This window comes from Protomyctophum bolini, assembly GCF_963924005.1.
Source record: "Protomyctophum bolini genome assembly, chromosome: 21".
In the NCBI taxonomy this organism is placed as follows: Eukaryota; Metazoa; Chordata; class Actinopteri; order Myctophiformes; family Myctophidae; genus Protomyctophum; species Protomyctophum bolini.
The window spans coordinates 30,370,218-30,442,306 of NC_137882.1; the positions used below are offsets into that span (position 1 = coordinate 30,370,218).

At 40.5% G+C, this 72,089-nt stretch overlaps 3 protein-coding genes across 4 annotated transcripts; 1 reads left to right on the forward strand and 2 right to left on the reverse strand.

The window, feature by feature from the left end:
* Positions 1-5,504: 5,504 nt before the first annotated feature.
* LOC308336369 (uncharacterized protein) lies at positions 5,505-13,627 on the reverse strand. Of its 2 annotated transcripts, none has more exons than XM_080793730.1 (4): positions 13,504-13,627; positions 11,010-11,353; positions 10,094-10,219; positions 5,505-7,251 (listed from the first exon to the last, which is right to left on the reverse strand). In XM_080793730.1, exons 2-4 carry the CDS (start codon positions 11,311-11,313, stop codon positions 6,014-6,016), a joined length of 1,668 nt encoding a protein of 555 aa, XP_080649856.1. In that variant the 5' UTR covers positions 11,314-11,353; positions 13,504-13,627; the 3' UTR covers positions 5,505-6,013. The 2 variants fall into 2 exon arrangements, with proteins under 2 accessions (XP_080649856.1, XP_080649857.1); XM_080793731.1 differs by lacking the exon at positions 13,504-13,627 and adding an exon at positions 13,101-13,221.
* Positions 13,628-16,259: 2,632 nt separating this feature from the next.
* LOC308336609 (uncharacterized protein) lies at positions 16,260-21,834 on the reverse strand (the record flags this gene model as incomplete). Its single annotated transcript, XM_080794031.1, has 3 exons — positions 16,260-19,344; positions 20,240-20,362; positions 21,705-21,834. The coding sequence occupies 3 exons, from the start codon at positions 21,832-21,834 to the stop codon at positions 16,772-16,774; spliced, it is 2,826 nt and encodes a 941-aa protein (XP_080650157.1). The 3' UTR covers positions 16,260-16,771.
* A 5,908-nt stretch (positions 21,835-27,742) lies between these two features.
* On the forward strand, positions 27,743-50,723 carry LOC308335959 (TLC domain-containing protein 4-B-like). Its single transcript, XM_080793187.1, has 7 exons — positions 27,743-28,007; positions 33,457-33,632; positions 34,861-34,950; positions 37,954-38,012; positions 38,635-38,729; positions 46,399-46,472; positions 47,537-50,723. The coding sequence occupies exons 2-7, from the start codon at positions 33,478-33,480 to the stop codon at positions 47,901-47,903; spliced, it is 840 nt and encodes a 279-aa protein (XP_080649313.1). The 5' UTR covers positions 27,743-28,007; positions 33,457-33,477; the 3' UTR covers positions 47,904-50,723.
* The last annotated feature ends 21,366 nt before the right edge of the window (positions 50,724-72,089 follow it).

The window sequence follows — 72,089 nt, forward strand, 5'->3', positions numbered from 1 at the left end:
ACTGGCTGGCTAAAAAGTTGCCTATATGTTAATTCTGGGAGCGTGCAGATTTTCTTTTGCATAGAGAGATGTGTGGTAAAAGTGTGGTTTGGTCGGAGATAGAGCACGGATAAAGGCAGATAAACGTACCCCTGTCTATTAGGGTAGCAGGATGTAGACATATACCGGATGTTTTAAGGCTATATTATATATAGGCTTACTCAAGGAAATACTCAAGTAAGCCTATTAAATAATACAAATTACACAGTAGAGACATTTTGAAAAAATATTTTTTTAAGAATGTGGTATCCTATACTATAAATGCGTGTGTGTGTGTGTGTGTGTGTGTGTGTGTGTGTGTGTGTGTGTGTGTGTGTACGTGTGTGTGTGTGTGTGTGTGTGTGTGTGTGCGTTCCACCCCCCCACAGGGAGTGCAGTGCCAGGTATCGAGTCGGTCGGACCCATGGTTCTCCAGAACCACCACAAAAGCCTCTGGTCAGGCTCTGCCAGTGGGCCTAATCAGCTCACCTCAGCTCACCTGTGCAATTTCTAGTCTCCGCCTCAGCCAATTTACTGCAATGGCAACCCCACACCTGCCAATTGATTACTTAACCAGTCCACTTTTCACAGTCACTTTGCACTCTTCACGCACCGGCAGACAGGCAGATACGGAGATCTCCATGTGGGACACAGACAGACAGTTAAAATGGGAGCCGACGGGCACATGTAGTGGAGTCACACACTGCAAGAGTGTGTGTGTGTGTGTGTGTGTGTGTGTGTGTGTGTGTGTGTGTGTGTGTGTGACGTGCACATGTGGTTTTGTTTACCTTGTAAAAGACCTTTAAGTGTTTTAATTGGGTCCGCACGTGTGTCTGTCTGTCTGTCCATCAGGGCACATGGGGTTAATGAGGAGAGAGAGAGAGAGAGAGAGAGAGAGAGAGAGAGAGCAGCGTGCGTGATCTTTGACCTCTCCGCCAGGCAGCTAAACACCTGTTTGACTTCTTAAAGCCACAACTGAACTGGGGGGCTTATAGGCATTATAGCACCAGAAGGCTCTGTGTACACATGTAGAAATGCTGAATGTTGTTTTAAGTGCGAGAGAGTATATTACCTAGTTATATATAATAGAGACGTCTCCTCCCATCCACGTGCATTGAGTTGCTCACCCATGCAGTGCATGAGGCGATTTCACCCCTTATAGCCGTATAGCCAGACCTAATGTTTGCTTTTAGAAATGCCATTGACAATGAAGGGATTTACATCATCTTGTCCCTAACACAAACATTAAATCCCATTAACAATACAGAGAATCTAATGTGTGAATGTCTGTTTTAAAACCGTTTGTTTTACATATCACCATTACATCACCTAATCATATATAAGAGCGCCCCTCACTTCACACGGGTGAAGTGAGGTCGAACTTCTGGTTTCATGAATGCGAGAAGAGCTTATTCACTGACATGTCAAAAACAAATACAGAGCATATGGTGTTGCTGTAGTGTACCACAATCAAACCAAGACTCTTTCCAACTGTTTTCTATCCCCACAAATAACCAATTTTGAACAATCAGGCTTTCATATCATATAGGTGCTTTAATGGAAATTGCTCTGCAGGAACAGCTCAGCTGATTTTGTCCTCATCGTGATGTCATCAATGTCACCCTACTTTGTATAATTGACCATTTGCAGACAGCGGCCATGTTTCCATCAGAGTTTGGAAGCACTCGTTTTCAGTAAAGCAATGTCCTGCTGCCTCTTGCATTATGTGCTAATTCAAAACAGGTGGTACTCAGGGCAGTTGAGTGATATCTAACGAGGACTTCCAAACTCCAGCACTTAGAAATATAATCACCTGCAAGAACACAAAGTAGCTCATAACAACATGTCTACAGTGGATTTTTATGAAACAAACACTTAGATAGAAAGAGAACAATTCAAGCTTTCCGTACAGCTGCAATGTTGGTGAGTTTGATGTTGATTAATACAATCAGATAGGACTTTTCTGTTTGGATGAATGGGCTGCCATTGGAAGTTGCACCTAGGTAGCACCTTGCCATTAACTTATGGTAAGATGGCCGCGGTCTGCATACGGAGAATTCCTCCTCTTCTTCAGTCTTCAGTTCCAAATTTGCATTTCCACTTTGTTTAGCCTACAATGTCCGCCATTGTTGATTGTCCAAGCTGGCATGGAATAGAAACAAGCCTAGTTTTATCTAGCATCAGTATTATAATGACTCAAATATAAAATAATCTGCATATCAGCACCCCCACCACCTCAGGACATTGTGTTATTGCAGCTAAAACTGCTTTCAAAGTCCAGAAAGAAATGACAAGGACTGGTTGTATCAGAGTGGTGATTGAGGCTGAGTCAAACCATTATAAACTAGAACTGCACTCTGCCGAGTGCATACTTGCTTGTTGCACACTAGTAGGCCATAAATGGCCTACTAGTGCGCAAGCAGAGCGCGCAAGTACTTTCGACCGCTGGAAAGTATCACATCTCAGTATCTCTGTGAAGGAACGTTTGAAATGTATAATCATTACGTGTAACTATTTGCTACCTAACTACTTTTTTACAGAAAAATGAATCATTGATATGTGATGAAAAAAAAGGTATATAAACTGAATTAAAATATATTATACAGTATAATTATTTTATTACTTATTGTAAATTGTCAATTGTTTTAAATGTATTTCATTTTGTACTATAGTGATATTAATACTAAATCATGATCAGAGTAATATGTAATTTGATTAGCAGTATACTGTGGTTACTTGGTTCCAAAAAGTGAAGACAAGTTTTCTTCAACGGTAAATCTGTGCCTGGTTTGCTGGGACTAGTTACAACATTACGTCATCCTTGAGAGAATACATGGTGTGTATATGACGTAATGTTGTAACTTGTAACTTGTAACTAGTCCCAGCAAACCAGGCACAGACTGTATGTAGTTGTTCTAGTTACAACTACATACAGAGTATGTAGTTGTAATTTGATTAGCAGTATACTGTGGTTACTTGGTTCCAAAAAGTGAAGACAAGTTTTCTTCAACGGTAAATCTGTGCCTGGTTTGCTGGGACTAGTTACAACATTACGTCATCCTTGAGAGAGTACATGGTGTGTATATGACGTAATGTTGTAACTTGTAACTTGTAACATTACGTCATATACACACACCATGTACTCTCTCAAGGATGACGTAATGTTGTAACTAGTCCCAGCAAACCAGGCACAGATTTACCGTTGAAGAAAACTTGGCTTCACTTCGAAGAGACCAAGCGAAACGATTACTTGCGCGCTCTGCTTGCGCAAGTAATAATGGTACATAACAATGGTAACAATGGTAATGCTACAGAGCTGACAATGAGGTTATATCTTCCCTTCTTCTCTGGAGTCCTGCCTCAGGGTGGACCAGAGCGAGGTAGAAAGCTGTCGTTCCCTGATGACATCGCTAGAGACACATGCTTCAGTAGGCAGGAACTGCATGGGGGTGGCAATGAAGGACCAATAGCGTAGCATTGTGGAATCCATGATCTCGACCGCGGTCAAACAATTATGATGATGTTTAGAAATAAGTTTGAGGGACATAGACAATATGATATTAAAAACTGTTTTAAAATGCATGTTATTTCTGCTTTAAAATTAGTATAAAAGTGTAATATTAATAAAACATTATGGAAAACGTATGAGAAACCAGCCGTTCAGTTTTGCACTGCAGCGCAATGGCTGTAAATGAAGACTTTGCAAAAGCATATGTGTGCATGCATATAACATATAATGATTAACGATTGTATATGGAAAACGTATGTGTAACCGTCCCATGAAACCAGCCGTTCAGTTTTGCACTGCAGTGCAATGGCTGGAAATGAAGACTTTGCAAAAGCATATGTGTGGTTATTTTTTTTATTATTTATTGTCTTTATTATTAAGGGCGGGGGGGCTCTATTGAATTGAGGACTCATACAGGCTATAGTAGGAGAGAGGACTAATTTATGTTTATTACAGAGACAGGGAGACCCCTGTTACTGTGGTGACAATTGACTTGATACAACAAAAATTAAAATAAAATATATGTATTAGGCTACAGCAAACTTTTAATTTAAATAGGTTCAACTGTGAAAATATCAGAAAAGGTTATTGGAGTAGATAGTCTTTGTGCAAATGAGGATACAGTAAAAGCATGTGATGACATATGGATCATACAGTGAAACACTAATGAAGGAGTTCCCCACAAACAAATGACGTTTCACAACTAACTACTTTGGTCTGGGGGTAAAATTGTACGACACCCCCATCTGCTGGTGACACAGTAGAACAACACCATTAACTGTTTTACATTCACTGATGTGCATGGGCTGTCTGTCTGTCTGACAACACATTACACTTTAATTAAACTGGCTGTTTTAGTCGACTAAATTATTATACATACATAATATGTCGTCTTGTTACCCTATAGAATAGAATCCATGGGTGGGCAACTTTGACGATGGAGAGGGCCACTTATATTTCCACACTCACTCTAGACTAGAGGACCACATTGCATATTACTCTTGTAGCAAAAAATTGCCGATCTACAAGCTCAAAAAAGCATTGCATAGCAACATGTTTTGAGCTTGTAGATCAGCTATGTTTTGCTATATTTGTGACATTTAAAAAATTATAATATGAAGTGAATCGCCTATAGAGCGTTGCAGTCCCTCCCCCTTTCAGAACAACGAGTGGCCCATGAAATTAATCTCAATGCATTTTGCCCATAGGCTTTTCTTAAAGTATTTATTTAAAGACGGTCAAAGCCAACTCGGATCACAATTACAATTAGGCTTTTCTAAACTAGCCGATCTACAAGCTCTGCAGATCTGATACTTTTGAAAGATTAAAAAAGAAAAAACACATTAAAAAATGTAACAACACAAATCGTCTCTCATGGGGGACCCTCACACAGAATACAGTTCAATTTGCGGGTCCTTGACATGAAACTGTCTGAGAAACACTGAGTAGATCAGAGTTTGCAGGTCGACTGCATGGAGCTAGGTGGTGTCTAACGCTAGGACATGATGAGCTCTGTGCAGCCGAATGGATGTAGGGGGGCAACAATGAATACATGGTTTAAATCGCACAATCATTAAAATTGGACCCTATTTTGGGTCAAACCAATCAAATCAAAATGGTGAAAATGTAAAATGTATAGAGGCTATGCGCTTGACATCAACACCCGGAGGTTATGCGTGAACGCCTACTGAGTGGCAAAAACAAACAAACACTTAACCCATTCTGACCGGGCACCCATTTTGGTGTTGGCATCATGTTATGCTTTAGCTATTGAAAAATAGCAGATCTACAAGCTCATATCGCGCCACCGAGTGGCGCGATACGAGCTTGTAGGTCTGCTATTTTTGAAAAATTCGAAGAACGACTGACATTTTTAGAATCTGATCTCAGGTCAGAATGGGTTAATCAGACCAGTGTGTGTCCCGTGGAAACCTCGTATGAATCTGATCTCAGGTCAGAATGGGTTAATGGCCTTGAGAGCACATACAGTATACATCCAGACAGAAAAGTCTTATCGGATTGCATTAAAGGTTTCATGACATTCATTTAATTTAAAACAACGTGAACTTTGAACATTCAGTGGATTTTCTGTGGCCTTGGATTTTCTCTGTCTGCGAAGCCTTTTGAGCTGCAATGAAAACAGGCAAAACAGGGATATCTGCTGGCAAATCATAGGATTTGCCAGGCTCTTGCGTCACACTCCACACAGGGAAATCAGAGCACTTGTTTGAGCCAGAAAACCCCAGACCACAGAACATCTACTGAATGTTAATAGTTTCTTCGTGTGCAAATGAGCTAAGAAAACCTTAAAAAAGGGAAGAAAAATCAAAATTACAAAAACAATAAAAATTATTGACATTAAACTCACATTGCCACTCAATTTGCCACTCACTTTATGCAAGCGCATACCCTCTATAAGCTCACATGTGCACTGCTAGATCGGCCATTTAAAATAATCTGAGTTTGGGTAGTAGTGGTGGTGTGTCTTCAGGTCATCTGACCGACTGTATCTCGTGTCACATTCTTTGCTTTTTTGGGGGGTTTTTCTCCAGTGTGGACATACTGGTGTGTCTTCAGTGGACCCAATTGACTGAAACTCATGTCACAATGTTCACAGTGGAAAGGTTTTTCTCCAGTGTGGACACGAAGGTGGTTCTTCAGAGTACCTGACTCACTGAAACTCTTGTTACAATGTTTACATTTGAAAGGTTTTTCTCCAGTGTGGACACGTTGGTGTGTCTTCAAATTACTTGAAGAATTGAAATTCTTGATACACAGTTTGCACTGGAATGTTTTTCTTTCAGTGTGGACACTCTTGTGCATCTTGAGAAGATTTGCACTACTGAAACTCTCCTTACACAGTTTACACTGGAATGTGTTTTCCCCAGTGTGGACACTCTTGTGCATCTTGAGAAGATTTGCACTACTGAAACTCTCGTTACACAGTTTACAATGGAATGGGTTTTCCCCAGTGTGGACACTCTGGTGCACCTTTAGAAGATATGAACTACTGAAACTCTCGTTACACAGTTTACACTGGAATGTTTTTCCCCCAGTGTGGACACTCTTGTGCATCTTGAGACGATTTGAACTACTGAAACTCATGATACACAGTGTGCACTGGAATGTTTTTCCCCCAGTGTGGTCAATCTTGTGCATCTCGAGAAGATGTGAACTACTGAAACTCTTGATACACAGTGTGCACTGGAATTCTTTTACCCCAGTGTGAACACACTTGTGCACCTTGCGAAGATATGAACTACTGAAACTCTCCTTACACAGTTTACACTGGAAAGGATTTTTTCCAGTGTGGAGACGCCTGTGTTTCGTGAGTTGATATGCACTAATGAAACTCTCCTCACACAGTTTACACTGGAAAGGTTTTTCTCCAGTGTGGACACGTTGGTGCATCTTGAAAGAATTTGACTTACTGAAACTCTTGTCACACTGTTTACACTGGAAAGGTTTTTCTTCAGTCTCTTCGAAGTCACTGTCAGTGGTCTCCTCATCATCATAACTGTCTTCAGTGGTCTCCCCATCATCATCACTGTCTTCACTGGCCTCCGCACCATCTTCAGTGACTTCAGTGGCCTCCCCACCATCTTCAGTGACTTCAGTGGCCTCCGCACCATCTTCAGTGACTCCATTGGCCTCCCCAGTGACTTCAGTGTCAGATTCAAGTTCATCTTCAAAGCAGTGTGGGGAGTTGTACTCAACTTCACTGGCTAGGAACAAAACATAAGATGTTAGTAAACACTGGATTCCTAAAATGTAAATCTATTTTTTTCTATCTTCCGTTGCTTTGTACAAGATTTTACCTACTGTAATAATTGACAAAACACTTACTAAATAAGCACATGTTATTACAGGTGGTTTTGAAAACTCAAAACCAGGCTTCAAAGTTTTTGTAAGATTCTAGAAAGATACACATTTAAAAAAGTAACCTGAAATGATATATTTCTGTCAACAATTAAGTTGACAGAAAAAATATTTATTTTTAATCATGTTGTGCGTTATCCTTTTAGACTAAATTGTTTAGTGTACCTCTGTGTGGTTTAAAGTGCTTTTAAGTATTCAATCCATCAATCAATTCATATGTGAGCTAAGGAGTAGTCCAAGCCACATACAACTGTATTTGTCTGTATACAGTACACACATGTATGTCAGCTCCAAAGTAAGAGAATCATAGCATAATGACGTGGTCGTAGTTTAAAATGTGAAATGTTTTTTAACATCTAATAGAATGTGGTACGGGGCACATGGTCATGTTTCAGGTTTGTACAGATTATTAAATTGCAGACTGTAAGCTTTCAAGTTACTTGCCATGCACTGAAATCTGAAAATACTAGGGCTTTCACGATTCGCCTAATCCACGATTCGATATAACTTTCGATGTTAAGGCCAGGATTCGATACGATTTTCGATATGATTCAATGGATATATTTTTTTAATCTCCTATTTTCAGAACAGGGTTAGTGCTGTATGATCATTAATTTAGGCTAATTTTTTGATTTGTAAAGAAAAAGACTTGTTTCTCTGCAACAAGTCACTTTTATTTGACTAATAACAAATGAGAAAGAGAATGAGAAAGAACTTGGGGTTTTATGTCCCAACATAATTTTGAGATGTTTCTTTAAGATGATGAGAGATTACAACATTATTGTTAAGCACTATTCTAAGTAACTAAATTAATAAATAATAGGGCTGGGACTAGATTAAAAATGTTAATCAAATGAATTAGAGGCCTTATAATGAATTAATCTCAATATTCAATATAACCGTGAAAAACATGTTTTTCAAAGGTATGCCAGTGAATCAATGAATAGCGACTACAAAATATTAAGCAATACAACATTGTTTTTGAGGGGCGGCCTGTGAGAAACGTTCCGGGGTGAATAAACGAACGGCTGCGCATGCAATGAAATATCGCGAGTCGGCTGGTGATTTCGATACACTGTATCAAACGTCAATTTCGATTCGATGTCGATACGAATCGAGAATCATGACAGCCTTAGAAAATACTATAATAAGTTATATTTCTTTGAATGGTTTTTAACAACTTAACAAAATAAAAACAGAACGGCTGATCTAGTCTACAGGGTCAGGAGGAGAAACTTTGAACACAATACATTTTTCATTTGGCATGAGTCACTGAAGCAGCCTCAATTCCACACCGTCTACCTCTGCAATGGATTATTGCTACTGCACCAATTTGAGACCACGTGTGGGCGGATCGTGGCAATGCATAACATTCGATGATTTTTCAAAGTTTAGTGGAAAACCTCTCTGGCAGCAGCAGTTTAAATTCTGGGTGTTAACCCATTCTAACCGGGAACCCGTTTTGGTGTTAGCATCATGTTATGCTTTAGCTATTGAAAAATAGCAGATCTACAAGCTCGTAGCGCGCCACCGAGTGGCTCGCTACGAGCTTGTAGGTCTGCTATTTTTGAAAAATCGAAGAACGACTGACATTTTTTTAATCTGATCTCAGGTCAGAATGGGTTAATCAGACCAGTGTGTGTCCAGTGGAAACCTCGTATGAATCTGATCTCAGGTCAGAATGGGTTATTTCAGGGTGATCATGCCACCTCTGCTCCGCTATCAGTGATTTATGCATCAACAATGACCACGGCATTCGTTATCCCTTGCTCAGCTGTTTGAATGACTTGACAAGTGCTTAGTAATATGTAAATATTGGCCGTGGCGGCTGGTAATCCGACGACCATTGCTGCATTTCACCCCCCTCCTCATCTCTAACCCCATCTCCTGTCAGTCCACTGTATACCTAATCAATGAAGCCCCAAAGATATCATAATATTTTCCTTCCATGTGAGGACATCCATGATGTCAACTTAACTTTAGCTTGAGCTAAACCCCTTTATAGACGCTTTTGGCCTATGGCCACTAAAATACGAGTTTCTTTTTTTTTTGGTGTATTGGATATTTAACTAGAAAAAGTGCCCTTCTGGGCACAGGTCTCCACCAGGAGGATAGGAGTGTGTGTGTGATGTTTGGCAAAATGTTTAGGAGTAATTTAAACATGTTTTTTTTGTTTGTTTTTGTTTTGCAACAATTTTCTTCATTTTGTTGAGGAAATGCAGAGCCAGATCACTCATAGCATCTCTGAGGATAGAATTCTGGATGAGCAGGACATGTGCAGCATTTTGTACTGAAAACTTTGGAAGGCAATCTTGGCCAATCAGTGTAGAATCTGAGAAATCCAACGGACTCGTCTTGATCACATGACTACAGAGATCATGTGTACCGATTTGCGTGAGATTTGGATGAAATCTGTGCGACTAACATAAACAATGTGTTTTAGATAAATCGGCCTCATGGTGGCGCTATAACCGGCAGATGTGGAGAGATGCAGGGAAAATGTTTTTCCATGGCCTCTAGGGAGTGCGCATACATAAGTTGTATACAGATCCATGCAGTTATTGGTAAAACAGGAATTGCCCTGTTATAGCGCCACCGTGAGTCTGATTTGGAAATGTGTCCTTTGGGAAACCGGGCCAAGGCCAATTAATTTTTTTGCCAAAAGTATCGTATAGTGAGAACACATACTCATTTGTGGGTAGTCAAATTCCTCCTGTTGAATAAAAATGTCTTCAGGTTCCTGTTCACTATAAATGTCCCTGGCCGAGTCTGGAGAGTTCATCTTCACCTGCAGTCTGGACTCCACACACTGGCCTGAAATGAAGCAAATTAATAAGGACTTTAATACATGTAGACTTAGTGGAGATTAACAAGGTTCACTTCCAGCTGAAACAGAGTGACTTGTAGTAGTTTATGATGGCTCTGTATATCACTTTCACAAGAACAGCTAAGAAATCAATAAAACTTAACTTAATTGAATTAATCAAAAACGTCTCTGCTTTTGCATGCGATGTGACATACAAGACAGTGCACTTTTCATTTAATTGTATTTCTTAAACAGAGATGCCATTGCCTGGCCCTGTATCGCAAATGGTCAAATAAATATTTGATTAAGGAAAATAATATGTCTTTTGTATATCAGCAAAGTGTCGATTTTGATGTTAGACATTGAGGGAAATTAAGATTCTCCGTGGAGATGTGGCAGAAACGGTAATATGTCAGCCGCAATGGGATAAAAAAAATCACTATACGGATTTGACAAAAAGACTGATTTTTGAGTCTTTTTCTGAGAAGACGGGCAGGAAATAAATCATGAGTGGATTCCAATGGGGTGCGCACGCATTTTGCCTTGTGCCTGGATGGACATAGCAACCTCAGGGTTTACATGAAAAGTAATGCTTGCTTTTGCAATGTAGCCTAATTAACTGTGACAGTAACAGGATATGTGGCTCCAGAACCGAGCCTCATAGTCAGTTACAGTGGCATCGATATTTTACAATGATGGATTTACATATCGTTGTTTTACCATTGTTATTGTATAGTGCAGTGAAAATAAGACATTATAAAGACATATTAAAGAAAGGAAGAGCTACATGAAACTTACTGAGGTGTGGGTGGTCTTCAGGTTCCGGTTTAATAGAAACGTCTTCAGGTTCCTCCTGGGACATATACATGTATTCAGGTTCCTCGTGGTTAATATAAATGCCTCCAGGTTCCCCCTGGTTAATATAAAAGCCTTCAGGTTCCTGCTCGTTAATATAAATGTCTCCAGGTTCCTCCTGGTTAATATAAAAGCCTCCAGGTTCCTCCTGGTTAATATAAATGTCTCCAGGTTCCTCCTGGTTAATATGAAAGTCTTCAGGTTCCTGGTTAATAGAAACGTCCCCGGCTGAGTCTGGAGAGTTCATCTTCACCTGCAGTCTGGACTCCAGTACTCCACACGACGGTCTGAAATCAAGTGAAACAGGATGTTAATAAGTGGAGACCTAGTGGTGTTAGGCAGCCCGACTCTGCAACAATCTTGAGATTATGGGATTCACACCGTAGCGTAGAGTTACTATATAATATATTAATACAGACGGCACCGGGAGGAAACGCTGAGGCGAAATGGATATAGTGGCCGACTGTCATTGCAGCTCGAGCCAGCACTGGTCCGTTGACTATCATTGCACACGTTCATGTTATTGGGGCATGACACGTGAACGCCATGTTGCATACGTGAACGCGTGCAAATGCCACAATGACAGTCAACGGCACAGCGCGATCACAATTTGGCCCAATCCATCCCTGAATGCACTACTACCCGAAAGGGAGAGTGATATCGCCTCATGCGCTTTTGAGCAACTTAATGCAGGTGGATGGGAGGAGAAATCCGGTGCCGTCTCTACTCTAAGGCCCCTTTTCCACCAGTTGGTTCCAAATGGGAACCAGTTCAGTTCTTAGTCCATGAGCCAGAGCTCCAAAGTTGGAACATTAATTATGAATTGAGTGGGCAAAACCATACCTATATTAGATTATTAAACACCTTTATTTATCACCATGAAACTTCCCCAATTGACTACTTACACGAAGACAATGATTTATTGTATTACACATTTTACATATTTTTAAATATCAAATGAGGCAAATGAGCCAATGAGGAAAATATGCAAAATAAAAAATTTGAATGAAAAAGCTACTACTGTGGAAGGGTTATCATGTATTAATTTACTTGTATTGATCCTATAAACAATTTAATATAGGTCTAGTTTTTCCCACCAATTTTGGAGCTCTGGCTCATGGACTAAGGGCCGATTCATACTCCTATTTTAGAGCCGAATAAAAGTCGGTTCGGCGCTGTAGAGCCTACAATTTGACGTCATTTGAGGTTCGGGGGGGCGGGTACCGTCCTAAAGTCGGCTCTTCGGTGCTACTGAACATTTCTGACAATTCATTTCGGCACTACAGCGCCGAAACAGCGGTAAAATAGGAGTATGAATCGGCCCTATGAACCAAAAAGAAATGAACCGGTTCCCATTGGGAACCAACAGGTGGAAGATAGATAGATAGATAGATCTTTATCGTCATTGCTTGCATGAAACAACGACATTCAGTTTAGAGCTTCACCACTTGCATACAAATAAATAACCATAGGCTACTGTAGGCCTACAATAACCCAAAGTGCAATAGTGCTAGTGCAATGTAGCCTGGATCCAGCCCAAAGAGCCCGCCCACTCTGAGTGGACTGAAAGCAACAGACTGCCTGATAATCAGGCTAATGTAATAGTGCTAAGTCCAAAGTCAGTGCAAGACAAAATCCATTTTCTGTACCCTTTTATATTCATACAAGTGAACAAATCATGCTTAACTTAAGCACATACATATTCTCTCTCTCTCTCTCTGTAAGAAAAGAGACATCCTTACAGCTCTACATTACATGATATAACTCTTTCTCTAATAATACATGGTAATAATAATATAGCCTACTACTGTATGTACAGTAGCCTATCATATGCCTATACCCTATACTATAACCACTGCAATATTACAACACACTGATGTAACGTTAAGAACCTTAAATTAATAATAGTGGCATCAAGATGCCACCAAACAATGTATTATGTAGCGGTAGCCTACATATTAGCACTGCTAGCCTGTGCTGCTGCTATAGCTCTGGTCCACGAGGGTGGTGTCATAGACTAGTTCTGGTCCTTACTACTGCAGGGCAGAATCATAGAAGCAGTAAGGTCCATATAGCGGCATAGCCTCAACACCGGGGCTCCACCGGGCGCGTCAGCGTCAGGGAATGTTCCCTTTTTAATCAATGAAGGGTGGCTCCACTGCCCGCGTTGCGTTGCGTGACTGCATTAAAATTGCCCCGGTTCGTTTTTTGACGCACGCGACGGAGACGCAACGTGCCCGGTGGAGCCCCGCCGTTACTGGTAGTAAAGGCTATGGACCAGCAGAGCTAGTCATGGACCAGAGCTGCTGCTACAACTTCTGGTTGTTTATGATCACATGTATAACAAGCAAGGAGAATAAGAGAAATACGATTCATGTTCCATCTTAAAAGATGAGTCAATAAAGACAAATGGATGAAACACATCCGTTCATCTTACCTGCTGTGTTTCAGTGGTTGAGCTGCTAACAAACAAACGTCCTCCTACTGTTTTGGAACGACACGTTTCAGTTGTCTTTGTATGTTAAAGTGTCAACAGTCAGACGCCGTGACGTTGTTTTAACAAACTTCGTGTTCTTCTGTGGATGTTAGCTAACAGTTAGCAGCAGCTTCCCACCAACATACCAGGGTGTGCACATGCGCAATAGGCACTAGTGCTGGAGCGTACATACCATAAACTGTCAGTAGGGGGAGCCATGGTATAGCGTAATAGGCCTACTTAATATTTCCCTTTATTCTTACTCCAGCTCTTTCCATTCCCTCCTTTCTTCTGTAATTCCTGCAGTACAGAAGTATGCATGGTTTCATTCACATTTTGAACAAATTATCAACGTGGAAATCCAGATTAATTTAAATACTTGGGCATTAGCCTCAAGTCTTGAAGTTTTTGAGGTAAATTGACCATTTCACCTCCATTCAGACCATTGGCAGTGTGGTCTGACGTTTTGATATTGTATTTATGAAATAAAGTGAAGTCCGTTCCAACTTGTGTGTTAGTGTGTGTGGTGGCAATCCACTACAAGCCTTTTAGTCCAAACCTTTTAGAGCCTATAACTATAACTAGACCAATACAGTCCAAACCTTTTTTATTATAACTACAGTAGTAGGCTATAAATGTAATACTTAAACACACATTTGATATATATCTAATAGTCCAAACCGGCATATAGCCTATCTTTTAAACATCACAATTGTTTGCAATTTTCATCACTCACTAGAACTGTCAAGCGATTACTGTGAGTAGGCTACTACATTTCATTACTCAAGTTGAATTGCTTTAAATGGTGTTGACCACAGTTAACAGCTTTTGTATTGAGTTGTGCTTGACCTATAGTAACAAACACTACATTGGTCAAACATCCCGTAATAGTGATACTAGGAATGCACCAATATGGAAATTCTCGGCCGATACCGATATTTAAAGGTTTAGTGAAATTAATAATAATACGTTTTCACACTTTTAGACCATATCCGTGGTCATTTATGGCCATACCTAACAATGGATGGGGTCTGTAACTCTTGTTACATTAAATTGACATTGATTTTACAATATAAATTGGGGTCTCACTCAGAGATAGAAATGCCATTCAATGGGGGTCTGTATAGACTAATGCATGTCCTTGAAATTAAACGGGTTGAGAATCACTGTTAGAGCTGTACAAATCTTCTCTTATGGGGAGGTCTCTGGCATATCTCTTCAAATGGGGGTCCGCGGGCTAATTAGTGTCAATTCGGGGGTCCTTGACATGAAAAGGTTTGGGAACCACTGACATACAGCACACAATCTACAGGATCAGATCACAGCTGGACAAAGAATCTGAGCAGGTTATACGTTTTGGGGGGTTTGACCACCTCTATCCTGTGACATGGCCCATATACAATTAGCTGAGAAGACACATGTTATTAAGCCATTCTGAACGGGAACCCCTTTTGATGTTTTAAGCACCGTGTTAAACTTTAGCTATTGAAAAATAGCAGATCTACAAGCTTCGTAGCGCGGCACTCTGTATTTTTGAAATGGAGCACAAATCTTTGATTATATATTATTTTAGAGCGAACATCTTTGATCAAAACTTTGTTTCTGGGTGGGTCCCTGGAACAACATATTTTCAGATGGGGGTCGGTGGCCAATTACATATTGTATATATAATTTTGGGGGTCCTCGACATGAAAATGTTTGAGAAAGACTGACATAGGGCCGATTCATACTCCTGTTTCGGCGCTGTAGTGCCGAAATGATTTCGGCTCGTCAGAAAATTTCAGTAGCACCGAAGAGCCGACTTTAGGACGGTACCCGCCCCCTGAACCTCAAATGACGTCAAATTGTAGGCTCTACAGCGCCGAACCGACTTTTATTCGGCTCTAAAATAGGAGTATGAATCGACCCATAGAAACATGAGGTTTTTAGAAAACGGTCAGGATTTAGAAGACATTTGTAGAATCGTCTAAATGGAGACAACAATCCTCCAAAATGCATTTTGCTGCAGAGCTATTTATGAAGGCCACTTCACCCCTTTTGCAACCAGATCTTATTTTAATTATGTTTGGGAGTCAAGAAACACTTGCCTGGCGTTTTTATGTGGGTAATTTCAATTTGTGTTTTTAAGATATTTCAGTATTTCAAAGTGTCCATGGGCTCCATGATGTCATGGACACAGGGCTCACTTCCTTCCTGACTCCTCCACTGCTCCTCCTTGTGGATAAGGGGATCTACAGCTCACAATGTGTTGCAACATTTTTGAATGTTTCGAAAATGTGTCCATGACACCACTGGTGATGAAGATTAACTTGTACAGTGAGCTCTACACCATGTTATGATTATGAAACATGTTGTAACACCCTGTTGCTGTTGGTTGTGCATGCAGTGCATCCCAAAGTGGGCAAAATGTAAATAGCATTAATAACAGTTCAACCACTATCTTATAATTCAGCTTTTCTAAAGTAGCTAGCTCTGCAGATCTGATACTTTTGAAAGATTTTGAAAAAAAGACGTGGACACATTATCAACATTTTCGTCTCTCATGGTCCAACCATAGACTGTAAAAAATAGGGTCCAATGCTAGGACATGATGAGCTCTGTGCAGCCGAATGGATGTAGGAGTGCAACAATTAATTAAACTACCGTATATGGTTTAATTCTCACAATAATGAATGGCCTTGAGAGCCAATACATCCAAACAGAAAAGTCTTATCTTGCATTAAAGGTTTCATGACATTAATTTCCATTTATTTTAAACAACGTGAACTTTGAACATTCAGTGGAATTTCTGTGGTCTGGGATTTTCACTGTGCCTGCGAAGCCTTTTGAGCTGCAATGAAAACAGGCAAAAGAGTGATAACAAATATGGGATTTGCAGGCTCTTACATCACACTCCACAGGAAAATCAGAGCACTTGTTTGAGCCAAAAAAAAACCAGACCACAGAAACTCTACTGAATGTTAAAAGTTCTGTTTCTTCGTGTGCAATTGAGCTAAGAAAACCTAAAAAATAAAAATTACAAAAAATAATAATAATGAATGTCACAATCCCACATTGCCACTCGATTTGCTACTCACTTTATGCAAGTGCATTCCCTCCGTCTACAAGCTCACAAATGAGCTGCTAGATCGGCTATTTTCAAAATTCAGACAATGTTCTCCAGTGTGGTCACGTACAGGTGCATCTTGAGACTACTGAAAGTCTTGGTACAGCGTTTACACTGGAAAGGTTATTCAACAGTATGGACAGATCCACTTGTCTCCTCCAAATCATCACTGTCTGCAGTGACTTCAGTGGGTTTTTCTCCTGTATGGATCATCTGGTGTTGCTTCAAACCATAATATGTACTGAAACTCTTGTTACAAAGTACACACGGGAAAGGTTTTTCTCCAGTGTGGACACGCTGGTGTATCTTGAAATAATAATAACTCCTGAAACTCTTGTCACACAGTTTACAATGGAAAGACTTTTCTCCGGTGTGGATAGGATGGTGTCTCTTCAGGTCAGATGTATTACTAAAACTCGTTTTTGCTCCGGTGTGGTTACACTGGTGTGTCTTCAAGTCATCTGACCGACTGTAACTCGTGTCACATTGTTTGCTTTGTAAAGGTTTTTCTCCAGTGTGGACATACTGGTGTGTCTTCAGTTGACCTAATTGCGTGAAACTCTTGTCACAATGTTCACAGTGGAAAGGTTTTTCTCCAGTGTGGACATACAAGTGTGTCTTCAGTTGACCTAATTGCCTGAAACTCTTGTCACAATGTTCACAGTGGAAAGGTTTTTCTCCAGTGTGGACATACTGGTGTGTCTTCAGTTGACCTACTAGACTGAAACTCTTGTCACAATGTTCACAGTGGAAAGGTTTTTCTCCAGTGTGGATATGCTGGTGTATCTCCGCATTACTTGAATTATTGAAACCCTTGTCACAATATGCACAGTGGAATGGTTTTTCTCCAGTGTGGACATACTGGTGTGTCTTCAGTTGACCTAATTGCCTGAAACTCTTGTCACAATATTCACAGTGGAATGGTTTTTCTCCTGTATGGATCATCTGGTGTTGCTTAAAACCATAAGCTGAACCACATATCTTGGTACACAGTTGACACTGGAAAGGTTCTTCTCCAGTGTGGACACGCTGGTGTATCTTGAAATAATGTGAACTACTGAAACTCTTGTCACACAGTTTACAATGGAATGGGTTTTCCCCAGTGTGGACACTCTGGTGCATCATGCAAAGATATGAACTCTTGAACCTCTCGTTACACAGTTTACACTGGAATTGGTTTTCACCAGTGTGGACACTCTGGTGCATCTTGAGAAGATATGAACTACTGAAACTCTCGTTACACAGTTTACACTGGAATGTTTTTTCTCCAGTGTGGACACTCTGGTGCATCTTGAGAAGATGTGAACTACTGAAACTCTCCTTACACAGTTTACACTGGAATGTTTTTTCCCCAGTGTGGACACTCTGGTGCATCTTGAGAAGATGTGAACTACTGAAACTCTCCTTACACAGTTTACACTGGAAAGGTTTTTCCCCAGTGTGGACACTCTGGTGCATCTTTAGAAGATATGAACTACTGAAACTCTCCTTACACAGTTTACACTGGAAAGGTTTTTCGCCAGTGTGGACACGTTGGTGTATCTTGAAATAATTTGAATTACGGAAACTCTTGTCACACTGTTTACACTGGAAAGGTTTTTCTTCAGTGTGGACACCTCCACTTGTCTCCGCCCAGTCACTGTCTTCAGTGGTCTCCCCATCATCATCACTGTCTTCAGTGGTCTCCCCATCATCATCACTGTCCTCACCAGTGTGGACACTCTGGTGCATCTTGAGAAGATATGAACTACTGAAACTCTCGTTACACTGTTTACACTGGAAAGGTTTTTCGCCAGTGTGGACACGTTGGTGTATCTTGAAATAATTTGAATTACGGAAACTCTTGTCACACTGTTTACACTGGAAAGGTTTTTCTTCAGTGTGGACACCTCCACTTGTCTCCGCAAAGTCACTGTCTTCAGTGGTCTCCCCATCATCATCACTGTCTTCAGTGGTCTCCCCATCATCATCATCATCATCACTGTCTTCACCAGTGTGGACACTCTGGTGCATCTTGAGAAGATATGAACTACTGAAACTCTCGTTACACTGTTTACACTGGAAAGGTTTTTCCCCAGTGTGGACACTCTGGTGTATCTTTAGAAGATATGAACTACTGAAACTCTCGTTACACAGTTTACACTGGAAAGGTTTTTCGCCAGTGTGGACACTCTGGTGCATCTTGAGAAGATATAAACTACTGAAACTCTCGTTACACAGTTTACACTGGAATGTTTTTTCTCCAGTGTGGACACTCTGGTGCATCTTGAGAAGATGTGAACTACTGAAACTCTCGTTACACTGTTTACACTGGAAAGGTTTTTCGCCAGTGTGGACACGTTGGTGTATCTTGAGAAGATGTGAACTACTGAAACTGTCCTTACACAGTTTACACTGGAAAGGTTTTTCGCCAGTGTGGACACGTTGGTGTATCTTGAAATAATTTGAATTACGGAAACTCTTGTCACACTGTTTACACTGGAAAGGTTTTTCTTCAGTGTGGACACCTCCACTTGTCTCCACCCAGTCACTGTCTTCAGTGGTCTCCCCATCATCATCACTGTCTTCAGTGGTCTCCCCATCATCATCACTGTCTTCAGTGGCCTCCCCACCATCATCACTATCTTCAGTGACTTCAGTGTCAGATTCAAATTCAACTTCAAAGCAGTGTGGAGAGATGTACTCAACTTCACTGGCTAGGAACAAAACACAAGATGTTAGTCAACACTGCAGGATTCCTAACATGTAAATCTATTTTTATATCTTCCATGTTGCATGTAGGCTACAAAAGACTGACAAAACACTTACTAAATTAGCACAGGTTATTACAGGTGGTTCTGAAAATTCAAAACCAGGCTTCAAGTTCAAGTTTTAGTAAGGTTCTAGAAAGATACACATTTTAAAAAGTAACCCGAAATGATATATTTAGTTGTATTACCCCAAATATAATTATGGTGATATATATTGTTTTTAATCATTAAAACAAGTTTTGCGTGTTATCCTTTTAGACTAAATTCATATGTGAGCTAAGGAGTAGTCCAAGCCACATACAACTGTATTTGTCTGTATACAGTACACATGTATGTCAGCTCCAAAGTAAGTGAATCATAGCATAATGACATGGTCGTAGTTTAAAATGTGAAATGTTTATGGCGTGGCTTTTGTTGTCGAGAAATGTGTCAGAGAATCTGTGTCTTTGGCTAATTTCAAACTACTGTACTGTGTCAACATTTTTTAACATCTAATAGAATGTGGTACGAGGCATGGTCAATGGTCATGTTTCAGTTTTGTACAGATTATTAAATTAAATTATTATTTAATTAGATATTAAATTGCAGACTGTAAGCTTTGAAATCTGAAAATACTATAATAAGATATACTTATTTGAATGTTTTGACAAAACAGACGAGTCTACAGGGGCAGGGGGAGAAACTTGACGCCATACATTTTCCATTTAATGATGGCTATGCATATTGATATTGATGGTATAAAATGCAAGGCTAACTCAAAAGTCTTGTTTCCATTGTGGTCGTAGAATATCCGGATCATGTTATTTTTTTGCCAAAAGTATCGTATAGTGAGAACACATACTCAGTTGTGGGTGGTGTTCAGGTTCCTCCTGTTGAATATTAATGTCTTCAGGTTCCTGTTTAATGTCCCTGGCCGAGTCTGGAAAGTGCATCTTCACCTGCAGTCTGGACTCCACACACTGGCCTGAAATGAAGCAAAAATAAATAAAAAAGAAAGGACTTTAATAACTGTAGACCTAGTGGAGATTAACAGTATTTGCAGGAGGTTCACTTCCAGCTGAAACAGAGTGACTTGTAGTAGTTTATGATGGGTCTATATATCACTTTCACAAGAGCAGCTAAGAAATCAATTAAACTTAACTAAATAGTTAATTGAATTAATCCAAACGTCTCTGCTGTTGCATGTGATGTGACAGACAAGACAGGCAGTGGCAATTGAAAATGCTCACTTTAAACAGGCATAGCTCATGAATTGTTTTACCGTCAGCCATATGCCACCCATATGCCAATAGTTGTGGGCTTCGCGTCCTCACCGTTTGGCATAGCCCTCTACAATATTGCCATGTGTTGCCAGAACCGACTGCACGGTTTTGCACAAGCTTTTTTCTAACGGAATATGACACATATCCATATGTCACTGAGAAAAAAAAACCCCAAAAACATGCCAAGCGTTCCATAACAAATTAGCAGATTTACCGTCTGGGTGGATCAACTCCTATTCAATCACGCAATTTGTTTTAGTTTTTGTTTATAGCAACAGTAGAGTAGAGTAGAGTTTATTTATTTTGGTCATTATAACAAATCAATACAGTGCCTGCTTTTTTTTCTTTTGCAAAAGAAACAAACCAAAAAGGTGTAGGCTGAAGCCTAAGCTTATAGTGCCTACCCTTCTAACAGATAAATGGCTTTCATAGGTAAAACAAAGCAAACAGAAGGGGAAAAAAACAAGAAAACAAAACAAAAACAAACAAACATAACATAACATAACATAAAACAAAAACAAAGACAAACAATACAGTTAACAGGAACAAGACAAAAATAACAAAAACAACAAAACAAAACACAAAACGAGAAAACAAAACATCATATCAATGTTCTATATGTATCTACTATTTTTGATCTATACATTTTTTTTTAATTATTTATTGTACTACACCCCAATGCAGCATTGCTGTACTCTTCCTGTTCTACGTGAGTTAGACCTTTATGGTTAGACCCCTCCTATGCTTTTCTTAAAGGACCAGCACCATATACGTTTTATTTTGGTCAATATACCGTACATATCATCAACATGATTTTGTAAAAAAAAAAAAAAGTTACCTAGATATTCCCCTTTAAAGTGCTTTACAGAGCAGACATCAGGACGACTCAGGATGGGAGGGGAGGGGCTGTGTGTGTGTGTGTGTGTGTGTGTGTGTGTGTGTGTGTGTGTGTGTGTGTTATCGTATAGTGAAGTGAAAATAAGACATTGTGGCAGCCCTACAGAACAGAACATATTAAAGAAAGGAAGAGCACATGCAACTTACTGAGGTGTGGGTGGTCTTCAGGTTCCTGTTTAATAGAAACGTCTTCAGGTTCCTCCTGGGAAATATAAATGTCTTCATGTTCCTCTTCCTGTTTAATAGAAATATCACTGGCTGAGTCTGGAGAGTTCATCTTCACCTGCAGTCTGGACTCCACACATTTGGTCTGAAATCAAGTGAATCAGGACTTTAATAAGTGGAGACCTATAGTGGCGTTAGGCCAGGTCTCCACATGCAACATGTGCATCTTGAGATTATGGGATTCATACAAGTGAACAAATCATGCTTAACTTAAGTTTGCACACGCGCACACACACACACACACACACACACACACACACAGTAAGAAAACAGACATCCTTAACAGCTCTATGTACAGTACAGGCTATAACTCTTTCTCCCTCTAGTAGTAATAATAATAATAATAATATAGCCTAATACTGTATGCCTATAGTATACCCTATACTATAACCACTGCAATATTACAACACAATGGTGTAACGTTAGTTAGGAACCTTAAATTAATAATAGTGGCATCAAGCAAACAAACAATGTAGCTTAATTAGCACTGGTGCTGCTATAGTAGGCATATAGCTCTGGTCCACAAAGCCATGGACCAGAGCTATAGGCCTATAGTACAACTGTTTATGATCACATTTATAACAAGCAAGAAGAGAAATACGACTCATGTTCCATCTTAAAAGATGAGTCAATAAGAACTAACCTGCTGTGTTTCAGTGGTTGAGCTGCTAACAAAGCTGCTAACCTGCTGCTTAACGACTACACTGTTTTGGAACGACACGCACGTTTTAGTTGTCTGTTTGTATGTTAAAGTGTCAACAGTCAGACGCCACGTTGTTTTAACAAACGTCTTATTCTTCTGTGGATGTTATAGCAGCAGCTTCCCAACATAGGCTACCGTATACATGGGTGTGCACATGCGCACTAGTGCGTACGTGCGTACGTACCATAAACTGTCAGTAGGGGGAGCCATGGTATAGCGTAATACTAGGCAGCATATTCACTGGCACTTACTCCAGCTCTTTCCATTCCCTCCTTTCTTCTGTAGAGTAGGAAGTATGCTTGGTTTCATTCGCATTTTTCACAACAACGTGAAATCCATATTAACTTAAATACTACAAAAGTCTTGACTCTTGGAGTTTTTGATGTAAATTGACCATTTTACCACCATTCAGACCATTGAGACAGTGTCTGACGTTTTGAAATGTGTATTTATGAAATAAAGTGAAGTCCGTTCCAACTTGTGTGTGTGTGTGTGTGTGTGTGTGTGTGTGTGTGTGTGTGTGTGGTGGCCATGCACTCCTCCAATAGCCTGGCTCCAGCCCCTGAATCGCTAGCCACATAATTAAAGGTTATTGTGAGGCCAGATGATAGTATGCTGATCATTGGAGATGGACCAGTTTATTGACTTTTTTGTTTTGCCACAGCAGCAATGAATAGAGTAAAGGTATAATTGCACTATATATTTGCACTTAATCAAGAGGCAACACTCTCACGCACGCACACACACACACACACACACACACACACACACACACACACGTGAAACAAAGTAACTTACCACAGTATTACGTCGTCTAGAAGGAATGTCATTGGGTTTTGATGTTGGCGATGTGGGATTTTGCCGAAATATTTTTTTTCTTGGCGTTTTGACTGGCGTATCCCTTTGTCTCTTCTCTCGCACTGCTGTGGGTCCCTCTCTGTCTTCAAGTTCTGTTGCTTTTTCGGGTGTGTGATAGCCTGACACTCTACGGGTGTGATGGTGGTCTACTTGCCATTGCTTTAAAATATTTACTGCGTCCTCCACCCCTTTAAATTTCCTATAACATTTGTTACAAAGTCTTTCAGAATGCACACCGGGACTTTGTGCAAGATTGACTCCAATCTCTCGAAACCGTTCGCACAAAGTATTCTTTTCTGACGCTGTCGCAGGCGGCCCAAAAATAGAGGGTACATTAGAAAATCTCCCATTAAAAAATATATTTTCTTTACAGAAACGACAGGTTTTCTGTAAATCATCCGACATGTTTTAAAGTGTTTATTTCAATGGTTAGCCCATAGGGGTTAGCCAGCTACAATATCAACAAGAATAAGGGTCGCTTGACAACGACGTCATCCGCTTTGCTACTATTGTGATTGGTTAAGGGTGAACCAATCGCCGAAGACTGCCTCTTTGGCAACGCCCATCCCAGAAACGGCTGTAGAATGGGAGGGCGTTCAGACCTTAGCATCAACATGATTATTTACCGATATAAATACATGGTTTGATAACCTACAAGTAGGCGAAACTCATTTTCTGCCAGGCGTATGTCTCTCCATTTACCCCGTCTTCAAGCCTCCATCCCTGGGCAGAGGTTGAATGATTGACTGGTGGTCGTGGAGCTCTGTGCAGTGCCGTCTCTTTACAGTCTAAAATCAATGGTTAAATTATTCCATAACACTGAAAATGATCAATTTTCCAATTAAAATCAAATTATGGTTAAGTGTGTAAATTACATTTATTCTGTTTGGACAAAGTGCAGTTAAGAAAAGGTGGAGATCAAGGAAGAATTTCTCTATGTCACATGTGAAGTGTAAAACTGGGAATTTCACCCAAGGAATCCATGATGAAGTGCTAAGATAACCACAATAATAACCCAGATTCGTATTGATGTGCTTACCGAGATAATCAAAATGCTTTCATTTTAAACCAACCTCTGAATTAAAACATTGGGTTCTGCAAAAGTCACAGATCAAATTGCAATGATTTTTAAAATAATCTATTATTCACACTGGATAAACAACAGTGGGACTGGAATACTGTACATCCAGTTTTGAGACATATTTCCTATGCACATATATGAACCTGAATGGCATAGAATAGCCTACGCAGCATTTATTCTGCATATCAGATATTGGAATATGTTCATATTGTCTAAAGAACCAAAAACAATATCTGTCTGGTCAAGCAGTAGATCATGTACGATTTGGTATTTTTGTTAGTAATATGTCTAAAAAGTCATTGCTCATAGTGGTGCGCAAATTGGCATGACAAGTGTCAAAGTGCTCTTTTTTAAACTATATTGACATTCTTTTTCAATTACAATTTTACAATTGTGACAATATTGTCACACTTTAAATATTATTTTGTTATATAAATATATAGTTTGTATTACATTTGTTGGTTGTCTGATACATATTTAATATTTATTATATTTGCATTCATAGTGCTACAAGTGCTATGAAAAAGAACCCATCATTTATTGTATTTTGGCATTTTATTAGAGATCTGTAGCATTATTATTTAATAGTTTAGAGTGGTGCTGTGACCTTGCATTTGCCATGAAGGCTTAAAGTGTTCTTCAGAGCTAAAATTGTTCTACATTGTCATTGGTAAAGTGTATTTGTAAAATGTATGTAGCCTATATTTTCACTTTCTTCTAAATGTGAATTAGCAAAAGTATAAAGTCCCTTTAAAAGCAAATATTCAACTGCAGCACTGCACCACACAATAACACAAGTTGGAATGAACTTCAGTTTATTGCATTAATATTATATTATATGGTGTGTAAACAGTTCATAGAGGTGTATAAAAATAACGAATTTAAAGAATCAGATACATCCATGTTCTTAATCTATTCAAAATGCTAATATGATAAAAAACAGCAGACGAGTCTGCTGCCAACATAGCGATGCGCGTTCACCACGAGTAGCACGCACACGCACACACGCACGATGCTAGTTCATGTGTCGGTCGTCGCGCGTTCATGTGTTTGAGGGCAAAAATCCAGAATGCACAGGGCTCCTAAACCGGAAGGAGGAGTGGATTCGCCTCATGCGCTTCTGAGCAACTCAATGCAAGTGGACGGGAGGAGAACTTGGGTGTCTTCTCTATTGTATATATACTCTAAGGTTCAGACCTATGGTTCAGACTGAATAATGGAGTGAAACGAAATGAAAATTCAGGCTGAGTGTCAGGCTACTCCTCCAAGCCTTTTAGTCCAACTCCAAACTTTGCAGGTAAGGTTCAGAAATAATGATTAACTAAAACATATATCGAGGGACCACCACCCTGACATAGAATCAACCTGGGGACCACTGTTGTGTTGGGTGGGGATCAAATCAAATCAAATTAAATCAAATCAAATCAAAGATTATTTGTATAGCACATTTACATTGACCGAAGACAAACCAAAGTGCTGAACAAGAGCATGCAAAAACAAAAACAAAGCAACAACAAGAGCATGCAAAGAAAGAAAACAAAAACAAAACAACGCAACAAGTGAGAGCAGAAGTATAAGAAGGGTATACTGTATGCGTTATCAGACAACATTAAAAGCCAGGGAGAAAAAGTGGGTCTTTAGGAGAGATTTAAAAACACCCAGGGACTGGGCAGAGCGAATGGGAAGGGGCAGCTGGGCATTCCACAGTGTGGGACCGGCCACGGAGAAGGCTCGGTCACCTCTAGTGACACATGAGGTTGCGGCCACAATCAAAAGCAGTTGGTCAGCTGGGACGTATGGTTCAATGAGCTCGCAGAGGCAAGCCCATTTTGGGAGGGTGGGCTTTGAAAACAAATAATAATAATTTAAAATCAATTCTAAAGCGAACTGGGAGCCAGTGTAGGGAAGCAAGGACAGGTGCATTGAAAACTCTGAGGATGGCTGTTTCAGTGCTGTGGCCTGTTCTAAAGCCTGACTGAAAGGTTTCATGGTACAACTGGGATAAGATTAGTGCTTTTAGTCTGCTGACCACCGGAGAGACGGGTGACAGCCGGAATGTATAGACAGCACCCCGGGAGCAGTATGGGTTGGCGCTCCAGCCTGCATCCTCCGCGAGGAGGAAGCCCGGAAAACCTTCGGGTGAGGCCTTTAGGAGGGCCATTCGAGCCGCAAGTGGAGCCTGCAGTGCCACCGTTGCCCAGGTGGAGCCTGCAGAACCATTGCGGCTCAAGAATCCACCGCTCCTGAATTAAGTGTCTGGTGCTGGGAGTCCGGTGCAACGCACAGGTCCTGGACCTGGTGAGAGCAGGAGTGGACCTGGTGAGACGTAGGAGGGGCCCGGACAGGAGTCAACCCACTAGTCCCTCCACATGCCATAATTGTGCCTCCCAGTCCCGGCAGAGTATAGTTCCGGAGTGGTTCCAACAGATTGTGTGGCCTTCATGGTCTTTCCTCAGTGGGTCTGATCGAGGGTAGCTACTGGGACGTAAGTCGGGACTTGATCACCCCGGCTGGGTCACCCGAGTGAGGGGTATGAATGATGTTCGCGAGACCTGAAACCCCGATGACCTTGGGATACATCACTGAGGATACGTCCCAGGTCATCCATGTGATGAATTTAATTTTCGTTCTTTTGTAAAACTTGCTATGCATCCCATGTTTATACATTCCACTGTTTCTCAACCAATTAATGGTCCATTGACTATACTAATGATTTCCTAATAATAATAATGACTCAACCAGACAATCCGGTGCACTTCCCACTCTTGAGATTCTAACTCCCTTTTTCTGTTGAATTTCTTGACCTCCATCTTGTCAGCAAATGACGGTCATCATAGGTCATTCAGTTCATGGTTTCTCAACTAGTGGAAATAAAACGTATAAAACCAACACATCCTACATTACTAATGCACGGTCAGGAACCATTATGCACTATTCTATAATGAATAGGTGGCTGAAGTCTGACATAATATGTGAATGTGACAAATAGTTATTAAGGGTGAAAGAAATGTGACTGGGGTGTCTATATAGGCCGATTTTAAATCCTAAACTGTAATTAATCTTGACCCTGAGAACATTGACTATAGAATGCTGAGAAACTCAAACTGGACCTCTGTAATTTGTGTGTGTGTGTGTGTGTGTGTGTGTGTGTGTGTGTGTGTGCATGTGTGTGTGTGTGTGTGTGTGTGCGCGCGCGTATGTGCGTGCGTGTGTGCGTGTGTGTGTCTTTAAGGATTCAACTGTAATTCGATCCCCACAGGAGTCAGGAGAGAGAGAGAGAGAGAGAGAGGGAGAGAGGGAGAGAAACGGTGAGAGTTGTCCTACAGTAACCTCGCTCCACCACCACCAAGCAGTGCATTTCACACAGCGTGCGTGGCAACAACAACAATAATAACGCACGTTTTCAGTCGTGACGATAATAATGACGATAATAGTCAGACTGTCGTCATAGTGAGCGTATAGTTAAAAACAGTGCAGCTCTAATGTCAAATATGACTCGACATGGCTTTGGATTTCTCTCCAACAACAGAACCGAGCCTTCCCAGCAGAGACGCACGCAGACCCTCTGAATGACATCTGGACAGTAAGTAGCAATTCTTTCTTCACCGTCTTATTTTCGTTGCACCCATTAGGCTATATTGACAGTTGACACTTAAATAACGAACGACCACCGCGCAGGGCATGCCTATGCTATGTATACGCGGCTGTGGGGTCTTATTTTCTACACTATACCCTTAAAACATTCATAACATTCATAACATTCGCAGCTGCAGCATGGCAGGCAATGCGGCTGATATAGATCGAGGCAGGCATGCTTCCTCTAAAAACACCAGCCAATTAAGTCTTTTTTTGTTTCATTATTGTTATTTTTTAACCAAAAGCAAATACAAAACAAATTGCTTTAAAGTTTAAGGCATATATAGGCCTGATTCTCCTCCGCTAGATCTTTGTTATTATTATTATTATTATTAGGCCCATTATTATTATTATTATTATTATTATTATTATTATTACACACACACACACACACACACACACACACACACACACACACACACACACACACACACACACACACACACACACACACAGGTTATTGTGCAAGACTTTCACTCTGGCTGCAATATGGCTATTGACATTATACAGGCGGGGGGGCGATGAGTGCAAGCTGCTAATTTTAGAACTTTAGTTTATGCACAAAGGCTGTTTTGTCTAAACAGTTAGGCCTGGCAGCTGTATAGCTTTGAGGCTAAAAGCTTTAAACACCTTTTGTACAATAATGTTATGACAACACATGCTGTGAACATGTCTGCTGAGCGTTTGCCTAGTACAGTACTAGTAGGCTATAGACACATTATTTAATGTGTTTGCCTGGTAGGTACCCACAGGGGTGGGCAACTTTGACGATGGAGAGGGCCACTGTATATTTCCACACTCACTCCAGAGGACCACATTGCATATTAGCAACAAAACATTAGCCAATATACAAGCTCAAACGCCCTGTGACACGTTTTGAGCTAGTAGATCGGCTATTTTCCCTATTATTTGACAAGAAATACATTTGAAGACTAGTCCATTAATATAGACTGAAGTGGGTCATGTTTGCATGCTTGGAATTGTAACAGCTGAAATCAATAACATATCAGTATTCCGATATTAAACTGGGGGCCCCATTAAGTGAAGGTGGGGGCCGCATGTGGCACCCCGGGCCGCCAGTTGACCATGTAGCACATTCCACAACATGACATGCACTCCGTATTTAGCGTGATACTATGTTTCATGTCGACCCTGAATAGCCCCCTAGAGTAAGTAGCCTCCACACAGCTCCGTTTTGGAACCTCCGATATCCGGATATCCCTGCACTAGTAGAGCAGGGGTCGAGCCAGTCCAAAAGACGTGGGGAAAACCCCTTTTGCAGTATCGTTTCCAAGAAGTAAACTAGTAAAGGTAATCAGAACCGAGCTGCAGATGATACACTTTTAAGATAGGCAGATGACAATTTTAAGAAAATAATAATAATAATAATAGAAATAATAATAATAATAATAATAAACTTTATTTATGAAGCGCTTTTCGAAAACAATGTTTACAAAGTGCTTTACAGTGTCAAAGGATAACCAACAACAATCAAATGAAATGCATACAAATGGACAGTGTAAGACAATAATAGAACCAAGGCATATATACAGTACATACATGGACATGGAAAAAAATGAGCAACATGATACATCTAACTAAGGAAAGGCTTTAGTGTACAAATGTGTTTTCAAGTGTGATTCGAACGTTGCCACTGAGTTAGCTATAGCCTCAGAGCGAGAGGTAGGTCATTCCAGAGTCATTCCAGAGCAGAAAAAGCCCGGTTGCCCATAGTGACCAGGCGAGTGTGAGGGAACTAGTTCCAAGAGGGGCCAGACCTGTGAGGATCTAAGGGTGCGTGCTGGCCTGTATGGTTTCAACATACTGTATCTGAGATGTGGTCCTCATGCCTCCGAGACCTTGTTAGAGAGGTTTAGAAAGCTTATATGAAGTCAGCCAGTACCATGTTTTTCCCAATGTTATGGAAGCAGTATACTGCGTGTGAGTCTGTGAGAGCCCCGTCTTAGCTCTCGAGGAGTTGATCCCGTAGTTGAACCTGGTTGGTTTAAATGCCATACTGTTTGTTCTGTGTGTCAGCCCCACAATGCGATAATAAACACACAGGCAGCTCTTCTTGCCTTTGACACATTTATTTCCAAGCAGTGAGTACGGCATCAGTATCTGCGTGATTTCAAAATGAAACAATAATCAGTACAGACACAAACAATGGATATTCTCTGACAAGCATTTCTCCACACAGCATTTGACAGTGGTAGCATACCTGCGGTCGAAACCATTTGCCCCTTCCGGGTCAATCCTCCCTCACCCACCATACCCGTGAACTTGATACTTAAGTAAACAACAGCGCCACCCCCAAGGTTACATGAATGTGCTTGACCTTGGTACTCATTTGGCCCTTACACTGCGCATGCGGGCGGGGGTTGACTGGAGTCACTGGACACATTTTTAAGTGGTGCAACCACTTCTACATCCAGCTTTGTCCATGTACCTGTGTACCGGTGTACCTGTGTACGTGTGTGTATGAGCACGAGTATGTTACATATTTATAGCAGTAGGGGGCGCCAGAAACAGAGAGAGGGGTAGTGCTGTGTCTCTAATGAGAGAGAGAGAGAGAGAGAGAGAGAGAGAGAGAGAGAAAGAGGGAGGGGAGTTGCACCACTTGGTTCACACAGGTGTGATTTTTTATTTTAAGGCTGATTTAAGCATTTTGTTTCACCCCTGTCTTACAATCTTACGTGCCTATCCTAATTTTTTACTTCAACTCTAACTGGAAGGTAACCTTGTGGTTACCTTGCAGCCACTCTACCCCTGAGCCACCGCTGCCCACACGGCACTGTACTTTTTTGGGTGACACCCCCGAACGTCGGATTAGGCTTATTACGCTTAGGCAGATACAGGCTTTGAGAAAACATTATTCAAAGAGCCGACCAGTGATCTGCAGCTACTCAGTCGGGGGTAAATAGAAACTGAATGTTGGATCATTACAAGTCCCTTTAGCTTTGTAGGATTACTGAGAATTAGTCCAGCCTCTTCCTGAAGGCATGAACACTATACTAGATGTAAGATCTCCAACAAGGCTGTTCCATATTGTTTTGAAAAACATATTCAAATAGTTCAACTAGCCGAAATACATCGACGTGTTGTGAGTTTAGGGATACAGAGTTTAGCACTGACGATTGAGGTCATGTACTGTATTACTCTGCAAAACAGTAATATTATACCATATTTCTTTGTGAAAAAACAAAATAGCACATATTGCATATTACTCAGGATGTGTTGGCTACCGTTTGAAAACATTTAATTCAAAAGGTCAAGAGAGATTGCTGCTTCATTTTTATAGCCTTTTTGGCTCATTGGTGACTCTTATTGTAATAATGGGAATGCCCATAGCCTATATCATGGAGATTCCTGATGTATTTGTTCTAACTGCCTCAGGTGTTTTTGACTTTGCCTGTACGTCCTCGACTGCCTCTCATCCTATCCACACTTTTCCTGGGCTGTGTGTGCTCCAGTTCCTGTTGATTTCATTGGATATCATTGGTCATCTGACCAGTTTCATTGGCTTTCATTGGATCAAATCGACAGGAACTGGAGCACACACAGCCCAGGAAAAGTGTGGATACACTCAACCTGACTCACACCGTGACATGATGTGCACACTATGTTTTCCACATCATCTCCAGTTAAGGTCAGTTAGAGATCAGTTAGAGATCTCCCTCTTCTAGGCGTTAGTTAAACATTGACCGGACGGCCACTCCCGGCAGCAGGTGTGTTGGGCTTATTGCTTATAGCTCTCCAAGCGAAAGCTCTGCACGTATTGCACCTTTTAAATGCAGTGTCTCTCTATTAGAGAGACACTCGCTCAACTTTACCGACGTTTAGAGTCTGAGGTAAGTAGTTAACTTTCAGATAGTGGTCAAAAGTAATAGTTCTTATCCTTTTACACAAGAACGCAGCAGGCAGAATTTTAATCTTCATCATTATCATTATACAATGACACGAGGAACACAGTCTTGAACACATCAAATTCAGTGTGTTTTGTTTTTATATAATGTATGACAATGGGGGTTTTTTCGTGGCTTTCGCCTTTATTTTATATGTATTTTTATAGAGGGACAGACAGACAGTAGGCTGACAGAGATGGGGTGGGGCAAGTAAAGGCCGTTGGCATTCTGCCAGTTCTTGCTAAACTAATGGAAAAATATGTCTTAGATTTTAGTGCCGCGTTCGACATTATTGATCACAATCTTCTGCTTGACAAACTTTCATGTTATGGTTTTACCTTATCTGCACTAAGGTGGATAAAAAAGCTATTTATCCAGCAGATCACAGAGAGTATACTATAATGGGAGTCTCTCAGACACTAAACATATTCACTGTGGAATTCCACAAGGAAGTTGCTTATAGGTCCTTTGTTGTTCACTATATTTATAGAAATGACATGCCACTGGTCTTAGACAGGGCTATAGTATAGCCATATATTCTGACGACACTACTTTGTATACGTATGTCTGCCACTAACGTGGAAGATCTGTCTGTAGGTTCTATGTTCCCCACTCAAAAAAGGCTCTATATTTTCCCCGCTCAACCAAAAAGAGCTAGGTTCTATGTTCCCCACTCAAAAAAGAAAGAAACGGTTCTATAAAATGTTCTATGTTCCCCACTCAACCATGGAGGCTGTGGACAGTTCTGAAGTTAACATGTTATTATGAGAAAAAGGGAAAAGGGGAAGGGTGGGGGGTTACAAGTGGCTACAAGTGGCTCGGGAGCCACATGCAGCCTGCAGGATAATATCGGAATACTGATGTAGGCTATTATTGATTTCAGCTGTTACAATTGCAAACATGACCCACTTTAATTTATGTACTCTAAATTAGTACATGGGGATTAGGGGTTATATGAATATAGCCGAGAACACTGAGTCTATCACTGATACCATACACGTATGATAAGAGCGTTGCCAAAAGTAGGCATATTTGTGTGTGTTCTGGCCCCGGTCCCCAAAAGTAGGCAAGTGTGCGTGTGTTCTGCGGAACATACGTAATGTAGGTACGCTCTCACACAGACACAATACCAGACTTGTTGCAATGGATCGATTTACATTTGCCAAGAACTGATGCAATGAAGAATACAGTCATGTACAGGGAAATTACTTTCTGGAACTCTCTACCGGTATGCATCACAGCAATTATATCACAGCAAGGATTTTCTTATACATATGGCAACATTTTTATTCTGTTTGTCAATATACCAGTTCATGTAATCTAGGGTGAATGCACTAACCGTATTTGTTATGATGTAATGTACGTTTTTTTTTGTTTTGTGTGAGGGCCCCAGGAAGAATAGCTGTTGCCAGGTGTAATGTACAAAATAATGGGGATCCTAAATAAACTAAACTAAATCTCTCTCTCTCTCTCTCTCTCTCCCCCTCACAGAGGGGTTGATGTCGGGCGACCATGGATGCCTTCAGCCAGCTGATCGCGGTCATCACGGTGACGAGTTTCGTCTCCTTCCAGCTGCTGTTCCACAGGGTCAGCCCGTGGGTGTCGGCCCGCCTCAGCCGTGGCTTCCTCCGCCTCGGCGACCAGCAGAAGGTGGAATGGAACTCCAGGTAACTCGATGGAACGCCCAACGTCTTCACATCAATCCGTGCAAATCCACGGGTTCATGTACTTTGTATTTGCATTGTAGTCCCCATAAGGTGATTTTAGATCGCCTCATATAATGACTGTGTTTGAAAAATAAACAGTATGTCATCCCGGGCCGTTTCACTCATATGGATATTAAGAATCAACTGACTGAGAGAAAACGCTATTGTTAAACTGCTACTGAATTAGTTAAATTTTCGCGAGAAACAGACTATCATAATGAGTGACTGACTGTCACGCCGAAGTCCTGACGTACTGGTTCCAAGGAGAAGGCGGACGTTTTCTTTTCTCTATGGAGAAATAACATGGGGTTAGTTTTTATTTAGTGTGTTTGTCAGCGTGCGTGCGTGCGTCGTGCGTGCGTTGCACTCCCTGTTACTGTGCACCATGCAGACCAGTCGTTCCTATTGACTAGACACATCATGAGCAAATTATATTTATTAAATAAAAAATGAAAAACATCCATGAATTGGCAAGTGGCAACGGATCACAGGAGGTCACTTATGCTCCTCTTTGTGGGCACATGTCTGCAGTGCAGAGACTGTATTAAAGCAGGCTGTCCGTCCGTCTGTCCGTCCGTCCGTCTATCAGACTCAGGTTGTCTGCTGTTGTGACTGACTGACTGAATGCAGAGTATTGGACTGCCTTAATGACATACTGTAATGGCCAGTGATGTCTGTCAGTAGTTACAGTGATGATGACAAACGTTCAGCGTGTTTCTTCTTGTATTACATGAAGCATCGATTCTATACTGTGTCACCAGGGTTCTGTCAATAGCCTATATAATGTTACGGTTGCGCACATAATTTGGAAAATACCCAGCATAAAATGTGGGAATGCATAGCCTCCTTTAGCCTTCAATACCTGCCTCTACTGTACAAAATACCTTCTAGATCGGTTGTTCTCACAAAATCACAGACGTACAACATATTATATGATCTGCAAATTTTGAATAGCCAACGCAAAAACGATGGAGTCTAAGATGGAGTCTGAACAGATGGGTTTTCAGACTATGGCGGAAGATTTGGACTGAGTGAGTCTGCAGTTCTGATTGTAATAAGAAGTTCATTCCATAGTTTTGAAGTCAGAAGGGAGAAGAGTTTGGGACGTGTGGAGCGTTGTCCCGTACTCTTTCAGAGAGTATATAGCAGGTAATCAGACTTTTGTTTTGTTTTGGGACGTGTCTTTCAGGACGGTGTCGACGTTCCACGCCCTGCTGGTGGCGCTGTTCTGCCTCTACATCCTGATGTTCGACGACAACGTCAACCAAGACCCAGTCTGGTGAGAACCCGAACCCTCCTCTGCTCTGCTGCTGGTACTGATACACACTGAGCCTGTTAAAACCCATTCAGGACGGGAACCCCTTTTGGTGTTTTCAAACATTATGTTATACTTTGGCTATTGAAAAATAGCAGATCTACAAGATCATAGCGTGGTACCGAGTGCCGCGCTATGAGCTTGTACATCTGCTATTTTTGAAAAATCGTGAAAATGTGGCGCAGATCTTTGGATAATTATATTCTTTCAGAGCGAATGTTTTTAACTCAAATCTTTGCTTCTGGGGGGTCCCTGGAACAACATATTTTCAGATGGGGGTCGGCGGCCAAATACATATATTTTTGGGGTCCTTGACATGAAAATGTTTGAGGTTTTTCAGAAAACTTGTCAGGATTTAGTCGAATCGGCCTCAGGTCTAAATGGGTTAAAACCCTGATCTGCTATGCTGCTGGTACTGATACACACTGAGTCGGTTAGACTTTTTTTTAAGTGTCAGATCGACTCAAACACTGAGGTTGTCTCATCAGAAATGGGAAAACTGAAATTATGGTTCGACTCAAATAAACTATCGCTTAACTTAAAAAAAACAAACCATAAGTTCAGTTGGAAAGCCCATATATGTACGAGCTAAAGTAGCAAGGAGTGTTGGGATCCGACACAAAGCTAAGCTTTGTGTATACATCATTGATCACATTATACAACACCCTAATAATTCCATATCTGACCTACTATCTGCCATATCTGACATGATCACACAAACACACTATTCACAAGGTCTAACACATTGACGTTTATGGACATAGTAAAGTTTTAAACGGCACAAATCATCTACAAGGCAAGGTATAAACTACTGAAAGGAAATATTCTGAAACTGTTCATGGAAAGGGAGGGGAGATATGAACTAATAAGGGAGCAACATTTCAAACAGCTTGGTGATCGCACCACTCTGATGTGCTTATCTGTCAGTGGATCAAAGCTATGGAATGGTTTACCAGAGATTGTCCAGCAGTGCAATAATTTAATTATATTTAAGAAAAGGTACAAGATGTGGCTTTTGGAGAAATACAGACATGATGTGTATGGTGTATATGCATGCATGATATATATGGAAAATAATACATGTTTGGAGGTACATGTACTGTATAAGAATGAATCTTCGAGGGCAAAAACTGAAAAATAATAATGTTAAATAATGTTAAACAATGGAAGGAATGTGAATGTATTTTTTTAATAATTATATAGGGGGATTGTTCATTATGTGAGTTTAAAATATGTTAGAGAAAATACAAAGGATATAGGCATCAATAAGCTTTGAGCTTCAGCCTATGCCTTTTCGATCAACTATAGGAGAATGTGAATAGTTTAGGTAATGATTTATGTTACACTGTTGAATTGATCGAAATAAACTAAACTAAACTAGAACATGATAAAGTCCAAGGCAGTTTGTATAAACAAAGAGGGACTAGTGGAGGTGGGGTTGGGGGGCATGCTGGCAGATAGGCAGGCAGGCCTCAGCACTACTAGGATTCACTAGGGCATTTAGAGCGCAATGTAGAAATGGTACAGTAGATTTCCCTTCCTGATTTTTGAGAGAAAGGGAAACGGGTAAGTGAAATGCTTCAGAATAAAAGCTCCCGGCATCCGGCTGGCACGTACCACAGCGAGAGTGGCACTAAAAGTGTTAAAATAAACATGAGAATCATCAGTCGGACATAATGTAATTCATAATATGTAAAATAAATACGATATGAGTTAGACATAATGTAAAGATGTAGGCCTATCTATCTCTTAAATCTATTACGTAATATAAATGTAAGATGAGTTAGACATGATGTAAAGATGTAGGCCTATCTATCTCAGGGCGTCTGTGGCTCAGGAGGTAGAGCAGGTCGTCCAATGATCCCTGGGTCGGTGGTTCGAATCCCTCCTGTCCACATGTCGAAGTGTCCTTGGGCAAGACACTGAACCCCACATTGCCTCCAATGAGTCGGTCAGTGTGAGGCTGTGAGCTTGGTGTGTGAATGTGGGAAGTGAGGACGCTGGCGTCTACTGTTCGCCGCTTCACCTCCCAATGTATGAATTAATGAAATTGAACCATTGTAAAGCACTTTGAGCACTTGGAAAAGTGCTATAAAAATGATCTCTTAAATCTAATACGCATAAATATGAGATGAGTCAGACATGCTGTAATTTTATCTGCCAGAGATGTCAGTGTATTTAATAATTTATATCACCAATATAAATCTATTACTGTATGTACAGATTGTCGCCGGTGGATATGAGGCTGATTTATGTCCAGTCAGTGTATGTTGGCCTATAAATATGGACCTTGTCCACAGTGAATAGAATGAGTAAATAATAATCTATGCAATCTAATCTATCAACAATAAAATGTATATGGCAGTTATCCAATGTTATCCAAGTTTTATAAGCACCATAAATGAACTGGCCTTCATCACTTCCGTTTTCTTCCAACCTCTGTCTTTACGACATCGCTTATGGTTTAATAATTAAACCTCCTTGCCTTGTCCAGAGGGTCAACATTTAGTTACAGTAAGCCAAAGATGTTGGCACTTCATGACAATAAAGCCGTCCTTTTTAATTCTCACAAAGACTTGCAGTGTTTCTCTGGAAGATTATGAGCTAGTTTTGAGGTAGTGATGCCTTTTGATTTGAGCGTGTTCTCACAAGAATGTAATGCATTGTTCCACGACCACCTTTTTTCTTTGTTTTTATGACCTTTTTTCACTGAGAAACTAAATAAAAAACTAAGCTATGATGACTGAAACTAAGACCAAATATACTGGCAACTTCGTCAACAGATAAAAACTAGACTGAAATGGAGTCGGAGAAGAGATCCAGTAGAACCAAAAGACAAGTCATTGTGTGTACTTGGTTGTGTGCAGGTGTCGAAATAGCCGATCTGCAAGCTCACGTCGGCGCACGGCCGAGTATTAAATCGGGCATTTCAACGCCATGCTGACAATGTGATTTTGTTCCTCGCAGGGGAGATCCTACTCTGGTGAAGATCAACGTTGCCATCACAACGGGCTACCTCATATCTGGTGAGAGGAACCCTGAAACTTATGAAACTTATTTTGCACTGAAGAAAACCAGGGTACAGGTCATTGTAAATATCGACGGTGGGGGGCCCAGACGTCACGGGGGCCCTTGAAAAAACACAGACACAGGGGCACACACACACATTCCGTGCTCGGACACAGGGACACACACACACATAGCTGTCTATAAGAGTGGTTGCACCACTCAAAAAAGCCAAGGTACATCCATAAACTTTCCTTAATGATTAGATCTGGTTTCAGTATTAATTGATGATATATTTTCTCTATTATTAAGGTTATTTTTGCAGTCAATTTGTATTGGGGGTGGGGAGGGGGGGCCGGGCCGGGGGTCGCGAGACATGGCCAAAGCATTTCCGGCGGTCCCCAGCCACAAACGTTGAGAACCCTCTATGGCCATGGTCATGTACACTATGTTTATGAGAATGGTTAGATTTAATTTAAAGCAACCCATGTCCCATTTGACTCATCATTGGTCTCATAGTGACTTTGGACCATATCAGCAACCATAAGGAATTCTTGAAACAACTTCTGTGTTTTGTTTTGTTTGTGATTTATTTACCTTTAATTCTCTCTCTCTCTCTATCTCTCTCTCTCTCTCTTTCAGATCTTCTGCTAATATGTTACTATTGGAAGGCAATAGGCGACAAGTTTTTTGTATTTCATCACATGGCAGCGTTGTATGCTTACTACTATGTACTGGTGAGTTCCCTATTGGTCAGGCCAGATGAGACGGGGAGGAGTGAACCAATGGGCGAACAGCACTGTCCTCTGACGCTGGGTGAAGTCAGTCCATTATAGTCTGATAGGTGGGACAGGTGTGAAAGAGTCTGTCCGTTGAGTCAGTCTATAGTCTGATAGGTTGGACAGGTGTGAAAGACTCTGTCTGTTGAGTCAGTCTATAGTCTGATTGCTGGGACAGGTGTGAAAGACTCTGTCTGTTGTGTCAGTCTATAGTCTGATAGGTGGGAGACATGTGTGTGTCTTGGCGTTATGGAGGTGTATGGAAGCGTACGGTCTTGGCGCGGTAATGGAAGCGTATTGTCTTAGTGTGCTAATGGAAGCGTAGTGAAGCTTCAGCGCGTCACGGGCTCTCATCTAGGTGTAATGAAGTGTCTTCCTTAGAAGAGCAGTGCTGTTCGCCCTTGGTTTTAAAGCATCCTCCTATCGCTATAAAGGCTCTGTCGCAGGTTATATTAATGTATGGCAATGGTATTATTATTATTATCTTTTTTGCATGGAATGCTCAATGATGACAATGGCTGATGCCGCCTCCCCCCTCCATCTTGCCCTCACAGATACCATGCTCCTTTAGTTTTATACTGAGCCCCTTCCCGTACTGAACCGCAGCTGAACGCGTCAGGGCTCAGCGAGGCTGAATGTGCTGCTGCGACCGCTTTGTGCATGAGGACATTCACAACGTGCTTCTGATGCATAGCTGAGCGGTCCAAGTTGCTGTGCTAAATGTGTAATGTGCATGGCAAATTACTTTTAACCTAACTACTTTAATAAGCTATACAATATGTTTTGTGCCGAGTCAATAACTGTGCCTCTGTCCTCTTGTCTTACTGTCTTCCTGTGCATCCATCTTGGATACACGCAGGGGGGGCATTTTCACATTCTGACGCAGCCTGAAAAAGCATTTCTGGCAGCTCGGCTGCGTAGCGTGCCTCGTTATAGTCCGTCATTAGGCTCCCAATCCACACCACCTGGGTTCAAACATTGCGGCCGCGACTATTTTCTTTCCCCAACAACCGCGGACGAATTTTCTATACAAACCACATGCAAAGATACGTGCAGTTTGTGGCGCTCAGCAGTCTCTGCGTGTTGTCAGTGCATTCTATTTGGGGAAAACAAAACCGCGCTGAGTAATCATGCTCAGCGTTATTATTTCATGCGTCAAGCAAACTAAATGCCAACGCCGAGCATAGCAGATGTTTTGCTCAGAACAGCATCGAGGCATGAGAGGATTCATGATTATGCAGGTTCACAATGTGATTTTTGAGCAGTGCCAACCACTCCTAAGAGTGACTTTATGTGTACAGTATATGTCTGCATGTCTGTATACTACTGTGTGTCTGGTGTGGTCATATACTATGCTGTATGGTCATATACTATGTCTGTCTGAGTGTACGGACAACTGCAACACGGCTGGGTGACCTAAAGTGTCGCTGTTGAGCATCATGGCCGTGTGTGTCTCTATGTCCCCATGTATGTATGTGTGTTTAGGCAACACACACACACACACACACACACTCACACTCACACTCTCTCTGCACCGCTCGGTTCACACATTGGTGTGATTTTTCAAAGACATTTTAATATTTCATGGACTCCATTTACAATGGGCTTTTGCCTACAATGTGACTATGGAGCTCGACAACCGATACCCGGAAAAGTCAGATAACAAGCTTATTGAGTACCCGTTATCAACAAGCTTTGGGCTTATCAAGCCTGTTATCGAGCATATCGGCCCATGACGTCATGTTTAAACAATCACAGACGAGGTGATCAAGATAATCGCACACACGCTGGCACAAACATGTCTAAAAGTGTATTGATACCTGCCAACCGAGTAAACAACATTACGCTGTACAATGTTGTCTGTACAAATATTAACCATTAACAGTTCCTTTAATGTTATTTTATTGGTAAAAAGGTCAATTGCCTTCCGTTTGTTAGAAAAGTACTGTAGTTGAAGGCCCTAGTAAAATATACTGGTTCTATACAGAATTTATTGTCTCCCGTCTTTCCACAAAATAAAAGAAAATGCTCGATAGTGGGCTCGATAAGAACCTAAACACCTAACATCCCTAAATGTGACACTTGCATTTTCTTTTGCATCCGTCTGTTGATTGCCGTATAGGAAAGGAACCAGGAAAGAACCATATTATAAAAGGCGAGTCAGGGAATGCGTCTGTCCTCACGCGACTGACATGAACTACTAGCCAGGCCCTTCTGTTACTGGACACCTCTCATTCCAGACGCCACGTAGATGGTGACTGAAAGAATGCGATGAAATGTAGAGTCAAACACACGCTAGATGGCTCGATTCAATACTATACTACCGTCCGTCTCTAACAATGGTAACACCCCGCCTGCCTCTGATTGGCGTCCCGACACTCCCCTGCCTCTGATTGGCCTACCGACACTGTCCATCTTACCTTACCAGACTTCCCTCCGAGGTCAAAGTCCAAGTCTTACGATTAGTCACACACGTTACCGCAGTGAAATGTGTTCTTTTCCCTGAAGTAAACATTTCCTTACATACTTTTTAGTATTTCGATTTTTTACACACAGGCTTTTATGTCATGTAGATCTTTCTTTTAGCAAATCGCATATATGATTGTCAGTAATAACCTTTTCCATTTAAAATGACCAATTTAAAAAGCTGAGGTTTAGAACGCTCGCGCGTTAGTTAATCCATAACTATAACAGCCAGTGGTGCCGTGGTGAATGTATACTGTAACTGTTTGAACTGTGTGCTATGCTAATACTAATTTAAATGTGTTTTGTAAGTTATATAATGCAAATAATCTACTGTACACTAATAGCCACAGCGATGGATGGACAGTAATGTTGGACTAGACTGAGTGAAAGAAAGCATGCTTTAGTATTCCCCTCTGTCGTCACTTCTTCTTCGCCTCCGGCCGTGGTCGCATCTATTCGATTTCCTCTAATCCGTCTGTGTGTCTCTGTCTGTCCACTGCTATACAGCTAGAACGCAAACAAATTAAAAGAGCTTCTTCCGAACCCATGCAAAAAAATACCCAATAGTACTTATTTGAGCTGTCGCCACAGTTCGGGTAAAAACTACTAAATTGAAGTCGGGGGTTGTGGGAAATTTAAGTTACCAAAAAAGCATGGCGTTCTAAAACACTATGCCGAGTCATGTCCCTTTTACACCAAACCTCTTTGCCGGAAATGGCAGATCTACAAGCTCACAGCGCTTTGCGTTGCCACGCGTTGCGAGCTTGCAGATCGTCTATTTGCCCCCCCCCCCCAGAATAGGGATGCTAGTGTTCATGTGGTTATAACCTAGACAGAGACTTCTGGTTCCTGTCTCGTCTGCAGTTTTTTGCGGTCGGTTGCCCTGCAGTCACAGTATGGAGTTACCAGTACCTAGACGTATGAGCATGCCCATGCTAATAGCGGGAGGCAGACTTTGGTTCGACATACCATTGGTCCGACTGGATTAAGGCTGGTGAGGGCGTCCCTTAAAACGACCGGAGTAAGGTTGGTGAGGGGTCCGTTAATACGACCGGATTAAGGTTTGTGAGGGGTCCGTTAATACGACCGGATTAAGGTTGGTGAGGGGTCCGTTAATACGACCGGATTAAGGTTGGTGAGGGGTCCGTTAAAACGACCGGATTAAGGTTGGTGAGGGGTCCGTTAAAATGACTGGATTAAGGTTGGTGAGGGGTCCGTTAAAATGACTGGATTAAGGTTGGTGAGGGGTCCGTTAAAACGACCGGATTAAGGTTGGTGAGGGGTCCGTTAAAACGACCGGATTAAGGTTGGTGAGGGGTCCGTTAACGACCGTGCTTGCGGTTATGGTTTGAGGTAAATTGTCGTTCGGACCAAGGGTATGTCGGACCAAACGCAGGCACCCCTTAATAGCTAGTAACTTGAGTGCGGGTGCACCTTTATACAGTAGGTGGCACCTTTATACAGTATGTGTGTGGGCCATCAGTGCGGGTGCACCTTAAGTGGTACAGCTATGTGTGCCGCATCATCGTAAGTTTCAATGGACGTTTGTTTTGTTTCAGCCTCCCAGGTAAGAGACTCTCTCTGGAGTTTGGTGTGTGATGATGTTGATGATGATGATGATGATGATGTTCCACAAATTAATGTCAAATCATGTCAGCCATGTTGTCAACTGTTAACTGTGAAGCCATGGCTTTGCATCAGGGCTGGGTTTCGCAAAGCTTCTTATTTATTAATATTACTACAGTCCGTCATTCAATAAATCAATGACTCAATCAACCAATCAATCAATCAATCACTCGTCTCTGCTATTGAACACAAGTAGTCAATTCCCACAGATGAGATATGACTCATGCCCAGAGCATTTCTATGAGCAACTATGTTAGATAAGGTGCAGTTATTAGGTTCTATGGGATTTGTCAAGTGGCAATTTCATAATTAAATTACTGATATCTTTATTGGCAATAGGCCTACCATTTAATGTTAAATTACTGTTGGTGCAGAGGGTGTGAAGAAGTTGTGCAAATCAGGCCCTGATCTTATAAGCAACATCTGTTTCCTCTGCATGGCTATTAACTGCTGCTCCGTCTATAGTGGCTGGCTCTCTATGTGTTATCAGAGGCTGCTGTTCTGCTATTTACTATCAATAAATACATCCTGTTGCTGAATAATATCAACGATAACATCTATGATTACTTAATTATTAATGTGAATATCAACTATCACACTGCGGTACACTTAAGGTGGTTGCACACTGGACGCGTTTTTTTCCGGAAAACCGACGGAAGAATGCAGCTAAAGATCTGAAAAACGCAGCAGTGTGCAGCGACCTTTAGACGATGAAATGAAATGCCAAAGGGGACTAGAATTGCAGAATTGCAAGTGTTGTTGCCTATCACTATAGGAAACCACACTATTATAGGCCAAGGTGTGACAAGAGTTTCACTTAGTTGGGTATGTCACCCTATGCTGTCCAAACGGATGAGGGCAAAGCACACAAATCCTCGGGAAGAGCCTTTCCGAATCGCTGGCCAATCGGAGGGGAGAATGGAGAGTTATTGCATGACTTAAACGTGTTTAAACGGAGCTGGAGTGTGCATTAACAACAGTCTGCTTGCCAATGGGCAACCACGCTAATTAGATTTGTCCAAAACATTTTTCCAGTTTTTCATGTGTCTATGAGGTGGGCAAACAGCCATCAAACACAAATGTTTGGTCAAACCATGTGATTCGCATTGGAATTGCATTGTGGTGGCCATTAAACACGGGCAAAAGACAGACAATGTGTTTGATATGTGTATGAGGCCTCAGGCCATACAGAACATGTGTTTTGTCCGTGTGCTGTGACTTGTCTGTGTTTCTGTGTTTGGTCAAACCAGGCGACTTCCATTGGAAATGCATTAGGGCGGCCATTAGTAGCTAAACACGAGATATCTCGAGGTTGGCATAGATTTGGTTAAACACACAATACACAGAACACGGACAAAACATGTGTTCTGTATTTGTGAGTGCAGCCTAATAGATTAAGTGAAGAAACACAGACCTCTCTGTTACCAAGACGTCAGGCTTGCACTGCAATGCACATTTGGCTCTAAAATTGTTTTTTTAAAGCATCTTGACAAAAATCACAATAGGAGCAGCAGGTTCAAATTCAACCAAGCGGAGCTGTATTGTTGTCCAATCCACAGAACAAGAATTATCATAACATTATAGTGTATTAAATTATATTATTACATGATGTTTAATGTTAAAGTGGAGCTGTATTGATGTCCCCGCAGTCCTCAGAACAGGGACAATGTGAAATCATCCGGTATGATGACGTTGCTGTTATACTCGATTCTGACGACGGTGTCCTGTATCAGCATCTACTGTATCGGCACAGGATGCAACACCAGGACACAGACTACATTAATACCTTTCAGTGTGTGTGTGTGTGTGTGTGTGTGTGTGTGTGTGTGTGTGTGTGTGTGTGTGTGTGTGGGGGGGGGGGTCATTTTGTGTCCCGATAGAGGTCACATATTGTGTCTTTGATATGACACACACACACACACACACACACACACACACACACACACACACACACACAGGCCTATACTCAGAAAAGCAGTCTTGTTCTAGTTTTAGCCGAGATATCCTTAAAATACCTTTTTAAGTCTCCTTAATACTGGCATCACAAACCGTCTCTATATGCATTATGGCTCATAATCTGCAAAAAAAATGATATTAGGCGCTTGATTAGACCAGATTGACTTATAGTTCTTTTTTAAACGGATCGCTAGGATAGAAAGGCTTAAATCCACTACTGTGACCTGGCCTGACCTGTGACCTGGCCGACTTCCACTTCCGGTTCAAACCGATGTCAACAACATCCACTAGCTTTTGGGACATGTATTACAAATACGGCTGGCACTGGGCAACGACCCCATCTACTAGCCCAGTTAGTGGGATGGCAGCTAGCTGTTGGACGAGCAAAAACACTATAGCGAGGGATCCTGTGTTGCATTACATTGAAATCGGTGACCTATAATGAGTACGGTTTCGATGGAAGCAACAGCTGTATACCTATACTTGAAATAGGCACAGTGCCCTGCAAGCTGTGCGCCGTGGCCCATGGGGATTAAGCGCCACTAAAGTTCAATTTTTAAATCCAGGCCTGGGAAATTGACCCGAGACAAAGATGTTTGAGAACCCCAAGCACTGCAGTGCAGTCTTACATTGGAGAATGTGCATTCTGTGCAACTACTACGGTAACTGGCCTATTTCACCCACCTCTGAACCGACTGACTCTCATGGGGATCACGGTCACACTGCACTTTTATTCCACCTATGAGGGAAAAGGGATTCTGCCAATGCATTTCAATGGGAATGGAGCTTTTTTTCTCCCTCCTTTTCTGCAGAAATCCGCAAACGGCAGCAAACTGTGGTGGTGTGGTGTGACCGTTAACTGATGGAGAGTTGGTAATCAAATGGACCTTTAACTCTTGAGAGCGTAAAATGAAACCAAATGGACCATTTGCAGGTCCATTTGGTTTCATCGTACGCTCTCAAGACTTAAGTTACTTAATTTACAAGAAGTCTATACACAATAGAGAATGAAGAATAATTGTCATTTTTGATCAATATTTTGCCTTTTATCTCTCCTAATGGTACCACATCAATACAGCATGGAATTGTGGACAAGATCTTATACAACAACAACTAAACATAATATAGTTTAGGGTCTTGAGAGGCTAAAATGACATTAATGATATAGTCTTGTTGTATCCCTTTACTGTTTGGATGTTCTCACCGTGTGTTCTTACAGGGTGAAGGGATGTTGCCATACTTTATACTGTGTGGAAGTTCTCACCTTGTGTTCTTACAGGGTGAAGGGATGTTGTCATACTTTATACTTTGTGGAAGTTCTCACCGTGTGTTCTTACAGGGTGAAGGGATGTTGCCATACTTTATACTGTGTGGATGTTCTCACCGTGTGTTCTTACAGGGTGAAGGGATGTTGCCATACTTTATACTGTGTGGAAGTTCTCACCGTGTGTTCTTACAGGGTGAAGGGATGTTGCCATACTTTATACTGTGTGGAAGTTCTCACCGTGTGTTCTTACAGGGTGAAGGGATGTTGCCATACTTTATACTGTGTGGAAGTTCTCACCGTGTGTTCTTACAGGGTGAAGGGATGTTGCCATACTTTGCGAACTTCCGTCTGTTGGCCGAGTTCTCCACTCCGTGCGTCAACCAGCGGTAGGTCGATCTCCTCCACGTCACCCCATCCCATTGCCTCTGTGATTTGCTGTTGATTTTAACAGCAAAGATTGACTTAGTTTTAGTGAAATAGACACACTGTGGGCTGTATTTTGCGTGTCTTAAGTACCAGGTCTTATTCCCTAACTTGAGTAAACTAAAGACCTGGAGGCGTGGTCAATGCTCTTTGGCCACTCAGAATAGCCAAATGGCATTGATCACGCCCTCCAGGTCTTTAGTTTACTCAAGTTAGGGAATAAGACCTGCTACTTAAGACATGCAAAATACAGCCCACTGCTTTCTATCGTATATGATTTGGGTCCGTAAAGATGAATACAAAATTAATATAAATCTTTATACTGTCCAGTAATTAGGGAGGGGGTGAAATTATGACAGGCTGTTGCTGCTGTCAAAATATGACCCCCCCCCCCAGTCAAAAAACCTCTGTGTTTTAAATAGACACTAGTGCTTTCTACGGTATGATTTCGGGCCCTAAAGATCATTACAAAATCAACATCGTAATACTGTTCAATACTTAGATAGGGAGGGGGGTGAAATATTATTAAATATGACTCCCCAGACCAATAACACTTTGTGTTTGAAATAGACACCCGTGCTTTCTAAGGTGTGATTTGGGGCCCTAAGGATGGATACAAAAGGAATATCAACATCCAAATACTGTCCAATAATTAGACGGGGAGGGGGGTGAAATTATGACAGGCAGTTGCTGCTGTCAAAATATGACTCCCCAGTCAAAAAACCTCTGTTTTTTAAATAGACACTATAGTGCTTTCTGGGGCCAAAAACACTTTGTGTTTGAAATAGACACTCGTGCTTTCTGAGGTTTAATTTGGGGCCCTAAAGATGAATACCCATTTAGGTAACACTTGCTATGCATCCATAAGCTTTGTAATTTGTATCACCAATTACTCCAGTAAAGTACTGTACAACATACCTCAAAATCGTAAGTATACGGTATACGTATACATAAAATGTACTTAATTATTATTATTATTAATTAGTCTGCGTGTGCGTGTGTGTGCGCGTGCGTGTGTTTTTCCCAGCTGGTTCTTCGAGGTGCTCGGCTACGCCAAGTCCTCCCGCCGCAACGTGGCCAACGGCGCCGCCATGGCGGCCGTCTTCTTCCTGGTGCGCATCGCCGTCATGCCGCTGTACTACGGCCGCATGTACGCCGTGGTCGGCACGGCCGCCTACTACCGCCTGGCGCCGGGCGCCCGCGTGGCCTGGATCCTGCCCAGCGTCTGCCTGGACCTCATGAACGTCATGTGGATGCACCGGATCGCCCGCGGCTGCTACCGCATGCTGCAGGGCCGCCGCTCGCCGCCGCCGCGGACCACATCGCCCAAAGTCGTCGACGACGCGTCGTCGCCGCTGCCGCCGCCGCCTCGCTTGAACGGGAAGACGGACTGAGAGAGACGACAGACAGAGCGGCGGGCCAATGTTTGAAGCCGCCAAAGTGGGAACTGCAGAGGGGTGTTTTTTTAGTTTTTTGTCCCGTGTATTTAGCACGAGTAAACCCACCTCGCCGCAGCAGCAGCAGCTTGGGGTTTGACGCGGAGCGCTCGTTGGCAGCACGTCCGTAATTTTAGACACCAAATGTTTGGTGTCCGAATCGAAAAAAAGATGTGGAAGTATAGTGTTCTTCCGGTCATAGATATATAACAAACACAAAGTTGATGCCTCATTGGAGCGACGTGTCTCCATTGAAGGTCAGGAAGTCAAGCGGAAGTGCCATAGGGGAGCGCTGAAGGCACGCTGCGACTCCTCCATTTCTCTCGCTGCCACTCGAGGGACTACTGGCCAATCAGAGCGCGTCTTTAACCGGGACTGCACGCGGAACCTTGGCAAGCTTCATGCTTCATGCTTCCGCTATGCTTCGCAAGGAATCTCAGGAAAATGTTTCCTTCAACAAAGACACACGACCCAGAGCCGGAAGAGGCGTCTACTGAGCAACTTCCATTGAAATTAATAGCAGGGGACAGGGCTGTCCGCTCTCTAGCTGATATATACTGTAACTATTTGAGAGCCGTGTACTTACAGTATGTCGTGAGGAAACGGAACTCCCAAACGGAGCTGAGACGACGACGCCCCGACGTTGAACGCAAATCCGAACGGACGCTGACATGCCTGGTGAAGTTGAACGCTAAAAGGGGCATGGGTGGCACGCCCCCTATAGGGCTGATTGTGTAGTTTGTTTTCTGGTTGGTTGACAGAAGGGTTAAAATGCGTAAGGCTGTTCTACTCAGAGTTATAGTACTCAAATACTCTGTTTCAATTACAATTACGGAATTCTAAATATACTTGAGTAAAAGTACAAAAAGTATTGGCATTTGGTATCAAATTGTAGGTGAAGTACCAAAAGTAAAAGTAATCATTATACAGAATGTCACATTTCAAGTATTCAAATGTATGAAAACGTTTTGAAAATCTACAAGCTCGAAATGGCTGAAATGTATACATAGGGCTGGTTAATGTATGTTTTGTAATAATAATCAAATTCTACAAAGTAACTAGTAACTCGTTTTCAAATAACTATAGTGTAGTAAAAGTACAATTTTAGCCTCTGAGATATAGTGGAGTAGAAGTAGAATGGAAATAATGAAATGAAGTAAAAAATAAAATTGCTCAAAATTAAAAGTACAGTACTTGAGTAAATGTACTTTACCCCACTGTAAGTAACAGGATAAAACACGTTAGTGCGGAGTCATATAACGAATAATAATATTACATTGACCTTTTCTCCCAAAGTAACGTGTTAACAATTTCCACGAGCCTCGGTGGAATTGTGCATGGAGACATAATGAGACCATGCGTCATCATTAGATTTTGTCATCAGTATATGCTGCTTTGTAGCGATGGCAACATACAGCGCAGTCACCTCCCCAGCCCTTAATAAGGAGTTGCAATGTCCCTTTAATAACTTGTTTTAGAGTCGCTTCAATGAGTGAATAGAGTGGATGAGACATTTCAATGTCCCTTAAAGGTGTAGTGAATTGAAACGTGTGGAATTTCACACGTTTTGACCATATCCGTGGTCATCATGTGGGCATTATACCTAACAATGGATGCCAAAAAACGGGAAAATTCACGTTTTTTGTGTGTTTTTATATCAAAAGTCCATAAAAATCTAAATGTAATTTCTTCCTTAAAAACGAAAATGTGCTGCGTGATGACGTGTCGACTCGAGGCCCACATCGATACAAGCCAATAAAAATGAAGGTCACCCATTTGCTGAGCTACTGATTACAGAAATCCTCCGTTTTTTTAATCCAATTCAAGATGACATCCAGACAGTGTATTACTCGTTTTCAACTTAATCATCACGCTTAAATATGTATATAGGTTTAGTACAGGTTAGAAAAAATAAATTCACTACCTACACTACAGCATGATGTGTCCCCTAGTCTCCGCCCGGTCAGCTGTGGATTGGCTAGTCGATGCGGAAAAGCTTTTGTTTAGCAGTCCAAATGTCGGCGGTCCATCCAACGCTTTCCACAGCTGTCCATCCAGCCTGTTCCCTCGTCTGTACTAGATAGATTATTGTCTATTCTAGATAGAGTGTGCAAATTATATATTTATTTATATAGGCCTATCTTTGTTATTGAATGTTGAATAAACAGTAAAATCCTTATCAGTGTCAATTAACTTCGATGCGTGTGCAAATGGAACCAAATGGACCAGTTCGCTCCAACAGGATCTTTGTGTGTGCAGAAAAAAACATACCTAAAACTACCTGTTACGGATAGTGTACAGTAGTTGCTTCATGGCAGGGATAGTGCAAAGCACCAATTAGCTGGTACATAACATAGGTAGGCCTACCCATTATTAGTAGGGCTATCCAGCCAAACCCAGGACCTCACCTGAGCGACAACGGCGGGCCGCTTCCCCCCCTCGACGCGATGGAAATCCAACCCATTTCCACTGGGTTGGTGTCGGGGGTGGTGGGTGGCGCTGGCGGCTGGATGACGGGCCGAGGGAGACGCCACCAAACGCGGGGAGACGGCGGCACTGGAGGAGGAGGTGTCTTGGCGGATATGTCCGTGATCATCACGCCGGGAGTCCGACTGAACACTCTTGGCGTGGGGCAATCTTTGCTGCGGGAGGCGCCGAGTGAGCGTGTGATTCCACCTGCATCAGCTGCTGTGACGGTGTGCGACGGGGGACGCTCGCCGTATCTACAGACAGCCATGGTTGCCCTTGGTGTGATACAGTCTTCGCCGCGGGACGAGTTGGGTGTGCGGGCGGCGGTTCCGCCTGTATCTGCGGAGGTAGGTGCGGGCGGCGCGGCCCTGTAGTAGGCTACTCCCTGACAGCCAGCGGCGGTGAGTACCGAACAAACAACCCACGGGACAGCCTCACTGCGCCCCACCAAACAAAAACTAAAGGGACTAAACCCAGCAATAAAGAAATACCGCAAGACGAAAATCTTCAAAACTCTCAACCATGCAAAAATTATCTGGGACCCAAAGTCCAAACCAACGGGTTTATTGGGCGGACATTTAAATATCCGTAGCGTCAATGCAAAGCAAACTCAACTGGAACACTTGCTGTCTGACTCTAACCTGGATTTCCTAGGCCTCTCAGAAACATGGTTAAATCAGAATTCATCTGCGGCAGCTATTAACTTTCCTGGGTATAATTTGTTTAGGAGGGATCGAATGGGGGGGAAAGCGGGGGGCGGCGTGTTAATATATGTAAAAGATACCATCAAATGTAGTCTGATAGAATGGTCACATCATGAAACCGATTTAGAATGTATTGGGCTGAACATTAGAAATGTGTTTTATTGTTATCTGTATATATAGAGTCAGACCACCCTCAGCCAACAGTATATTTTATGAGCACCTAGAGACCATGCTTAAAGAATGTGACAACAAAAAGGAACTTCTGCTTTTTGGTGATCTTAATTCTAACTGGAGTATTAAATCAAATAGGAAAAAACTTAAGGAGATAACTGACAAATTTAATCTCACCCAGTTGGTGGAAGGTCCAACTAGAATAACCAATTCCTCTCAGACACAAATTGACTTAATGTTCACAAATAGGCCAGAGAGAATAACAAAATCATATAACTTGATAACTGGTATGTCTGACCATAACATTACTTTACTGGTGAGGAAACTCACCAGTAAACGGTTTGACAATACCAGAAAACCAAAATCCTCTCACCAGATAATCCCCAAAAATGTAATTGATAATCTTGACAGGGCTCTAAAACAGACGGATTGGTCTGATATTCTGTAGTCAGGATATAGAGAGTAGCAGTCATACTTTTGTGACAACCATAAACGGGGTAGTGTCACCATTCATAAAGAATATAAAGTCTAGACCTAGTAAAAAGAACACTCTGCCATGGCTCAATAGCGCCCTCTGGCAGCAGATGAAGGAGCGGGATTTTGCCCTGAAGAGATCACATAAATCAGGTCACAGCAGTGACAGGCAGATTTTCACAAGCCTCCGAAACAAGGTAGTAAGGAACTTAAGGAAAGCAAAAAGCAGATTTTTTCATTAAAGTAATAGAAGATGCCAGGGGAAATGGGAAATTGATATGGGAAAACCTTAATAAACTAACTGGGAGAAATAAGGATCACAAAACAAAGGAACTCCAACTTAAAGTGAATGGAATTTTAACCTTAGACCATGATGTGATTGCAAATCATTTTAATAGTTTCTTTATAAATTCTGTTGAGGAGCTGGCTCAAAGCTTCTCAACTATAGAACTTGGACTTGTGATCCTATTAAGGATGACAGGCCCATTTTCAGGTTGGAGGAGATCACCGAATCTGAAGTGGTAAAGATTATAAGGTCATTAAGAGACTCAAAAGCAAAGGACTTTTGTAATATGGACACAACCTTTCTAAAAACACATAAGGACGCCCTAATCTGTCCTATAGCTCATTTGATAAATCTATCAGTCAAACAATGCATTTTTCCAAGTACATGGAAAACGGCAATTGTAACACCCATCTTTAAGGCTGGGGACCAAACAAATGTGGAAAATTATAGACCAATCAGTATTTTACCTATTGTGTCCAAAGTGGCTGAGAAATGGGTGGCCCAACAACTGACTGCTCACCTAAACTCGGACCACAATCCTTTGCACCCACTGCAATTCGGCTTTCGCTCCAACCACTCAACAGAAACAGCTAACTGTTACTTTCTGGAGGGTGTAAAGTCAGAGTTAGACTCGGGTGGCATAGTGGGCGCAGTATTTCTGGATCTCAAAAAGGCATTTGACACTGTACACCATCAGGTACTTCGGTCAAAGCTCTCCAAATTTAAATTTTCTACAGAGGCAGTGAAATGCATTCATATTTAGCAAACAGGAACCAAAGTGTTCCTGTTGGTAGTGCTCAGTCAGCATATCTTAACTGTGGCATTGGAGTTCCTCAGGGATCAATACTGGGGACAATTTTGTTTAGTTTATATATAAATGATCTGCCTTCTGTCTGTCCAACTGTCTCCATACAAATGTATGCCGGTGACACAGTTCTTTATATACATGCTAAAAACAAGCAGCAGACAAATTAACTGCAGCCATGGTCCATGTATCTGACTGGCTGAGGAACTCATGCTTGCATCTGAATACAAAAAAGACTGTTGGTATGTTTTTTTCACGGAACTCCACAGACCCTGACACTGACATTCTTATTGAAGGTAGTAGTATTCCGGTAGTATCAGAATTTAAATATCTTGGAATTACACTAGACTCAAACTTGACATTTAAAAAGCATGTTAAAAATGTAGCCAATAATATCAAATTCAATTTATCCAATTTCAGACACATAAGACCATATCTAACAACAGATGCAGCCAAACTCTTCATGCATGCTATGATTTTTTCACACATAACCTACTGTTTCACAACCTGGTCACAGACAAATCGGACAACTTTAAAACCCATAGAATCACTTTACAAACGGACATTAAAAACACTGGATCAAAAGCCCAACCGTTACCACCACTGCCATATAGTTAAAAAGTACAATTTGTTTAATTTTGACGGCTTTAAACACTTTGCAGATGCCTGCCTCATTTTTAAGATCTTAAATGGACTTGCACCTCCACCACTGAAACAGTTCATAGATCGAACGGACAGTGGTGACAGAACAACAAGGGCAACTACCAGAGGGGACTGTAAAGTGCCAATCAGACGTAGTGTGTTTGGTAAAACAGTCTTCTCTGTTAGAGCCTCCCATCACTGGAACAGAATTAAGAGAGACCTCCAACTATCTGACCTTCAAATCCAACCTGAAAAGGTGGCTAAAAACAACTCAAATTTGTAATCATGAGTAACTAACTATCAGCACTATTTAGTATTCATCACCGGTGTCATTTCTCACTTCACTTGCCGTTGTTCTGTCCCCTGTACCATGTACCATGTCGATCTGTTCCTGTACTGTATTGTGTTTTTGTATGGACGTAGTGTTGGGTGCTTGCACATAATGCACACATGGCATCAACGCATGGTGTTGTGTGCAGGCACACTACACTTTGTCTTTCTTTTATCTGTATTGTATTGTGTTTTTGTATGGACGTAGTGTTGGATGCTTGCACATATGCACACATGGCATCAACGCATGGTGTTGTGTGCAGGCACACTACACTTTGTCCTTCTTTTATCTGTATTGTATTGTGTTTTGTATGGACGTAGTGTTGGGTGCTTGCACATATGCACACATGGCATCAACGCATGGTGTTGTGTGCAGGCGCCCTACACTTTGTTCTTCTTTTTTATCATTCATTCATTTTTTATGAGCCTGCCCAGGGACTACAGATGAAATTTAGCTTCGGCTAACTCTGGCCCATTTACATTGATGTGAAAACTGACATGTTGATTAATGAGCTTTGTCCCTGTCAAATAAATACATAAATAAATGTTCTCTACCTGTATATAGCGCAAATCTAAAATGAAAGATGCTCTCCCATTTGAAAATATATGCCAGGGACACCATAAAATGCCCTCGCAGTGATTCTCAAACATTTTAATTTAAAGGACCCTCAGTTTGACGTGCATTAGGCGGCTATGGACCCCCATTTAATGGCATTTCTATCTCTGGGACCCCTCACCCCCATTTATATTGTAAAATCTATATTTGTCCTCTTCAGACTAAAAGCCAGTCAAATAAATGGTTTTCTGGCGACACCTGCTGGTGTTATGAGGCAGCTGCAGCCTGCAAGGAGTTGTATTATTTTTATGCCCATGACCCCACATTAAGCCTACACGGGAATCAAACACCAACATCTTAACCACTACTCCAAAGGGATATCTCAGTGGAGATATTAGACGTTTAGGCCATCAGAGGCTGAGGTGGTGACTCGAGCCACTTACACTTTTTACACTGTAAAAAAAAAAAACTAAGAAGAAAAAAAGGTTAATTTAACTCCATTTGTACACTGTCAGAGTTAGACATGGTGGACAGATTGATGACCCCTGACCCCTGTAGGACATGTTGATGAGACCTGCTCTGTAGGTGTGTGTGTGTGTGTGTGTGTGTGTGTGTGTGTGTGTTTGTCCGTCCTGGTACGCCAAGGAAGAACCTCTTCCACACATCTGTCAAATAGGCCTCATGGTGGCGATAAGACATCGATTCGTACCACATGTTGACCTGTAACTCAAACCGTGGGTTGTCAAATCTAAAATCTAAGGTAATTTGTGCCTGACTATATTTTCCACCATTTGGCGTTTCCTCCAAACACACGTTTTTGCTAAAAATCCTACAGATTGTGTCCAAAACGCTCACACATCAGTAGACATGATATATGGACTGGAGTCATGTGACTAAGATAAGATCACATATCTTGCATTTTAAATTCAAATTAGCTATGATTGACTTTCACAGTTGTGGACCCTGGGGTCACCATGCTGGCTTGTAATGGACATTTTTGTCAAAATGTTATTTTTGCCACAGCTAAATGATAGAGTTGGTAACCAAATGGGCCCGTATAGATCGTTAACTCTTGAGAGAGTAGAACGAAACGAAATGGTACATTTTTATTGTTTTTTGTCTGAAAAGAAATACAAAAGTGAAACCACTTTGAACCCTATAGCATAGGCCTATACCTATTGTATGTATGGGGTGGGTGGGAAGTTGGAACGTTCACCGAAAATAGCTGATCTACAAGCCCATGACTCTTTTATGTAGGCCTAAACACGCCAATGACAATAAGGCGAGGTCACTTCCTGAACTGCACTCATCCCACATCATATATGTTTGTTGTTGATGTCCGATGACTGTGCTTTTCTCAACCTTGTGAATACCCTGTAGAGCTTCCTAGTCCCGTGACGCCCCCACCCGGAAGAGAATAACTCATTCATTCTTTTTCCATAGACGTTTCAAAAAGTATTTATTTAAAAAATCTTTATTTGATCGGCCCAAAACATTGTGTTTATTGTCGACAAGATTTGTCTTTGTTGTAATATTATCAGGGACTAGACTATTTGACATTAAATGTTCATTTGTTCCCCACAAATGAGTCTTGAAGAATGGGGGTTGTCTTATGACAGACTGTCTTACATTTGGCCTACAATAGGCCTATGCTATGGTATATCGAATATTGTTATCCAGTGTGAATGTGTATAAATAAAAAGCATGACATGCGTCACTCGAGAGACGTGACATAAACATGTACGGTAGAAAATATCACATTTTATGTGATATTAATATTATAGCCTATTGGAGGGTATTTACTAAACCATATCCGTGGTTCTAATACCATAGTTTGTAGGACAACGTGTGTTCATAAGAACCTCTTGTCTTTTAGCAGACCTACGCTGCCATCTAGTGGTGGAACGAACTCATTGCTCACACGTTCATAAAGGGCTATAGCCCACGGTCAAAAATGATGAGAAACGAGGCTAACTTTTTTTTCCAAAATTTCAAAAAACATGGGCTATAACCCATCGTTTTTGTCATTTCGTCATTTTTTTCAAATCTTCAAAAATGATGAAAAACGGCGCGCTATAGTATGCCGTACGATATGGGCTATAGCCCACGGTCCAAAATGATGAGAAACGAGGATAACTTTTTTTTACAAAATTTCAAAAAACATGGGCTATAACCCATCGTTTTTGTCATTTCGTCATTTTTTTCAAATCTTCAAAAATGATGAAAAACTGCACGCTATAGTATGCCGTACGATATGGGCTATAGCCCACGGTCCAAAATGATGAGAAACGAGGCTAACTTTTTTTTTTCAAATTTTCAAAAAACATGGGCTATAACCCATCGTTTTTGTCATTTCGTCATTCTTTTCAAATCTTCAAAAATGATGAAAAACTGCGCGCTATAGTATGCCGTACGATATGGGCTATAGCCCACGGTCCAAAATGATGAGAAACGAGGCTAACTTTTTTTTTCAAAATTTCAAAAAACATGGGCTATAACCCATCGTTTTTGTCATTTCGTCATTTTTTTCAAATCTTCAAAAATGATGAAAAACGGCGCGCTATAGTATGCCGTACGATATGGGCTATAGCCCATGGTCCAAAATGATGAGAAACGAGGCTAACTTCTTTTTTCAAAATTTCAAAAAACATGGGCTATAACCCATCGTTTTTGTCATTTCGTCATTTTTTTCAAATCTTCAAAAATGATGAAAAACTGCGCGCTATAGTATGCCGTACGATATGGGCTATAGCCCACGGTCCAAAATGATGAGAAACAAGGCTAACTTTTTTTTTCAAATTTTCAAAAAACATGGGCTATAACCCATCGTTTTTGTCATTTCGTCATTTTTTTCAAATCTTCAAAAATGATGAAAAACGGCGCGCTATAGTATGCCATACGATATGGGCTATAGCCCATGGTCCAAAATGATGAGAAACGAGGCTAACTTTTTTTTTCAAATTTTCAAAAAACATGGGCTATAACCCATCGTTTTTGTCATTTCGTCATTCTTTTCAAATCTTCAAAAATGATGAAAAAATGCGCGCTATAGTATGCCGTACGATATGGGCTATAGCCCACGGTCCAAAATGATGAGAAACGAGGCTAACTTTTTTTTTTCAAAATTTCAAAAAACATGGGCTATAACCCATCGTTTTTGTCATTTCGTCATTTTTTTCAAATCTTCAAAAATGATGAAAAACTGCACGCTATAGTATGCCGTACGATATGGGCTATAGCCCACATTCCAAAATGATGAGAAACGAGGCTAACTTTTTTTTTCAAATTTTCAAAAAACATGGGCTATAACCCATCGTTTTTGTCATTTTGTCATTCTTTTCAAATCTTCAAAAATGATGAAAAACTGCGCGCTATAGTATGCCGTACGATATGGGCTATAGCCCACGGTCCAAAATGATGAGAAACGAGGCTAACTTTTTTTTTCAAAATTTCAAAAAACATGGGCTATAACAGTATAACCCATCGTTTTTGTCATTTTGTCATTCTTTTCAAATCTTCAAAAATGATGAAAAACTGCGCGCTATAGTATGCCGTACGATATGGGCTATAGCCCATGGTCCAAAATGCTGAGAAACGAGGCTAACTTTTTTTTTCAAAATTTCAAAAAACATGGGCTATAACCCATCGTTTTTGTCATTTCGTCATTTTTTTCAAATCTTCAAAAATGATGAAAAACTGCGCGCTATAGTATGCCGTACGATATGGGCTATAGCCCACGGTCCAAAATGATGAGAAACGAGGCTAACTTTTTTTTTCAAATTTTCAAAAAACATGGGCTATAACCCATCGTTTTTGTCATTTCGTCATTTTTTTCAAATCTTCAAAAATGATGAAAAACGGCGCGCTATAGTATGCCGTACGATATGGGCTATAGCCCATGGTCCAAAATGATGAGAAACGAGGCTAACTTTTTTTTTCAAATTTTCAAAAAACATGGGCTATAACCCATCGTTTTTGTCATTTCGTCATTCTTTTCAAATCTTCAAAAATGATGAAAAACGGCGCGCTATAGTATGCCGTACGATATGGGCTATAGCCCATGGTCCAAAATGATGAGAAACGAGGCTAACTTTTTTTTTCAAATTTTCAAAAAACATGGGCTATAACCCATCGTTTTTGTCATTTCGTCATTCTTTTCAAATCTTCAAAAATGATGAAAAAATGCGCGCTATAGTATGCCGTACGATATGGGCTATAGCCCACGGTCCAAAATGATGAGAAACGAGGCTAACTTTTTTTTTTCAAAATTTCAAAAAACATGGGATATAACCCATCGTTTTTGTCATTTCGTCATTTTTTTCAAATCTTCAAAAATGATGAAAAACTGCACGCTATAGTATGCCGTACGATATGGGCTATAGCCCACGGTCCAAAATGATGAGAAACGAGGCTAACTTTTTTTTTCAAATTTTCAAAAAACATGGGCTATAACCCATCGTTTTTGTCATTTCGTCATTTTTTTCAAATCTTCAAAAATGATGAAAAACGGCGCGCTATAGTATGCCGTACGATATGGGCTATAGCCCATGGTCCAAAATGATGAGAAACGAGGCTAACTTTTTTTTTCAAATTTTCAAAAAACATGGGCTATAACCCATCGTTTTTGTCATTTCGTCATTCTTTTCAAATCTTCAAAAATGATGAAAAACTGCGCGCTATAGTATGCCGTACGATATGGGCTATAGCCCACGGTCCAAAATGATGAGAAACGAGACTAACCTTTTTTTTCAAAATTTCAAAAAACATGGGCTATAACCCATCGTTTTTGTCATTTCGTCATTTTTTTCAAATCTTCAAAAATGATGAAAAACGGCGCGCTATAGTATGCCGTACGATATGGGCTATAGCCCATGGTCCAAAATGATGAGAAACGAGGCTAACTTTTTTTTTCAAATTTTCAAAAAACATGGGCTATAACCCATCGTTTTTGTCATTTCGTCATTCTTTTCAAATCTTCAAAAATGATGAAAAAATGCGCGCTATAGTATGCCGTACGATATGGGCTATAGCCCACGGTCCAAAATGATGAGAAACGAGGCTAACTTTTTTTTTTCAAAATTTCAAAAAACATGGGATATAACCCATCGTTTTTGTCATTTCGTCATTTTTTTCAAATCTTCAAAAATGATGAAAAACTGCACGCTATAGTATGCCGTACGATATGGGCTATAGCCCACGGTCCAAAATGATGAGAAACGAGGCTAACTTTTTTTTTCAAATTTTCAAAAAACATGGGCTATAACCCATCGTTTTTGTCATTTCGTCATTTTTTTCAAATCTTCAAAAATGATGAAAAACGGCGCGCTATAGTATGCCGTACGATATGGGCTATAGCCCATGGTCCAAAATGATGAGAAACGAGGCTAACTTTTTTTTTCAAATTTTCAAAAAACATGGGCTATAACCCATCGTTTTTGTCATTTCGTCATTCTTTTCAAATCTTCAAAAATGATGAAAAACTGCGCGCTATAGTATGCCGTACGATATGGGCTATAGCCCACGGTCCAAAATGATGAGAAACGAGGCTAACCTTTTTTTTCAAAATTTCAAAAAACATGGGCTATAACCCATCGTTTTTGTCATTTCGTCATTTTTTTCAAATCTTCAAAAATGATGAAAAACGGCGCGCTATAGTATGCCGTACGATATGGGCTATAGCCCATGGTCCAAAATGATGAGAAACGAGGCTAACTTTTTTTTTCAAATTTTCAAAAAACATGGGCTATAACCCATCGTTTTTGTCATTTCGTCATTCTTTTCAAATCTTCAAAAATGATGAAAAAATGCGCGCTATAGTATGCCGTACGATATGGGCTATAGCCCACGGTCCAAAATGATGAGAAACGAGGCTAACTTTTTTTTTCCAAAATTTCAAAAAACATGGGATATAACCCATCGTTTTTGTCATTTCGTCATTTTTTTCAAATCTTCAAAAATGATGAAAAACTGCACGCTATAGTATGCCGTACGATATGGGCTATAGCCCACATTCCAAAATGATGAGAAACGAGGCTAACTTTTTTCTTCAAATTTTCAAAAAACATGGGCTATAACCCATCGTTTTTGTCATTTTGTCATTCTTTTCAAATCTTCAAAAATGATGAAAAACTGCGCGCTATAGTATGCCGTACGATATGGGCTATAGCCCACGGTCCAAAATGATGAGAAACGAGGCTAACTTTTTTTTTCAAAATTTAAAAAAACATGGGCTATAACCCATCGTTTTTGTCATTTTGTCATTTTTTTCAAATCTTCAAAAATGATGAAAAACGGCGCGCTATAGTATGCCGTACGATATGGGCTATAGCCCATGGTCCAAAATGATGAGAAACGAGGCTAACTTTTTTTTTCAAAATTTCAAAAAACATGGGCTATAACCCATCGTTTTTGTCATTTCGTCATTTTTTTCAAATCTTCAAAAATGATGAAAAACTGCGCGCTATAGTATGCCGTACGATATGGGCTATAGCCCACGGTCCAAAATGATGAGAAACGAGGCTAACTTTTTTTTTCAAATTTTCAAAAAACATGGGCTATAACCCATCGTTTTTGTCATTTCGTCATTTTTTTCAAATCTTCAAAAATGATGAAAAACGGCGCGCTATAGTATGCCGTACGATATGGGCTATAGCCCATGGTCCAAAATGATGAGAAACGAGGCTAACTTTTTTTTTCAAATTTTCAAAAAACATGGGCTATAACCCATCGTTTTTGTCATTTCGTCATTCTTTTCAAATCTTCAAAAATGATGAAAAACGGCGCGCTATAGTATGCCGTACGATATGGGCTATAGCCCATGGTCCAAAATGATGAGAAACGAGGCTAACTTTTTTTTTCAAATTTTCAAAAAACATGGGCTATAACCCATCGTTTTTGTCATTTCGTCATTCTTTTCAAATCTTCAAAAATGATGAAAAAATGCGCGCTATAGTATGCCGTACGATATGGGCTATAGCCCACGGTCCAAAATGATGAGAAACGAGGCTAACTTTTTTTTTTCAAAATTTCAAAAAACATGGGATATAACCCATCGTTTTTGTCATTTCGTCATTTTTTTCAAATCTTCAAAAATGATGAAAAACTGCACGCTATAGTATGCCGTACGATATGGGCTATAGCCCACGGTCCAAAATGATGAGAAACGAGGCTAACTTTTTTTTTCAAATTTTCAAAAAACATGGGCTATAACCCATCGTTTTTGTCATTTCGTCATTTTTTTCAAATCTTCAAAAATGATGAAAAACGGCGCGCTATACTATAGTATGCCGTACGATATGGGCTATAGCCCATGGTCCAAAATGATGAGAAACGAGGCTAACTTTTTTTTTCAAATTTTCAAAAAACATGGGCTATAACCCATCGTTTTTGTCATTTCGTCATTCTTTTCAAATCTTCAAAAATGATGAAAAACTGCGCGCTATAGTATGCCGTACGATATGGGCTATAGCCCACGGTCCAAAATGATGAGAAACGAGGCTAACCTTTTTTTTCAAAATTTCAAAAAACATGGGCTATAACCCATCGTTTTTGTCATTTCGTCATTTTTTTCAAATCTTCAAAAATGATGAAAAACGGCGCGCTATAGTATGCCGTACGATATGGGCTATAGCCCATGGTCCAAAATGATGAGAAACGAGGCTAACTTTTTTTTTCAAATTTTCAAAAAACATGGGCTATAACCCATCGTTTTTGTCATTTCGTCATTCTTTTCAAATCTTCAAAAATGATGAAAAAATGCGCGCTATAGTATGCCGTACGATATGGGCTATAGCCCACGGTCCAAAATGATGAGAAACGAGGCTAACTTTTTTTTTTCAAAATTTCAAAAAACATGGGATATAACCCATCGTTTTTGTCATTTCGTCATTTTTTTCAAATCTTCAAAAATGATGAAAAACTGCACGCTATAGTATGCCGTACGATATGGGCTATAGCCCACGGTCCAAAATGATGAGAAACGAGGCTAACTTTTTTTTTCAAATTTTCAAAAAACATGGGCTATAACCCATCGTTTTTGTCATTTCGTCATTTTTTTCAAATCTTCAAAAATGATGAAAAACGGCGCGCTATAGTATGCCGTACGATATGGGCTATAGCCCATGGTCCAAAATGATGAGAAACGAGGCTAACTTTTTTTTTCAAATTTTCAAAAAACATGGGCTATAACCCATCGTTTTTGTCATTTCGTCATTCTTTTCAAATCTTCAAAAATGATGAAAAACTGCGCACTATAGTATGCCGTACGATATGGGCTATAGCCCACGGTCCAAAATGATGAGAAACGAGGCTAACCTTTTTTTTCAAAATTTCAAAAAACATGGGCTATAACCCATCGTTTTTGTCATTTCGTCATTTTTTTCAAATCTTCAAAAATGATGAAAAACGGCGCGCTATAGTATGCCGTACGATATGGGCTATAGCCCATGGTCCAAAATGATGAGAAACGAGGCTAACTTTTTTTTTCAAATTTTCAAAAAACATGGGCTATAACCCATCGTTTTTGTCATTTCGTCATTCTTTTCAAATCTTCAAAAATGATGAAAAAATGCGCGCTATAGTATGCCGTACGATATGGGCTATAGCCCACGGTCCAAAATGATGAGAAACGAGGCTAACTTTTTTTTTTCAAAATTTCAAAAAACATGGGATATAACCCATCGTTTTTGTCATTTCGTCATTTTTTTCAAATCTTCAAAAATGATGAAAAACTGCACGCTATAGTATGCCGTACGATATGGGCTATAGCCCACGGTCCAAAATGATGAGAAACGAGGCTAACTTTTTTTTTCAAATTTTCAAAAAACATGGGCTATAACCCATCGTTTTTGTCATTTCGTCATTTTTTTCAAATCTTCAAAAATGATGAAAAACGGCGCGCTATAGTATGCCGTACGATATGGGCTATAGCCCATGGTCCAAAATGATGAGAAACGAGGCTAACTTTTTTTTTCAAATTTTCAAAAAACATGGGCTATAACCCATCGTTTTTGTCATTTCGTCATTCTTTTCAAATCTTCAAAAATGATGAAAAACTGCGCGCTATAGTATGCCGTACGATATGGGCTATAGCCCACGGTCCAAAATGATGAGAAACGAGGCTAACCTTTTTTTTCAAAATTTCAAAAAACATGGGCTATAACCCATCGTTTTTGTCATTTCGTCATTTTTTTCAAATCTTCAAAAATGATGAAAAACGGCGCGCTATAGTATGCCGTACGATATGGGCTATAGCCCATGGTCCAAAATGATGAGAAACGAGGCTAACTTTTTTTTTCAAATTTTCAAAAAACATGGGCTATAACCCATCGTTTTTGTCATTTCGTCATTCTTTTCAAATCTTCAAAAATGATGAAAAAATGCGCGCTATAGTATGCCGTACGATATGGGCTATAGCCCACGGTCCAAAATGATGAGAAACGAGGCTAACTTTTTTTTTTCAAAATTTCAAAAAACATGGGATATAACCCATCGTTTTTGTCATTTCGTCATTTTTTTCAAATCTTCAAAAATGATGAAAAACTGCACGCTATAGTATGCCGTACGATATGGGCTATAGCCCACATTCCAAAATGATGAGAAACGAGGCTAACTTTTTTCTTCAAATTTTCAAAAAACATGGGCTATAACCCATCGTTTTTGTCATTTTGTCATTCTTTTCAAATCTTCAAAAATGATGAAAAACTGCGCGCTATAGTATGCCGTACGATATGGGCTATAGCCCACGGTCCAAAATGATGAGAAACGAGGCTAACTTTTTTTTTCAAAATTTAAAAAAACATGGGCTATAACCCATCGTTTTTGTCATTTTGTCATTTTTTTCAAATCTTCAAAAATGATGAAAAACGGCGCGCTATAGTATGCCGTACGATATGGGCTATAGCCCATGGTCCAAAATGATGAGAAACGAGGCTAACTTTTTTTTTCAAAATTTCAAAAAACATGGGCTATAACCCATCGTTTTTGTCATTTCGTCATTTTTTTCAAATCTTCAAAAATGATGAAAAACTGCGCGCTATAGTATGCCGTACGATATGGGCTATAGCCCACGGTCCAAAATGATGAGAAACGAGGCTAACTTTTTTTTTCAAATTTTCAAAAAACATGGGCTATAACCCATCGTTTTTGTCATTTCGTCATTTTTTTCAAATCTTCAAAAATGATGAAAAACGGCGCGCTATAGTATGCCGTACGATATGGGCTATAGCCCATGGTCCAAAATGATGAGAAACGAGGCTAACTTTTTTTTCCAAATTTTCAAAAAACATGGGCTATAACCCATCGTTTTTGTCATTTCGTCATTCTTTTCAAATCTTCAAAAATGATGAAAAACTGCGCGCTATAGTATGCTGTACGATATGGGCTATAGCCCACGGTCCAAAATGATGAGAAACGAGGCTAACCTTTTTTTTCAAAATTTCAAAAAACATGGGCTATAACCCATCGTTTTTGTCATTTCGTCATTTTTTTCAAATCTTCAAAAATGATGAAAAACTGCACGCTATAGTATGCCGTACGATATGGGCTATAGCCCACGGTCCAAAATGATGAGAAACGAGGCTAACTTTTTTTTTCAAATTTTCAAAAAACATGGGCTATAACCCATCGTTTTTGTCATTTCGTCATTCTTTTCAAATCTTCAAAAATGATGAAAAACTGCGCGCTATAGTATGCCGTACGATATGGGCTATAGCCCACGGTCCAAAATGATGAGAAACGAGGCTAACTTTTTTTTTCAAAATTTCAAAAAACATGGGCTATAACCCATCGTTTTTGTCATTTCGTCATTTTTTTCAAATCTTCAAAAATGATGAAAAACGGCGCGCTATAGTATGCCGTACGATATGGGCTATAGCCCATGGTCCAAAATGATGAGAAACGAGGATAACTTTTTTTTACAACATTTCAAAAAACATGGGCTATAACCCATCGTTTTTGTCATTTCGTCATTTTTTCAAATCTTCAAAAATGATGAAAAACTGCGCGCTATAGTATGCCGTACGATATGGGCTATAGCCCACGGTCCAAAATGATGAGAAACGAGGCTAACTTTTTTTTTCAAATTTTCAAAAAACCTGGGCTATAACCCATCGTTTTTGTCATTTCGTCATTTTTTTCAAATCTTCAAAAATGATGAAAAACTGCGCGCTATAGTATGCCGTACGATATGGGCTATAGCCCACGGTCCAAAATGATGAGAAACGAGGCTAACTTTTTTTTTCAAATTTTCAAAAAACATGGGCTATAACCCATCGTTTTTGTCATTTCGTCATTCTTTTCAAATCTTCAAAAATGATGAAAAACTGCGCGCTATAGTATGCCGTACGATATGGGCTATAGCCCACGGTCCAAATTGATGAGAAACGAGGCTAACTTTTTTTTCCAAAATTTCAAAAAACATGGGCTATAACCCATCGTTTTTGTCATTTTGTCATTTTTTTCAAATCTTCAAAAATGATGAAAAACGGCGCGCTATAGTATGCCGTACGATATGGGCTATAGCCCATGGTCCAAAATGATGAGAAACGAAGCTAACTTTTTTTTTCAAATTTTCAAAAAACATGGGCTATAACCCATCGTTTTTGTCATTTCGTCATTTTTTTTCAAATCTTCAAAAATGATGAAAAACTGCGCGCTATAGTATGCCGTACGATATGGGCTATAGCCCACGGTCCAAAATGATGAGAAACGAGGCTAACTTTTTTTTTCAAATTTTCAAAAAACATGGGCTATAACCCATCGTTTTTGTCATTTCGTCATTCTTTTCAAATCTTCAAAAATGATGAAAAACTGCGCGCTATAGTATGCCGTACGATATGGGCTATAGCCCATGGTCCAAAATGATGAGAAACGAGGCTAACTTTTTTTTTCAAATTTTCAAAAAACATGGGCTATAACCCATCGTTTTTGTCATTTCGTCATTCTTTTCAAATCTTCAAAAAGGATGAAAAACTGCGCGCTATAGTATGCCGTACGATATGGGCTATAGCCCACGGTCCAAAATGATGAGAAACGAGGCTAACCTTTTTTTTCAAAATTTCAAAAAACATGGGCTATAACCCATCGTTTTTGTCATTTCGTCATTTTTTTCGAATCTTCAAAAATGATGAAAAACTGCACGCTATAGTATGCCGTACGATATGGGCTATAGCCCACGGTCCAAAATGATGAGAAACGAGGCTAACTTTTTTTTTCAAATTTTCAAAAAACATGGGCTATAACCCATCGTTTTTGTCATTTCGTCATTCTTTTCAAATCTTCAAAAATGATGAAAAACTGCGCGCTATAGTATGCCGTACGATATGGGCTATAGCCCACGGTCCAAAATGATGAGAAACGAGGCTAACTTTTTTTTTCAAAATTTCAAAAAACATGGGCTATAACCCATCGTTTTTGTCATTTCGTCATTTTTTTCAAATCTTCAAAAATGATGAAAAACGGCGCGCTATAGTATGCCGTACGATATGGGCTATAGCCCATGGTCCAAAATGATGAGAAACGAGGATAACTTTTTTTTACAAAATTTCAAAAAACATGGGCTATAACCCATCGTTTTTGTCATTTCGTCATTTTTTCAAATCTTCAAAAATGATGAAAAACTGCGCGCTATAGTATGCCGTACGATATGGGCTATAGCCCACGGTCCAAAATGATGAGAAACGAGGCTAACTTTTTTTTTCAAATTTTCAAAAAACCTGGGCTATAACCCATCGTTTTTGTCATTTCGTCATTTTTTTCAAATCTTCAAAAATGATGAAAAACTGCGCGCTATAGTATGCCGTACGATATGGGCTATAGCCCACGGTCCAAAATGATGAGAAACGAGGCTAACTTTTTTTTCCAAATTTTCAAAAAACATGGGCTATAACCCATCGTTTTTGTCATTTCGTCATTCTTTTCAAATCTTCAAAAATGATGAAAAACTGCGCGCCATAGTATGCCGTACGATATGGGCTATAGCCCACGGTCCAAAATGATGAGAAACGAGGCTAACTTTTTTTTTCAAAATTTCAAAAAACATGGGCTATAACCCATCGTTTTTGTCATTTCGTCATTTTTTTCAAATCTTCAAAAATGATGAAAAACGGCGCGCTATAGTATGCCGTACGATATGGGCTATAGCCCATGGTCCAAAATGATGAGAAACGAAGCTAACTTTTTTTTTCAAATTTTCAAAAAACATGGGCTATAACCCATCGTTTTTGTCATTTCGTCATTTTTTTTCAAATCTTCAAAAATGATGAAAAACTGCGCGCTATAGTATGCCGTACGATATGGGCTATAGCCCACGGTCCAAAATGATGAGAAACGAGGCTAACTTTTTTTTTCAAATTTTCAAAAAACATGGGCTATAACCCATCGTTTTTGTCATTTCGTCATTCTTTTCAAATCTTCAAAAATGATGAAAAACTGCGCGCTATAGTATGCCGTACGATATGGGCTATAGCCCATGGTCCAAAATGATGAGAAACGAGGCTAACTTTTTTTTTCAAATTTTCAAAAAACATGGGCTATAACCCATCGTTTTTGTCATTTCGTCATTCTTTTCAAATCTTCAAAAATGATGAAAAACTGCGCGCTATAGTATGCCGTACGATATGGGCTATAGCCCACGGTCCAAAATGATGAGAAACGAGGCTAACCTTTTTTTTCAAAATTTCAAAAAACATGGGCTATAACCCATCGTTTTTGTCATTTCGTCATTTTTTTCAAATCTTCAAAAATGATGAAAAACTGCACGCTATAGTATGCCGTACGATATGGGCTATAGCCCACGGTCCAAAATGATGAGAAACGAGGCTAACTTTTTTTTTCAAATTTTCAAAAAACATGGGCTATAACCCATCGTTTTTGTCATTTCGTCATTCTTTTCAAATCTTCAAAAATGATGAAAAACTGCGCGCTATAGTATGCCGTACGATATGGGCTATAGCCCACGGTCCAAAATGATGAGAAACGAGGCTAACTTTTTTTTTCAAAATTTCAAAAAACATGGGCTATAACCCATCGTTTTTGTCATTTCGTCATTTTTTTCAAATCTTCAAAAATGATGAAAAACGGCGCGCTATAGTATGCCGTACGATATGGGCTATAGCCCATGGTCCAAAATGATGAGAAACGAGGATAACTTTTTTTTACAAAATTTCAAAAAACATGGGCTATAACCCATCGTTTTTGTCATTTCGTCATTTTTTCAAATCTTCAAAAATGATGAAAAACTGTGCGCTATAGTATGCCGTACGATATGGGCTATAGCCCACAGTCCAAAATGATGAGAAACGAGGCTAACTTTTTTTTTCAAATTTTCAAAAAACATGGGCTATAACCCATCGTTTTTGTCATTTCGTCATTTTTTTCAAATCTTCAAAAATGATGAAAAACTGCGCGCTATAGTATGCCGTACGATATGGGCTATAGCCCACGGTCCAAAATGATGAGAAACGAGGCTAACTTTTTTTTTCAAATTTTCAAAAAACATGGGCTATAACCCATCGTTTTTGTCATTTCGTCATTCTTTTCAAATCTTCAAAAATGATGAAAAACTGCGCGCTATAGTATGCCGTACGATATGGGCTATAGCCCACGGTCCAAAATGATGAGAAACGAGGCTAACTTTTTTTTTCAAAATTTCAAAAAACATGGGCTATAACCCATCGTTTTTGTCATTTCGTCATTTTTTTCAAATCTTCAAAAATGATGAAAAACGGCGCGCTATAGTATGCCGTACGATATGGGCTATAGCCCATGGTCCAAAATGATGAGAAACGAAGCTAACTTTTTTTTTCAAATTTTCAAAAAACATGGGCTATAACCCATCGTTTTTGTCATTTCGTCATTTTTTTTCAAATCTTCAAAAATGATGAAAAACTGCGCGCTATAGTATGCCGTACGATATGGACTATAGCCCACGGTCCAAAATGATGAGAAACGAGGCTAACTTTTTTTTTCAAATTTTCAAAAAACATGGGCTATAACCCATCGTTTTTGTCATTTCGTCATTTTTTTCAAATCTTCAAAAATGATGAAAAACGGCGCGCTATAGTATGCCGTACGATATGGGCTATAGCCCATGGTCCAAAATGATGAGAAACGAAGCTAACTTTTTTTTTCAAATTTTCAAAAAACATGGGCTATAACCCATCGTTTTTGTCATTTCGTCATTTTTTTCAAATCTTCAAAAATGATGAAAAACTGCGCGCTATAGTATGCCGTACGATATGGGCTATAGCCCACGGTCCAAAATGATGAGAAACGAGGCTAACTTTTTTTTTTTAATTTCAAAAAACATGGGCTATAACCCATCGTTTTTGTCATTTCGTCATTTTTTTCAAATCTTCAAAAATGATGAAAAACGGCGCGCTATAGTATGCCGTATGATATGGGCTATAGCCCACGGTCCAAAATGATGAGAAACGAGGCTAACTTTTTTTTTCAAATTTTCAAAAAACATGGGCTATAACCCATCGTTTTTGTCATTTCGTCATTTTTTTCAAATCTTCAAAAATGATGAAAAACGGCGCGCTATAGTATGCCGTACGATATGGGCTATAGCCCATGGTCCAAAATGATGAGAAACGAGGCTAACTTTTTTTTTCAGAATTTCAAAAAACATGGGCTATAACCCATCGTTTTTGTCATTTCGTCATTTTTTTTAAATCTTCAAAAATGATGAAAAACTGCGCGCTATAGTATGCCGTACGATATGGGCTATAGCCCACGGTCCAAAATGATGAGAAACGAGGCTAACTTTTTTTTTCAAATTTTCAAAAAACATGGGCTATAACCCATCGTTTTTGTCAAATTGCGGAATTGCGGAAATTGCGGAAATCATAATTGCGTAAATTGCGTAAATGGAAATTGCGGAAATTGCGGATTTTTTTTCTTCATTTTTTCATTTTTTTCAAATCCTCAAAAATGATGAAAAACGGCGCGCTATAGTATGCCGTACGATATGCACATAATACTTTTGTCTTTATTTACTCACCATACAACATCTGCAATAAAGTCTTTATTTAGCATAACTTCTGCAATAGAGGGTATGCACATGACATCATCATCATACCCGGAAGATATTCGGGAATGCCTACTGAGTGGCAAAAAACTAATTTCTGGCCTTGACAGCCCATACATCCAAACAGAAAGGTACTATCTGATTGCATAAAAGGACATTCAATGACGTTAAACTCACATTGACACTCGATTTTCCATGTGATTTGCCACTCACTTTTGCGCATATACTCTATAAAGGTTTATCTGATCTTATCTTGAGTATTATAATAATACAAATAATAAAAAAGGCCAACATAATACAGATTCAGCATTCCATGACAAATTCATAGTTTGGTATGTATGAAGCTAAAGTATAGGATCAATAATAATTTTGATTGTCCATGAATAAAACATTTTTTCCTTTCTACAGACTGCTGCTCCTCGTCTGTGAGGCCCACTGCTGCTCCTCGTCTCTGAGGCCCACTGCTGCTCCTCGTCTCTGAGGCCCACTGCTGCTCCTCGTCTCTGAGGCCCACTGATGCACCTCATCTCTGAGGCCCACTGCTGCACCTCATCTCTGAGGCACACTGCTGCTCCTCGTCTCTGAGGCCAACTGCTGCTCCTCGTCCCTGAGGCCCACTGCTGCTCCTCGTCTCTGAGGCCAACTGCTGCTCCTCGTCCCTGAGGCCCACTGCTGCTCCTCGTCTCTGAGGCACACTGCTGCTCCTCGTCTCTGAGGCCAACTGCTGCTCCTCGTCCCTGAGGCCCACTGCTGCTCCTCGTCTCTGAGGCCAACTGCTGCTCCTCGTCCCTGAGGCCCACTGCTGCTCCTCGTCTCTGAGGCCCACTGCTGCACCTCGTCTCTGAGGCACACTGCTGCTCCTCGTCTCTGAGGCCAACTGCTGCTCCTCGTCCCTGAGGCCCACTGCTGCTCCTCGTCCCTGAGGCCCACTGCTGCTCCTCGTCTCTGAGGCCCACTGCTGCTCCTCATCTCTGAGGCCCACTGCTGCTCCTCATCTCTGAGGCCCACTGTTCTCCTCGTCAGAGTAGCATGCAAGCAGAAGCAACATGAATAACATGCACTACCCAGGGATACTCAAATAGATTTACCTGTGGGCCACATTACAAAAATGGCAAGGGGCCAGGGGCCAGTAGATAAAATTACGACATTAATGATACTTGATAACTTCTCTCTTTCAATTGCTTTATTTTCGCAAAATGTATAAGTATAATGTGCATGCACACAATATGTAAATAAATAAATGTGTTACATTTTCTTGCATAAACACAAAGAGCTGTTTCCATAACTGCACAAATTATTGCACATAACATGAGTAGCTGTTATAATAACATAATAACATAACATGAGTAGCTCTTTGCCTGCCTGCCTGTCTGTCTGTCCATGAGTAGTTATTTGTCTGTCTGTCAATGAGTAGCTGTCATACTGTCTGCCTGCCTGTCTATGAGTATAGCTGTCTGTCTGCCTGCCTGTCCAATTGTCCATGAGTAGCTGTCTGTCTGCCTGTCTATGAGTAGCTGTCTGACTGCCTGCCTGTCCAATTCTCCATGAGTAGCTGTCTGTCTGTCTGTCTATGAGTAGCTGTCTGCCTGCCTGCCAGCCAGCAAGTTGGTTAACAGAAAATAAATTGTTATGGCTGAGTAAAATAAAATACAATAAACACAATTTGCCTGAAAATAG

What these genes read in the sequence shown, in the direction of transcription:
- LOC308336369 (XM_080793730.1), bottom strand. Translation starts at nt 11,313, where the DNA reads ATGAACTCTCCAGACTCAGCCGGGGACGTTTCTATTAACCAGGAACCT. An exon ending in TGAAGACCACCCACACCTCA is followed by an intron (nt 10,220 to 11,009) that starts GTAAGTTTCATG and finishes GCTTCATTTCAG; the next exon opens with GCCAGTGTGTGGAGTCCAGA. An exon ending in ATTTGACTACCCACAAATGA is followed by an intron (nt 7,252 to 10,093) that starts GTATGTGTTCTC and finishes TTTTGTTCCTAG; the next exon opens with CCAGTGAAGTTGAGTACAAC.
- LOC308335959 (XM_080793187.1), top strand. Translation starts at nt 33,478, where the DNA reads ATGGATGCCTTCAGCCAGCTGATCGCGGTCATCACGGTGACGAGTTTC. An exon ending in AAGGTGGAATGGAACTCCAG is followed by an intron (nt 33,633 to 34,860) that starts GTAACTCGATGG and finishes CGTGTCTTTCAG; the next exon opens with GACGGTGTCGACGTTCCACG. An exon ending in ATGCTTACTACTATGTACTG is followed by an intron (nt 38,730 to 46,398) that starts GTGAGTTCCCTA and finishes GTGTTCTTACAG; the next exon opens with GGTGAAGGGATGTTGCCATA.